At 39.0% G+C, this 72,089-nt stretch overlaps 3 protein-coding genes across 6 annotated transcripts in view; 1 reads left to right on the top strand and 2 right to left on the bottom strand.

Annotated features, from left to right (window-relative positions):
- SUPV3L1 (Suv3 like RNA helicase) overlaps nucleotides 1–21,966 on the bottom strand; it is a 27,663-nt gene extending 5,697 nt beyond the window's left edge. The window contains exons 1-11 of one of the 2 annotated variants that reach the window (XM_004769546.3): nucleotides 21,603–21,966; nucleotides 15,237–15,314; nucleotides 14,754–14,861; nucleotides 13,907–14,021; nucleotides 12,110–12,278; nucleotides 10,204–10,315; nucleotides 6,698–6,775; nucleotides 4,928–5,019; nucleotides 3,562–3,742; nucleotides 2,649–2,742; nucleotides 559–778 (exon numbers count right to left, since the gene is read on the bottom strand). In XM_004769546.3, coding sequence (XP_004769603.1) covers nucleotides 559–778; nucleotides 2,649–2,742; nucleotides 3,562–3,742; nucleotides 4,928–5,019; nucleotides 6,698–6,775; nucleotides 10,204–10,315; nucleotides 12,110–12,278; nucleotides 13,907–14,021; nucleotides 14,754–14,861; nucleotides 15,237–15,314; nucleotides 21,603–21,897 — 1,542 coding nt within the window. In that variant the 5' untranslated portion in view covers nucleotides 21,898–21,966. Of the gene's footprint in view, nucleotides 1–558; nucleotides 779–2,648; nucleotides 2,743–3,561; nucleotides 3,743–4,927; nucleotides 5,020–6,697; nucleotides 6,776–8,287; nucleotides 8,378–10,203; nucleotides 10,316–12,109; nucleotides 12,279–13,906; nucleotides 14,022–14,753; nucleotides 14,862–15,236; nucleotides 15,315–21,602 lie in introns of those variants that run through there. The other variant, XM_045083445.1, reaches the window with a different exon arrangement.
- LOC106003498 (thymosin beta-4-like) lies at nucleotides 878–1,087 on the top strand. Its single transcript, XM_045083446.1, has one exon. The coding sequence runs from the start codon at nucleotides 903–905 to the stop codon at nucleotides 1,035–1,037; it is 135 nt and encodes a 44-aa protein (XP_044939381.1). The 5' UTR covers nucleotides 878–902; the 3' UTR covers nucleotides 1,038–1,087.
- A 10,974-nt stretch (nucleotides 21,967–32,940) lies between the features above and the next one.
- Nucleotides 32,941–64,744, bottom strand: VPS26A (VPS26, retromer complex component A). 3 transcript variants are annotated; one of them, XM_045083443.1, is made up of 9 exons: nucleotides 64,621–64,744; nucleotides 58,271–58,420; nucleotides 47,620–47,695; nucleotides 46,317–46,473; nucleotides 45,570–45,734; nucleotides 42,619–42,725; nucleotides 40,049–40,117; nucleotides 36,594–36,736; nucleotides 32,941–34,738 (listed from the first exon to the last, which is right to left on the bottom strand). In XM_045083443.1, exons 1-9 carry the CDS (start codon nucleotides 64,621–64,623, stop codon nucleotides 34,625–34,627), a joined length of 984 nt encoding a protein of 327 aa, XP_044939378.1. In that variant the 5' UTR covers nucleotides 64,624–64,744; the 3' UTR covers nucleotides 32,941–34,624. The 3 variants fall into 3 exon arrangements, with proteins under 3 accessions (XP_044939378.1, XP_012899773.1, XP_044939379.1); XM_013044319.2 differs by lacking the exon at nucleotides 64,621–64,744 and adding an exon at nucleotides 64,268–64,613; XM_045083444.1 differs by lacking the exons at nucleotides 47,620–47,695; nucleotides 64,621–64,744 and having other exon boundaries at nucleotides 58,271–58,404.
- Between the last annotated feature and the right edge of the window lie 7,345 nt (nucleotides 64,745–72,089).

Genomic DNA, 72,089 nt, shown 5'->3' with positions numbered 1-72,089 from the left:
ATAAAACGAGCCACGTTAATTTATAAGTGAATTTTCCAAGCAACTTCAATTGTAACGGTTTGCTTAAAATACATATGCTGCTGCCTCAACTAACTGCACTAACCAAAACGGAACCTTGTCCTTACTAGCTCAAAGTTGTATCGCTTAGTACAGTTTCTGCCCCACACTCAAGGCTTCTCCCACATTCTCCCACGTTACAGACATTGTGGAGGATATGTAATATTCAAACTTCTCATAATTTTTCGGTCTGTTGACACAGCTGTGTGCCCACCTGAAGCAACTACGCCCCTCCTCGACCCATCATCAGACAGGAAGAACTAAAGGAGTATCAGGTTCACTACACTTGTTTCATCTGGACCTTTCACTTGCACACCATTCTCCGATGAAGGTATGCCTCTCCAAAGCAGTAAAGTAGAGCTTTCTTGACATGATTTTCACGGCACAAAACTTTCTTTTGCTTATTTCTATTTCCAGGGGTCAGAAGCAAGAGTCTGGAAGGTACATGAAGGAAGGAATGACTGTCCTCCACGGAGAAGTAATTAACATATTACATCTTACCTTTATAGGATCCACGGGCCTATTCAAAATTTCCTTTAATAAACTGAGGTCTTCTCGATTCATTGTTGTCACTTCTCCCTCCTTATATTTTGAACTGAATCTACCAGCTCTGCCAGCAATCTGCAAGGCCTGAGAGGTAGTAATTGGTTCTATTTCTCTCTCTCCCTTTTCATTGATAGTGGGTTTTATAAGGGAATAAAAAATAATTCTCCTTATGCTCCTGAAAGAGAAATAAAAGTACTCGCTCAGAATGCTGAATAAAAAACTCTCCATCATTCGGTGGCGGCTCCTGAGCAGACCGGTCTTCTCTCGCTCGCGCACCTCGCTCCGCTTGCTCTGCAACCATGCCTGACAAACCCGATATGGCTGAGATTGAGAAATTCGATAAGTCGAAATTGAAGAAGACAGAAACACAAGAGAAAAATCCACTGCCTTCAAAAGAAACGATTGAACAGGAGAAGCAAGCGGGCGAATCGTAATGAGGCAGGCGCCGCTGATACGCACTATACATTCCACAAGCATTGCCTTCTTATTTACTTCTTTTTAGCTGTTTAACTTTTAAGATGCAAAGAGGTTGGATCAAGTTTAAATGACTATGGTCCCCTCGTTCTTAGCAAAGAATCTGAACTACTGACTGGGAAGCCAAACCTCCTATACATCGGCAGGGGAAGGAAAATAACTTGTATGCCAGCGAAGGAAGAAGCTGGGTGGACACAACTAGTGAAAACTAAGCTGGTCCAAGGTGTCTTGCCGGGCGGTAAACTGCAGTTTAGTCAGAGTGCCATTTTTTTCTTTGAATGATTTTAAGTATTGGAATGCACAATTTTTTAATACGCAAATAAAAAGTTTAAAATGTGAGAAAAAAAACCAAAAAACAAAAAACTCTCCATAATTTGGGTCATTGCAGAAATGCTCACTGCAATTCTAGTTTAGGTTAGGCTTCCTTACAATCTTGTCCACTGTTTACAAAATAAGGAAAAGAGGTTTGTCAATAATTCTTTTTCTTCCCCTTAAATAGCATTTACACATTTTTAATAAATGTGTAAATTTACTAAAATCATTAAATTGTACATTTACCAAAAAAAAATTGTCCATTTACAAGGGGTAAACTGTGGAGTACGTAAATTATCCTTCAATAAGTTACAGAAAATAACTTTTCTTTTTTTATTTTATTTATTTGAGAGAGACCAAGAGCACGAGCAGGGGGAAGAACAAAGGGAGAGGGGAGGGCCAAGCATACTCTGCGCTGAGTGCAGAGCCTGACTCAGGGCTTGATCCCAGGACCCTGAGGTCATGACCTGAGCTGAAATCAAGAGTCGCACACTAAACTAACTGAGCCACCCAGGCACCCCAAAAATAACTTTTTATTTTTTATAAGAGTAAACCACATAAAGTACTCTCAGACTGCTTTTGAAGTTGGCTGCTACCACGGGTGGCTCAGTGAGGAGTGAGTGGCATCAGACTCTTGATTGCAGCTCGGGTTGTGACCTCAGGGTTGTGAGATCAAGCCCCATGGTGGCTGTGTGGTCAGCAGGGAGTCTGCTTGCAATTCTCCTCCCTCTACTCCTCCCCTCTCACACACTCTAGTAAAAAAAACAAAACAAAAACAAAATAGCTATTAACAGCTATTAACATATATACTTATTTTTAATATACATTTATATAAATATGTGCATATTTACATAAATGTGTATTTATATTTAACATATAATAAAGCTATTAACAGCTCTGAATAGTTCTTTAATTCACAAAGGTATAATTGCCTTGATTACCCAGAGAGGACTATTTAAGCATAATACTGTTACTCCTAGAGCTAACGCCTAGCCCCACACTCACACACTTGTTGACTGAGATTGGAAGTACAATGGAATAACATAACAGGCTAGTAGTAGGGAGTATCACTCAAAACTCCTAGTGCTGTTTATTTTTTTTATTCTCTCAAGAGACATAAACAAGATCAATCTCAGATCTCTATTACAATACCCATTCTTCTAAACTTAAATGTTTGGTCATTCTAATGCCAATTAGAAAATGTTTAATTGCGATCTAACCCACTGACTATCCATGAGTATTAAAAACAAATTACTTACAAATTAAGTCCCATGCCAATTGCATCTGTAGCAACCAGGATTTTGCATGGATCATCAGGATCATTAAACTTTTTTGCTTGAGCAAGTTTGGTCCCTAAAATCAGAAGGTTTATGTTAGTTCAGCATTTTCAGTCTTTTAACACATCATACTAAGTATATCTTGGAACTCCTCATCTCCTACTCTCCATTTTTATGAATAAAACTCTTATTGTTTCTGGGTACCAGGATGGCTCAGTCAGTTAAGCATCTGACTCTTAATTTCAGCTCAGGTCATTATCTCAGAGTCCTGGGATCAAGCCTGCACTGGGCTCCACGATGAGGATGAAGTCTGCTTGGGATTCTCTCCCCGCCTCCCTCTGACCCCCTCACCCCACTGACACTCGTGCTCTCTCTCTAGGGAAAAAAAAAAAAAAGGTTTCAGGACTATAACTTCAACACAATTAACAAACTGGTATTTCATATTTTAATATTTTTGTTTTGTTTTGTTCTTAGAGAGAGCCAGGAGGGGCAGAGGGAGATGGAAAGAGAGAATCCCAAGCAAGCTCCATGGCCAGCACAGAGCCCAACATGGGGTTCCATCTCACAACCCTGAAATCAATCATGACCAGAGTCAAAATCAAGTGTCAGATGTCTAACTGAGCCACCCAGGTGCCCCTTTAATGACTTGCTATAAAAAATTATCAACTCAATGTTTAAAATATAGCCTAACAGCAGCAGCAAGAACTATGAATTTAAAAACTTCTATTCCCCACCAAGATGAAACAGAGGAATTTATTTTATATGACCCATAATAAATTACTAGTTTATCAAGTGACATAATTCAGTACCTTTTACTAAGTTCTCTATACATAGCATGACACAAATAGCAAAAATAAGAGATTTCATATCTGTCATAATGAAAGCCAATAATTACCAGGTGGGAGACTGCCATATATAACAGCTGATTCCAATCCCCGAATTTCAATCTGTCGACTCACAGAATAAATATCATTCTTGCTAAAACAGACAATGCAGTCCCCAGGCCGAAGGTTGTCTAATGATTCTAATGCATGATCCAGCACAGAAATGGGGGTAAGCCTCTCATAGTTTCGAACCTACAATAAAGACATGATATTTTAAAGTAACACACTTAGCTTCTTGTGATTAATACATAAGTGAAAACCTGTAATGAAAAGTAGCTAAATATTGGGGTGCCTAGGTGGATCAGTTTGTTAAGCATCTGCCTTTGACTCAGGTCATGATCCCAAAATCCTGGGATCGAGCCCTGCATCAGGCTCACTGCAGCAGGGAGAATCTGCTTCTCCCTCACCCTCTGGCCCTCCTCCCTGTGTTCCCTCTAAATAAGTAAATAAATAAATAAATAAATAAATCTTTTTTTTAAAAGTAACTGACAAGTTCCAACATTTTTCAAAGAAAAGTGCAAAAAAACACATTATTTTTCATATAATAAATGTTACCATCGATTCTCATTGGTATTTCTAAACCCCTAAAATGCCATATAGCATTTCAAAAATTTTTCAAAGCACTTTTACATATATTCAATTTTCATGGCAACTTGATAACTTCAGAAGGGTTATTAATTATTATTTCCATTTTATAAAAAAGTAAAATAGAACTCATATAAAAGATCAGGTCTGATAAAGGTCCTTTCAGTTCTAGTCTTCTGCTATTTGCCTAAGAATGTAAAGCTAATGACAGCAAAGCCTAGAACCCAGATTTTCTTCTACTACATTCTAGCCTCTCCCTGAAAGCTGAACATAAAACTAAAAGCCCAATTTTTAAAAATTCCTTCATCTTATTCAAGAACTACAATAAAAAAACAAAAGAAAACCTAGGATTAAAAGGAAACCAGTTACTTTCTATGAATTTAAGAAAGTGATACAAACTATCTCTAGCAATTAGATGTATATCAAAGGTCCTAACACCAGACATCTGAGGCTCTGAAAACCATGAACTTTTGCTAAGCCTCAAACTTCCAACATTCCTGACTTAGTTAATTCTAAAGAGATCTGCTCAAACTCCAGAAAGTTTTGTCAAGAGAAGATGAAAAGTCTTCTTGTACTTTTGGAAGGCTTGGGGTATGCTGGCCATTCTGCCAGGATTTCACATCATGATATTCAACCAAATATGTATGACCCAGTCAACTGGGAGGAAATGAAGCATTCTTTTTATTTCAGTTAAGTTCCGACTGTGCCACTATCTGGGACCTACAAAGCACTGCTGGGGTACTCTAGGCTATTTGCTATGCCACCTTGAGAACAAAGCATGTAATCTAGTACCTCCACTTCCTCCCCAGTCGTGTACATAAGCTCAGTAACCAGGTCAATAGCGGCAGATTCTCCACACAAATGGATTTCTTCAGCACAGAGCCCTGTTAAATGCAAAATCAGTCATTTGTTTAAAGATATGAAATTGAATATATAATACCTTAATACAGCAAAAATGCTTTGCTTACCTATTGCTTTACAACTTTACCAAGCCTGTTCATCATCTCTTTGATACAAACCTCAAAATAAAAACTTTTTTGGGGGCGCCTGGGTGGCTCCGTGGGTTAAGCCACTGCCTTCGGCTCAGGTCATGATCTCAGGGTCCTGGGATCAAGTCCCACATCGGGCTGTCTGCTCAGCAAGGAGCCTGCTTCCTCCTCTCTCTCTGCCTGCCTCTTGCCTACTTGTGATCTCTGTCTGTCAAATAAATAAATAAAATCTTTAAAAAAAAAAAAAAAAGCCTCTGCCTTCGGCTCGGGTCATGATCCCAGGGTCCTGGGATCAAGCCCCACATCGGTCTCTCTGCTCAGCAGGGAGCCTGCTTCCCCCACTCTCTCTCTCTGCCTGCCTCTCTGCCGCCTTCTAATCTGTCAAATAAATAAATAAATAAAATCTTTAAAAAAAATAAAATAAAATAAAAACTTTTTTTAATAGATTTTATTTATTTACTTGACAGACAGAGATCATAAGATAAGTAGGCAAAGAGGCAGGCAGAGAGAGAGAGAGAAGAGGAAGCAAGCTCCCTGCTGAGCAGAGAGCCCGATGTAGGGCTCGATTCCAGAACTCTGAGATTATTACCTGAGCCGAAGGCAGAGGCTTTAACCCACTGAGCCACCCAGGCGCCCCAAAATAACAACCTTCTAATGGGCAGAGATTGTCTCAGAGCTTTTAAACTGGTTTGGCCGAGGTTTTGAGTCTCTTCGAGGGTGAAACCAGCCAGGATTAGAACATGGCATTCTGATGGATAGCCCTGAATCTTATACTTACTTTTTCAAATTAGGCTCCATGGAATCACTAAGGTCTCAAAGGCTGAGGGCTGAAGGGTAAATGAGACTACAAGCTCCTTACCGCTGAGCAGATTCACTGTCATCTATTTTAAATTGCAGATTTTAATATATACGCTTTGTTTAAAGGAGTTCAGCTACTTGTTTTTAAATTTCAAAACACATGACCTACAACACAATGATCAAAAATCCACTCCAATATCAAGCAGTGGAAATGTTCATTCATGTCCATGGATCTCAAACACTCCAATTCCAGGAGCCTATCCTAAAGAATTAATTAAATAAATAAGTAAGTAAAAAGCTATGGCCACAAAAATTTTTACTGTAGCACTATCAGTAATAGAAAAAAATGTTCAACTCTGTAGGAAAAAAACAGCACAGCTCTTCAATGGAGAATAGGCAATATTAGTATGTGGTGTGAAAAAAAAGTCTATGAAATAAGAAAACTGGAAAAAAGCAAGATACAAAATAGCATATTCACAAAATACCATACTCATCACAAGGAAAAAGACTATCATAAAACACCAAAATATTAATCCTGGTTGTGTAAAGATGGTGAGATTTGGACATTTTAACTTTAATTAACTTGTTATGCTAACTTTGTAGTAAGAGAACTGGACTTCCCATTATTAAAATAATAATTAGGAAATAAAAACTCACACTAGGCTAACCCTCAAAAAGAGAGGATCCTAATGACTCTATTTGGTAATGTAAAGCAGAGAAATGCATCTCCATGCAGATGTCACAAAGCACAGCTCTTAGTATTAAGACCACTAACCTAGAAGTGCTCTAGTCCAAGCCCATCCTCTGCCTGGATCTCTGATCATTTGAATTTCATCGATCACGGCCACGTCATCTACAATGAGAAGTTATCATGAGCAATGCAATCAACTTAAACAGTGTCATGAACAAATTACAGCACCACAACTCAAGCTTCGTCACCACCATCACCACCGTCGCCACTCGCTAAGCACTTCTTTCCTAGCAGGCTTGCTCTAAGTGCTTTACAATTATAACTCAACTCATCTTGGCAACAAACATATACAATAAGTATCATCATTCTAGCCATTTTACAGAAGAATAAACTGAGGCCCAGAGAAGTTAAATCTCTGGCCCAAGGTTATACAGCATGTACAGTTAATAAGCGTAAGATCTAAAAACAGGAAATTCAAACCCAGGCCATCTAGCATCTACTGGGTCCCTTTGTCTTATGAGACAGCTTGGAGAATCTGCTTCATAAGAACAAATACACCCAGTGGCGCCTGGGTAGCTCGGTTGAGTGTTTGACTCTCGATTTCAGCTCAGGATCAGGATCTCAGGGTCATGGAGTCAAGCTGTGCACTGGGCTCCACACTCAGCAGGAAGTCTGCTTCTCTCTCTCCCTCTTCCTTTGCCCCTCCCCCTATTTGTAAATGCATGCACAGGATCTCTCTAAAATAAATAAACCTTTTTTTTTAATTTTAATTTTTTAAAAAGATTTTATTTATTTATCTGACAGAGATCACAGGTAGGCAGAGAGAGAGGAAGGGAAGCAGGCTCCCTGCTGAGCAGAGATCCCAGGACCCTGGGATCATGACCCGAGCCGAAGGCAGAGGCTTTAACCCACTGAGCCACCCAGGCACGCCTAAATAAATAAACCTTTAAGAAAAAAGAAAAGAATAAACATACCCACAGGGTAGTAAAAAAGAGAAAGTATCTACACTTCCAGGAACAAGGAGTAGACAGCCCTACTACAATGAAGCTTCTCTATCACAGGAACCCAGGCAGATGTCAGGAGCAGGAAGAAGAGCAAGTGTCATTCCCTGATCTTTAACTACGCTCATTCTTAGGGGTTTTAAGCTCATCGCAACAGCAACAACTGTACCTCATTTTATTTTCTAATGCCAAAATGCTTTTGACCATATTATTTTCTTCTCTTTAAGTCATGTAAACTGTATTTTAATTTTCTTCCTCAAGTAACAAGGAGTTGAGAAGAGCACATTAAAGAAAAAAAAACTAATATGCACACAGTAACATTTAGGAAACAAAAGCAAGCAAGCACATTTTATACTGAAAAACCATCATATTAAAAATCACCTACTGCAGTTGGGTATATACAAACAAGATTAGAAACAAGGGTACAGAAGAGGGAATTCTGATTTATAAAATTCTGTGCTACCTAAATTTTTATAATGTACTACTTTTATAATACTCATTTTAAAAAAAAAAAACTTCATTTACTCAGAAAAATTATTAAAACAGAAAAAGCTAACTAAAGTACATAATGTATAATCCCTATTTAATTAAATATACACACCAACAATGCACTCATAAGTATATTCATACACAACACAATCACAAACACAGAAGAAATCTGGAAAATACACACCACAGGGTTAAGGTTAATACTTGTTGATTCGGATGGGTAGGATTGGGAGGTTGTAGGGTTTTTTTTCTTCTCTTTGCATTTATTTTTGTATTTTCTATAATGAAGATATGATTGCTTAGTGGTAAGAAAAAATTAATTTTTATTTAAAATATTTTCAAAACTACTTAAATAGAAGTTCACTGAAATATGATACAATATTGAAAAACTTTTGTTTTTTTTAAAGATTTGATTTATTCATTTGTGAGAAAGAGAACATGAGCAGAGGGCAGTGGCAGAAGGAGAGGAGAAGCAGGCTCCCCACGAAGCAGGGAGCTGGGACATGGGGCTCAATCCCAGGACTCTGATCATGACCCGAACTGAAGGCAGCCGCTTAAAGGGCTGAGCCACCCAGGTGTCCATTAGTGAAAAACTTTAGGCAATCTAAATATTTTTTAATAGGGGAGAGAATGAATAATTTTAGTCATAAGATGGAATTTTAGCCACAAACTTTATATATATATTTATGATATATATGATACACATACAAATGATACATGTATAACAAGACTAGATCTAAAAACAGACTGTGGAAGAAAAAAAAGCAAGTTGTAGAACGATAATACAATATAGTAATCACATCAATGTTTTAAAAAATACATAATCCAGGGGGGCGCCTGGGTGGCTCAGTGGGTTAAGCCTCTGCCTTCAGCCCAGGTCATGATCCCAGGGTCCTGGGATCGAGCCCCACATCGGGCTCTCTGCTCAGTGGGGAGCCTGCTTCCCCCTCTCTCTCTGCCTGCCTCTCTGCCTACTTGTGATCTCTGTCTGTCAAATAAATAAATAAAATCTTTTTAAAAAAATAAAAACTAAAATACACAATCCAGAGGCACTTGGCTGACTCAGTTGGAAGAGTCACAACTCTTGATCTTGTACTTGTGAGTTCAAGGCCCACATTGAGTGTAGACATTACTAAATGAATAAATAAATTTTTTTTTTTTAAGATTTTATTTATTTACTTGAAAGAGAGAGCACAAGATGGGAGTGAGGGAGAAGCAGACTCCCCGCTAAGCAGGGAGCCCAACGTGGTACTGGGATCATAACCTAAGCTGAAGAGAGACACTTAACCAACTGAACTACCCAGGTGTCCCATAGATATACTTTTAAAAAAGGATATTTGGGGCACCTGCAAGGCTCAGTTGGTTAAGCATCTGACTCTTGATTTCGGCTCAGGTCATGATGTCAGGGTCTGCGCTCAGCAGGGAGTCTCTTTCCCCTCCTCCTCCCCCTGCTCACACATGTACACATGCTTGCTCTCTCTCTCAAATAAATAAATCTTTCTTAAAAAATCCTTTAGAGGCACCTGGGTGGCTCAGTGGGTTGGGCCTCTGCCTTCGGCTCGGGTCATGATCTCAGGGTCCTGGGATCAAGCCCCGCATGGGGCTCTCTGCTCAGCAGGGAGCCTGCTTCCCCCTCTCCCTCTGCCTGCCTCTCTGCCTACTTGTGATCTCTGTCAAATAAATAAATAAAATCTTAAAAAAAAATTCTTTAAAATAAATAAATATGTAAGTAAAAATAAACAAAATACACAATCTACAGTGCTCACAGGTAATACGTATCAGTGATATGAAAAAAGGCAGGAAAGACATATACCAAATACTTGTTATCACTTGGATCAAAAGAGGAACTGAATCGAGGAGTGGGACAAGGAAAGTTGTTAACATTTTAGTTCCTTGAAGAGAAAAAAGGAAAGGAACATTCAAAAGCAAACACCACAGAGAGTTTGACATTTATCAGCGGTTCTGAGCACTGGGGACCTGTTGTCCTACTCATCTCCATTTAAAAATTTTTTTACTATAAAAAACACATTTCATATGTTCATCTATATTTACTAAATATTACTAAACCTTACTAAACCATTTTAAATGGCATGTACATACAAGGAGTTGTAACACTGCACATCTCAACTGTACAAGCAACATGGGCAGCCTGTTTCCCATCTGGCTCTATGGCCACACGCTCCTCTCCTGTTACCAAGTCACACGGAACACCCTAGGATGACAAAAAGAAATCTGGAGTTACCACCACCTTTAAAATGACAGCAAAAAGAAATTTTTACGTTTAATAGAGTATTCTTGCCATTACCATCAAATTTATTCCCAATCCTGGAAAGAAAATTTTTATGAAAAATAAAAGCGGTTCTCGTACATAACCTATATAAACATTGAAATATCTCAAATCAGCTAAATTCTCAGGTAACACAAACATGAGAAATTATAGCAGTTTCACTTTTAAACTTTGTATGTTTCTCTACTATTTTGATTTATTAAAATAAAACAAATATGGTTGTTTCTATATTCAAGAAGAGTATTATAAGTAATATTTAAGAACAGAACAACCTCCCAACAGAATTCCTTGAGAAGGAGCAGCATTAATAGTATGGTGTAATAGTTTGCCCAGGACTGAGGGGTTCCTCAATACAAAGGGCTTTAGGTACTAAATCTTAGGGAAGTCCTGGCAATCTGGGACAACCAGTCTCCCTAGAGGCCTGAACTAATCATAAAGAAACATCTGACATAACCAAACTGAATGACTGTTTACAATACAAATGACTGGTAGTCTTCCAAATATAAAGGTTATGAAAGATAAAAGGTTCCTGAGCAATTGTCCCAGATTAATGGAAATGAGAGGTATGACAACAGAATACAGTGTTGAGACTCCAGACAGAATCCTGGGGGGGTTGGAAGAGTGTGGTGGTGGTGTTACTGACAACTGGCAAAATTTTAGTATTAATTGTGAATTAAATAATAGCATTCTATCAATATTAAGTACCTTGCTTTTGAGGAATACCATGTGCTTATGTAAAATAAAGTCTTTGTTCTAAGGAAATACTTTCTTATTTTCGATGAGGCATGATGTACGCCAAATACACAAATCATCCAGAACAAAAAATAGAGAATGCAACTTATCTTCCCAAGCCTATTCAACTCATATTATAGTCATAATAAAACAATGAATAAGAACATGGCCCATTCAGTCTAACAATGCCTCAGCCAACATGGCATTCAGTTCTTTGCAGGTCTGAACAGGTGGCTTCAGTCTTTATCATTAGTTCTAGTTGATAGCATCAGAGGTCGAATTGGAAAAAAAAGGTAAATTAAATATCATAACAGAGTAAGTTAACTCTGAGGAAGCAAGGGAGGCCTCAGAGTTTCAACATATTAATAATTTATTTCTTAAGAAAAAAAATAAAACAACAAGGATGGTAGAATGTTAGAATCCGATGGAAGGGGTGCCTGGGTGGCTCAGATGGTTAAGCGTCTGCCTTTGGCTCGGGTCATGATCTCAGGGTCCTAGAATCGAGCTCCACATAGGGCTCCCAACTTGGTGAGGAGTCTGCTTCTCCCTCTCCCTCTGCCTCTCCCCCTACTTGTGTGCTCTCTCTAATGAATAAATAAAATCTTTAAAGGAAAAAAAAAAAGCATCTGATGGGAGTTGGGTAGTGGATTCAAGTTATCTACATGTAATTCTCTGCATTTCTCTGTATTTGTGAAATAATGATACTGTATTTCATTCATTCCAATACACATTTTTTCACTTTTTAGCATATCTGAAATCAGGATGTAGCCTAATAATAGATGGCAAGTCAGAGTTCATTAGCAGTTATCTTTTTCTTTCTCAGTTATACATAAAATAATGGTACATCTTACAAAGTACAACGAACTATGGCAACTTTTATTAGTGGTAAATTACTACATATGCCTTTACCACCTTCCCTTCTTCGCCCTGCCCAGCAGCCCTCCCAAATTAAGAAGAAAGAGAGCAAATATTTGGTAATATACTGACAGCAGCATTACTCTTTTCGAAGATCTCATGTGCCAATAATTTTAAAGGGCCACAATACACTCCAGATTTTGCTGACAAGTATTTCTGGATTGCATGATAAGTCTTTCCACTGTTTGTAGGGCCTGAATGGAATATTATCTTCCGCTGTATGGCTCTGGCTTCTGGGTACCTAAAACATAAGTGGGTAAACAGCTTATTCCCATTAACCTCAAAATCAACCCTGACAAAGGTATCAACTGAAAATGATTCCAATGAAACATCCTGTTAATATTCACATGATAGCATCTTTGAAAAACCAAATAAAATGATGAGTTTCAGATCCACACTAAAATAATAACTGTTGGAGGGCCTGGATGGCTCAGATGGTTAAGTGTCTGCCTTCTCAGCTCAGGTCACGATCCCAAGTCCTGGGATTGAGCCCCACATCATGCTCTCTGCTCAGTGGGAGCCTGCTTTTCCCTTTCCCTCTGCATGCCACTCCCCCGGCTTGTGCTCACTCGCTCTCTTGCTCTCTCTGTCAAATAAATAAACAAAATCTTTAAAAAAAAATTTTAGGATTTAAAACTTAAAAAATACTGTTTTCCAAGATTGGCATTTACTAACTAGTGGATAGAAAGATCTAAATTCAAATTAATTTCTTGGCTATTTCTGCCACTGTACAAGTCTCTTCTCTTCAGGAGTTAAAGTAAGTTTAAACTGCTATCAGCTCACAGATAGGCTGACATCATTTCCACAGCTCTAAATACATGACCCTGTAAGTAAATATTCCTAAGCATCTGAATTTCAACATGTACCATGTAATGACTGTGTCTTCTGTCTCTGGCCATGACAAATGGTACAGGACTCGCCCTCCCACCACAAACAAGTACAAAACTGGACAGAATACACACCACAGTTTCTTGGGGACATAAATGACAGGCAATGTAGGACTACAAGCCCTGAAACAAAGGAACATTTGAGATGAGCCCTAACGTACCCCAGTAGGACACAGGGAGGTAGAACCCAAGCAAAGTACAACAGTCCCAATGAGCTCAGCAGTAGAGATCAAATTCAGAGACGCTACAGCAGGTGGAATTTGAAGGGAGAATTTGGAAGAGAAGAAAGGGTTCAGTGGAGGAGATGCCTTGAAGTCTATGTAAGACTTCCCTTGGGTCCTTGGCCAAGGGCTGAGCTGAAGATATGTAGGCCCTGGCAGAGAGCAGCTTGCTAAGGATTTGAGCAGGAAGTCTCAAAGAGGTGGCAAAGGCACTAGATGTGGAGTTCTAGCCACAGTGGTGGCAGTGGTGAGAGCTCATGAACACCCTGGCATTCAGCTGACACAAGAAAGGCCACACTTAAATTTTAAGGCCAACACTCTAAAGTAAGGGCTACTTTCTAGATTTGTCCTAGTAAAACCTACAAGCTAGCTTGATCAGAATCAAGGGGAAACACCAGAATTAACTGCCTGTTTTTCTAGGGAAAACAACTCATAGACTTTTTAGGATTTATCATCCAGCCTACAATAAAAAAATGTAACGGTCAGGGGTGCCTGGGTGGCTCAGTCAGGTAAGCATCTGCCTCTGGCTCAGGTCATGATCCCAAGGTCCTGAGATCAGGCTCCATGTCTGGCTCTTTGCTCAGCAGGGAGCCTGCTTCTCCCTCTCCCTCTGCTATTCCGCCCTGCTTGTGTGCGCTCTCTCTGTGTCAGATAAATAAATACAATTCTTTTTTTTAAAAAAGGAGAAGAAAAACTGTAATGATCACTAACTTCCCAAGATTAGAAACTAGTATTTCAAATCCACAAGTAAAGAAACTAACCAGTTCGGTGGTATTCTTAAATCACTGATTTTACGTAGGTCATCCTTACAGTCCAACACAGGAAATATCTGTTTCGCATGTCTCAAGAAAAATGGAAATAAATCATCCACATGAGCTGAAAAATAAAACACTGCATTAACAGGTGCAATCTACATGTTATCCCTAACCAGACTTAGTGAAACTTTCCTTCTTAGTGAGCTAGTCAAGGGGACGTTGCCAGGATTAAAAGAAAAATTCTGAAGCAAGGAACTCCAGGGATCAAGCCCCACATCACACTCCCTGCTAAGCAGAGATTACACTTCTCCCTCTGCTTGTGCTCTCTCTCTCTCAAACAAATAAAATCTTTAAAAAAAAAATAAGGGAGAAAGGAAGGGGAGGGAAGTAAGGAAAGATGAATGAACTTGGAAATACACATTAGCAAGACCTATGGTTACTGAAGACAAATGCAGGTGCAAACACTACATTTAAAAAAATCTAACCAAAAAAACGCAGTGGCAGAAACAGATGGAATCTGCCATGTATTAATTCTATCTTCTGTGAGAGTTCCCTTCACTGTGGCCTATACACAGCACACAGTGGAGAGCAGAGGTGATAGATCAAGGGCCCAGTCATCCTCCAGTCCAAGATATATGGCTCATTTACTGCTTAGCTCAGGGACCCACTATAAAAGCAAAATGACCGAGAAGGCCTCCTATGAAAGCACAGAATTATTTACAGACAGTGTAAACAGGGCCCACCCTAAAACAACAGGCTCTGACCAGAGAAATAAACATGAAGCATGCGAAGAAATACAAAGTATGCTCAACATATTTTAAAAGAGATATTTTTATAGTCTCTAAACACTTACCTGCACTGAAGCAAATGTCATTCAAAATAATGTGAATGTCCACATCCAGAGAATGAGACTGCATGATGTAATTTCTAAAGCTGATGAAAGCTTGATGGAACAGACGAGCTGCAGGAAACACAAAAGCACAATAGGCAGGGCTCAGTTTTCACTCCATTTCTCATTTAAAAGTGTATATACATACATCACACCTGACTCATCAAAGTGTCCTCTCTCTTTTGGGGGCTCCTACAGCTGGTTTATTATGATCTGGCCAACAGTGAAATCCTAGCACAGGAGGGAAAAACGAATACACAGCTCCTTTGCTGTGTGTCCGGCCCACCAGGTGCATGTTGCCCAACTCCTGTCAAGACAGAAGTGAAGGTCAGGGCATCATCCAGACAACGTGTATGTACTTGTTTCCCAGGCACACGAGGTCTCACACAAGACTGAAAAAGCTATAAGCTAAGAAATAATAAAATATCTCTAATGGAAATGCCTTACCATCGAGTCCATAATCAGCACCCAGTTTCTGAATTTCTTTCCTCTTGTAAAACTTGTCTAAGATCTTCTTTACTTCATCTGAAAGAAAGATGTGCTTACCATTGGTTTTCTAGGTGGAGAAATGCCCAAAAGAACAAAAAAAACTTGACATCATAACACTCAAGGTAAGAGTTTACTGTTTCAAGTACTTAAAAATTTCAGTTGATCACAAGCTTTTTATGGCTTAATAGTGCAAGAGTGTCTAGAAAAATTACAAAGTCAAATAATAGAATATTCCTTTTACACCACAGAGAAGTAAGCCAGGTGCCAAAGGATTAGACATCGTCCTTAGCCTCCATCAGGCCACTCTTAGATGACCATATTCTGTTTCACTGACTTACAACCTTTCTAAACATCTAACCGTGAGCAGTTAAAAGGTACTTAAGAGGACAACCAGTGCTGCAAGGACCCGATCATCATGCTTTTATGCAAATGACTAAAGAGGTCAGGGGTGATCTTTAGTTTGAAGATGACGACTTTAAGAACAGACTACACTTATTTTGTTCTAAATGGCATAACTACAGTCAGTGGGAAGTGAGGGATGCAGATTTCAGTGGAATTCATACAACAACTTCTAACAATTAGAACAGTGAAAAGGGGCTGTCTCAAAAAAGTGCCAGCTCCCGGGGCGCCTGGGTGGCTCAGTGGGTTAAAGCCTCTGCCTTCAGCTCAGGTCATGATCCCAGGGTCCTGGGATCAAGCCCTGCATCGGGCTCTCTGCTTGTCAGGGAGCCTGCTTCCCCTCCTCTCTCTCTGCCTGCCTCTCTGCCTACTTGTGATCTCTGTCTGTTAAATAAATAAAAATAAAATTTAAAAAAAAAAAAAAAAGTGCCAGCTCCCTATCACTACAAGTACCCAAGTAAGGCTGAGCAGACTGCATGTCCCGGGTGATGACAGAGAATCACTGTGCTGGAGGGGAGGGTGAGTTACATGTCTGCTGAAGCAACATAACAGCATGAATCAGAAATTTCATAAGTGAAAATATTTTAATCAGTCAAGCTGCAATAGTATTAACATCGTACATGTAAAATACCACTGCATTATTCCAGAGATAAAATGTTCTACTAATCCTGCCACACACACACTGTATTTCTGGGAAGGGAGGCTAAAATGGAGGATACCGTCCTTGCCCAGGAAACACAGGAAGGCCAAGTGGCCTGTACTTTTATCTCCTGCATAAGTACCAACCTCATTTTCATGCAGCAACAATATACACGATACCTACTAAAGAAATTAAACCTGTATTAATAAAGCACCCACTAATAACAATTTGTTTTGCATAATGGGGAATTTTAAAATCCATGGCTTAGGCACGAGATTTTCCCACAATGAAATGTAAGATACATACATATATATCATCTATCACTGGCAGCTATCCTGATATTTCTGGGTATCTGTTACTTTGTACCCAGTGGGAGCAGTCATCTCTTTCCATCAATAGTAGAAAAATCACTGACAAATAAAAGATTGGAAAAAAACACATGCAAGTGCTTGGAGAAATTCTGCAGAACTATGACTCAATACAAACTGAAGATACCACATTTGTTCAGAATTAATCCATTTTCTCTAACTAACACTTTCCACTTTCTATAAGTAACACTAACTAACTTTCTTGTTATGCAAGAATCAAGACATTCAAGGATACTTTACTCAAGCATAAGGTTTCTTGTACTAAGTGAAAGACGCTAGTCAGAGAGACCATATATTGTATGATATTATTAATATGAAATATCCTAAGAGAAAGAGAATGTGAATTAGTCTTGCCATGGGCTGGGTGAAGGGGAGTGGGGCTAGAGGAATGTGGAGTGACTACTACGGGGTATGGAATTTCTTTTTGGGGTGATAAAAATGTTCTAAAATTAAATTACGGTGATAGTCATACAATATAACCATTACACACTTTAAACAGATGAATTTTATGGCATATACGTTATTTTTTGAAGTTGCTGAAAAATAAGTATTACCGGGCGCCTGGGTGGCTCAGTGGGTTAAGCCGCTGCCTTCAGCTCAGGTCATGATCTCAGGGTCCTGGGATCGAGTCCTGCATCGGGCTCTCTGCTTGGCAGGGAGCCTGCTTCCTCCTCTCTCTCTCTCTCTGCCTGCCTCTCTGCCTACTTGTGATCTCTCTCTGTCAAATAAATAAATAAAATCTTAAAAAAAAATAAATAAGTATTACCTACACAAAAATCTCTGTATCGACACTTTATTTTATCTAAAAGGGTGTTCCAAATCCACTACCAATTTTTAAAAGAAAAGTGCAAAAATCATTAATGGAAATAGCACTAAAATTTTTTTTAATTTACTACAAAAGTATACGAAGATGTAAGTTTTGCTTTTCATAAAAATTAAGCTTTCACAGTTTCACTATTATTAACAGAATGACTGGATTTTTGGTCATAATTACTTCCCATTAAAATTAACAGTGATTAAAGGAGACACCCTCTGGATCTCAGCCACAGTAGAAATGACTCAGTCACTACAACTTTTCACCAGATCATATAGCTTTCTTCCGGCTTCCTGCAAAGGGAGCCTGGGATTTAATATGGCTATGCCAGGTCTCAGCTACATCTGCTAAAATTAAGAGACCCACTATAAACTCCGAAGCCAGTGGCATTGTTTTAAATGATTACATTTTCTTTTGAAGAGAAAACAAAATGTTCAAGACAGTCCACAAGAACAACTTCTCTCCTAAAATGTGAATCTACTGCACCTGAGTGTCACACAAAAGTAACAGTCCACTTTACCCCACCTATGCCAGGATAAACAACAAAGTAACCATTCCCAATTGTGGTTGCTTAAACCACAGGACTTACCCATTTTGTTAAAATGTTTTAATTCACTCCTTTCTCTGTACACATCCATAACTAAAGAGAATCCCACCTCAGTACATCAAAGCTACAGCTCATTTGAGGGCTGAAGAAGCAGATGGAAGGTCATACAACTCAACCTCTCTTCACAACAGAACTGGCAAGGCCAAAGCCATAGTGGAAATGTGGGTGGAGGCAAGTAACCGGAACAGGCTGGGAAATCGCTAGGATCCATAAAGGAAAGGCAGCATCAATCCTGAAGAGGCTGTACTAGAGACAACCTAGTGGTGGTATTTACTTCCTTTCCCCCTAATATTATAGCAAGTATTACCATGCTTGTCACTGAATATGCAGATGTGCTGGAATATTGTTTTAATAGTGGCCAGAACTCATGATGAACCTTTTTTTTTCCCTTCCAAGTTTTTATTTCAATTCCAGTTAGTCAACATACAGTATAAAATTAGTTTCAGGTGTAGAACATGCCAAATCTTTCATATCATCACAAAGGGAGTTAGAACCACTAGATTTGCTCCCAGGACAACTACTGTAGCAGACAGGTGCATCAGACTAAATAAATGCATCAGACCCTTCTGCCTCTCGCTCTAATGACAGGTGTGACAGCAGCACCGAGAAGGTGGAGCCTCAGCTATTCTCTACATCCCCAAATATGTCTGTGCCTGATACCCTGCATCAAACTACAGCGACTTTACTAAGACTCTGCTCCTTCATAAGGTTCCTCCTGCAACCATGATTCTCATCCAGAAAGCTAGATGACCTCTGAAAAGAAGTGTCACCTAACAATCTATACGGGGACTGTCTCCATAATCTTGACCCCAACAGCATTATATCCAATGCCAGAACAAATCAGTCCAGGCATCTTAACAAGCTTCCCCCAAACTCCTAACTCCAGTTCACTCTACTAACAGGGAGGTAAGTGGCTTCAACCCTCTTGCCACAGCTCTACATATCCAAGCTCTAATGTGCATCTACCCATCTTCCAGTACTAGAATCTGTAAGGAAACTACCACAACTTGCCTCAATTCATCTGATACTCTCCCTAGGAGTGACAACTGCTAATAAAATCCACCAAGAATATTATTTGTTGCTGCCACCTCCTGTAAAAAAAGCCAGTGATGAATCAAAAATCAAAAGATCACACTCTGCTGGTACATCTGCCATCTATGGTCAGCCAGGGCTCAGGTGGCTGATCTGAAGGTCTGGATGCTACTATCTTCCTCCTTTGCTGCTCCTTTTGGGACTGCCCAAAACTTCCAGTTGTCACCTTTCCCAGAAAGAGGGCTACTCTGCCATCAACGGTAGTTGTACTTGGCTCAGTGGGTTAAAGCCTCAGCCTCAGTCATGATTCCAGGGTTCTGGGATGGGGCCCCACACTGGGTTCTCTGCTCAGCAGGGGGACTGCTTCCTTTCCTCTCTCTCTGCCTGCCTCTCTGCCTACTTGTGATCTCTGTCTGTCAAATAAAAAATTAAATCTTTAAAAAAAAAAAAAAAAGAAAAAGGTAGTTATACTTCACTGCTAGAGCTTATAAACTTCTAGAAGTTCTAAACTTCTTAAAAATTCATAATAGTGCCCAAAGTTCTTAAAAATACTACTCTAGTGGAACCAGCTGATTCTAAGTAGAAATATGTCTAAGGAATTTTACACCAGCTATTATAGCCTAAAGAACAAAACCTAAGGAAAAAAGCCCTTGTTGATATACTAACCTAAAAATACATTATTTTATTAAATCCTCACATCAACCTAGATTTATAGGTAGGGTAGGTTATTTGGGCTTCTAAAGGAATATTCCCAGTTTCCTTATTCTTATTGCAGGGTGACAACCCAATTTTCACTTTTTTTTTTTTTTTTTTTTAATTTGACAGAAAGAGAGAGTGAGAGCACAAGTAGGCACAGCAGCAGGCAAGGGAGAAGGAAAAGCAGGCTCCCCACCTAGAGCCTGATGCAGGTCTCAATCATGACCCAAACCAAAGGCAGATACCACCCAGGTGCCACAACAACAACTATTAATTCCATTTTTCAAATAGCAAACGTTTAGTACAAATAATATTAGTTTACATTTGTTCATCCCTTTATATTTTTCAAAGAGCTTTTCCTAACATGTTTTGATGATTTCACAATCCAGAGATGTAGGTAGAGAAAATATTATGCTCATGTTACCAAGTAGGAAATGGAGAAAAGGTAAATAGACTGTAAATCAGACCAGTAACTTAAGTGCTGCATGACTTTCACAAACATGCACCAACTTTCTACTCGCAGTCAGTCAATCTGCATCCACATGGCTAAATGCATGATAATCAACCAGGAAATACAGATAGGTAGATATTCAGCACCTACTGTGTGACTAGAACAGTGCTTGGCACATGGTAGAGAGCAAGTGTTGGGAGGATAAAGACACTGTCAACCTCAAAAGGGTTATTAGGGAAATCGAGTCACATGCTATAACGGTACCTGTCTCTGGCAAACACTCAGTATTAAGCCACTGCTTAAAAAAAGAAAGGAAGGAAGGAAGAATCACAGGGGTATTTAAAGCAGTGAAGGTCTACTTTCACTGTCTACTTTCTCTATTCTACTACTGCCCTCCAAAACAAGATTTGGCCTGTAATAAACTGTAGTTCTGTATTTTTAAATTACAATAGGAGTCACCAATGTTGCTTGTTGAAGTGAACTAAGATAACTCCTGGAGAGCTAGTGCCCTGTAAAGCTACAGCACACCCTCAACCTCCCAGAGCTTCGTTTGGTCAGAGGAAATTCCCTGCGCCCTAATCATCCAGAAACTAAAGTCATACAGCCCTATAATCTGAAATTCCCCTTAAAACCATTTGCACGCCTCCCTGTCAAACCCATTCAAAGTTAGTTGCTGCCACTTGCCGATACTGAGCAATTCCTTTCTCTCTGGAGTTCTGGATGATCAAGGATACATACCACCTTTCCGAGGAACCCTTTTCATGTTCTAACTTGTATTAGAGTTGGTTATCCATACGTCCTTCCTCCCCACGACACTGTAAGTTTCTGGAGCGTAAAAGCTGGGTCTGAGTCTGGTTCCTCTTGATAACTACCCCACAGCCTAGCAGTGCCAGGTCTGCGTAGATGCCAATAAATGACAAAGAATCCTGAAAGAAATCTTACTCTGACTTTTCAATGACCATCCCCTCGCCCTTTTCAAGGGGAATAGTTATGGGCTGCGGAGGAGAAACAACGAAGGATGCTCCAAAAAGCGACAGTCTACCTTACGACTCAAGAAAGGTGGAAACGTCCCATCAGAAGGGGGTTTAAACCATTCCGAGAAGAGCGCAGTGATCTGGGCGGCATATTCAAGACTCAGGAAGACGCAGTCCCAAGCCTTAAGGGGCTCACAAACCAGCGCGATAAGGAGACACTGACAGACACGATGACAACGCTCGAGGGGACCGCGGGTCTCCAGGGCACCAGGGTGCAGCTTCCTCGCGGCCACGTCTCGACCCCGCAGACACCCCCGCCGCCCCTCAGTAGTCCCTCACTCACTCTTATCCAGAGGGCGGGTTAGCTCGGCCCCGACGTCTCCATCCGCGCTGGGGCCCTGAGGTTTCACAGTCAGCGGCACGAACAAGGACGTGTTCGGAGCTTTGGAGCCTCCTGAGGCGGAAGAAGAGGAAGAGGAGGCGGAGGCAACGGCACACACGCGCCCCAGAGCCCCAGGCACGGGTTCAACGCGGGCGCGAAGGACAGAGCAGACCGCTGCCCGGTGGCCAGCCCGGTGGCCAGCCCGGCGCCCCGCGGGGAGCCGAGCCCACAACAGGGCACACCGGGGGAAGGACATCGAGGCCGCTGGCCGTAAGGGAGGTTGGCTGGAGCTGCCTAGGACTTGGCTGTGGACAATGACGCGACCCGCCAGCGCCTACTGTCCAGAAAGCCCCAGACCGAGCAGGGGTGCTGCCCAGAATAACGCCTGACAAAAAAAAAAAAGTAGTGTCTTGAGATTGCTCATATAGAAAAGGAAACACTTAGAAATAAAAACTATTAAATACTAGTTCTTGTTCTTTTTCTCTTTTTCGTTATTGATTGGGCCAGCTTTCTCTAAAGAAAAGAAGCTAATCAGGCACCGTCAGGGATGCCACAGGTGAGGGGAGGGGGCCTGCGAGTTGTGCCACGTGACCCGAGCCAGACCCTTAGGTGCGCGCGAGCTCAGAAGCACGTGGGCAGCGCCGGGAGCGGTGGGCGCAGTGCTCAGGGTTAGTCACGTATCGCTGTTGTGAGCACCAGCGTGGCTTCCTGACTCCGGCACTAAAGAGCATTTCTCAAGTTTATTGGATTATTAACTTTCGTTTTCTGATAGAGTAGCGTTAGAGAACATAGCTTGATCTGGCCTTCGGGAACGTAGCAAAGGAATTTTTTTCTGCAGGTTCTTAGGTGAACCCCCTGTGTGACACTTGTGTGAATACTTGTTCTTTAATGTAATCAGTTTGTGTACATCATCCAGGTAGCTGAGATGTCACAACCGCATAGCAAAAATAAGTCCTCTGTATCCCCGCCGAAGTTTACTTTCATTTGCATAAGTTGAATACTATCATAGGAGGCTGCAATATCTTAATTCAGAATACGCTGTTATAGTTTCCTCGTTTCTGTCATTATACCTAAAAGAGTATCTTGTGACGTCTTGTAATATTGTGATGTCGTGTGTCAAATAGGATTCCGGTAACAATTTGCTAATAGGCAGTGGGCCTTTCACAGGTGGGGGGGGTGTGTGTGTGTTTTAAGTATTCTACCCCATTCCCCGTGTGTGTGTGTGTGTGTGTGTGTGTGTGTGTGTGTGTGTTTCCCCGTGGGGGGGGGGCCTTTCATTCACAGGTGGGGGGTGTGTGTGTGTGTTTTAAGTATTCTACCCCATTCCCCGTGTGTGTGTGTGTGTGTGTGTGTGTGTGTGTGTGTGTTTTAAGTATTATACCCCACTCCCCACAAGGTGAGGCTACAACTCAGGACGCCTACGTCAGAGTTGCATACTGCTCCACAACTGAAGCAGCCAGGCACTCCCAGAGAATATATTTTCAACCATCAGGATATAAATAGATAACCCCTTGTTCCCCAAAAGTTTCAGATCTGGCTTTGGTGATATGAACTGTACAAGTTAAATAATGCAAATACTTGTTAATCTTAGGCTAATGAGAGTTCAAAGAAAGGAGCAATTTCAGATCCTTAAGGAAGTTTCTGCCAGACTTCAGAGCAAACAAACAAGACAAATAGGGACGTTTTAAGGAAATTCCTGTCAGAGGAAAGGATGTAATCAGAGGCTTAACTATGGAAAGGCATATTGAAATAATTTAAATGCCAGAATTAAGTCAGGCTTCTTTCTGTATTTGGCAAATAGTTTTTAAATTTTTGAGCAATAAATTAGTAAATGTCTAGGATAGACTGGAACAACCCCACCAAAACAAAACAAAACAGGGAGGAAAACCAATTATAACTATAGCAAAATTTCTAGCTGAAAATGGTGGATTAGTGTGTCTGAATTGTGGACACCATGTGTATGAAATGGAGAGACTTAACAAATCCTTAGACAATTTAAAAATGACTGAAAATGCCATCAAACAGGAATGTCTCATCAGATTTGGAAACTGGAAGAATGAATGAGCCAAATATTGAATACGCAATGAGGCTGAGGCTGATGGTCTTCCTTTTGTTAATGTGCCTGACAAACGTTTATAATTATTGGGCCAGAATCAGCAGTTGTTAATCTTATGGATGTAGTAATGTACTCTAATATAGTTTCACAGGAAAAAAAAATCTCTTTTTTAAAAAGATTTTATTTATTTATTTGACAGAGATCACAAGTCGGCAGAGAGACAGAGCGAGAGAAGGACACAGACTCCCTGCTGAGCATAGACTCGATCCAAGGACCCTGGGATCATGACCCGAGCCAAAGGCAGAGGCTTTAACCCACTGAGCCACCCAGGAGCCCCGGGGGTGGGGGGGGGGGGCTTGGAACAATTTTAACTGGCAACGTTGTTTGCACCTACTTGCAGGTAGAAAATGTGGTCTGAATTTTATGATAGTATATATAGGTTTTCCTCTTCAGCCATTCATAGAGTTCTATAAATTGAAACAGGAATGTTCAACATAAAATTTTTGCTTCTATGGGATAGAGAGGTGTCATTCTCTTTGGGAGATAATTATCAGCACCTAGTACATTTTAGAGCCTCAGTAAGTGTTTTGTTTGAGTGGGTGAATGCAATAACCATAACTGGTATCCTTGTCTGCTCTCAATCCGACATCCATACTCCACAGTCACCATAATCTTTTGAAAACACAAATCTGGGGGTGCCTGGATGGTTCAGTCAGTTAAGCATCCGACTCTTGATTTTGGCTCAGATCTTGATCTCAGGGTAGTGAGATGGATCCCCAAGTCAGGCTCCACGTTCAGTGTGAGCTTGGGATTCTCTCTCCCTCTGCCTCTCCCCCGACTCATGCGCATGTACACACATACTCTCAAATAAAATAAAATTTTTTTTAAAAAATCTGATTAACTGATCCCTGCTTAAAATCCTTCTTTAAGGGGCGCCTGGGTGGCTCAGTGGGTTAAGCCGCTGCCTTCGGCTCAGGTCATGATCTCAGGGTCCTGGGATCGAGTCCCACATCGGGCTCTCTGCTCAGCAGGGAGCCTGCTTCCCTCTCTCTCTCTGCCTGCCTCTCCACCTGCTTGTGATTTCTCTCTGTCAAATAAATAAATAAAATCTTTAAAAAAAAAAAAAAATCCTTCTTTAAAACAACAACAACAGGGGCGCCTAGGTGGCTTCTGGATTAAAGGTGAACATTTTTCTGTCTCTGTCCCACATCATTTCCCTCCTGATGAATTTTCAGTACTTAAATCTTTAAGGTTGTTGAAGGACAAGGGCTTATCTTCTATAACTTCTTCAAGCTTCCAGGGGTCATAGAGATGTCCCTATCCATGGATCGAAATTGATCACTGTCTGTGTCTACAAGTAACTATCACAGAAGCCAATTGCTGTAGAGTCCAGAGGTGACATTGGGGTAAATTTGTTTCAAGTTGTAAGGATCATCTGTCCGTCATTGTTGTAGATGTGGGGTATTAGCTGGACTTATGCTAGTCTTAGTGCTATGGCTGTGCATCCAGGCATAACCAACAGTACATCTTCCAGTCCAGGCCGGTGCATGCCATGGCCCCAGATTGGGCCCACAGAACCACTGCATTCCATTAGGTGCTAGCCATCTGATGCCTGGTCTCCTGTCCCGTCAGTAGCAAACCAATTGGCTGAGCAGGGAGCCCAACGTGGGGCTCCCAGTACCGTGGGATCATGATCCAAGCCAGGGCCAGGCACTTAATCAACTGAGCCACCCAGGCATTCCTCAGTCTTCATTCTGACCACACGTAAAATTTTTTTCCAAAGATTTCCCTTTGCAAACCTTCTACAATTTTCTTTTTTATCTATACTTTGTCCTAAGCCTTTTTTCTCCAAACAACCCATCTCATTTTAGGACAAAATTACTTTCTTCTTCCCTCAACAAAAGGTATTTCCATCCCTTATAACTTTCTCATGTATCTCATGTAGCTTGTTATAAGCAAAGTTGATTTCCTTATTTCCATCAGTCTTAATGACATTTAGCAGAATTTTAACTTTCAGAAGCCTTCACCTCCAGTAAAAATTAAGTAGGAACCAATTGTGAATTGTCTATTACAACAGGATTCTTGTATAGCTGAAATTCATGAATACATTTCATAATTTCTAAAAACAGGTTTTCCCATAGTACATTTACTACTAAACCATGAAGCACATTTGCTAACAGACCCAAGTATCCTCCGTTTCTCTGCAATAAGAAGCCAAAAGCAGACAAACCTACGTCCAGTAACCAATGCTTTAGTATTTTCTCTTATCTGGAAGAGACTTAGATATCCAATGAATTCAATTTATCATTTAACTCAGCAAAACTTCGAAATTTCAGGTTACCAAAGATTTTGAAAGCTCTTTAGAAGTTTTACCTATAAACCTTCTTATTTAGCCCACTCAGTTTTTTTTTTTTAAACAATTACCCTGGTAAACTCTGATGATAAACACAATTAACCCTTATATTAAGTCATTTTTTCTGACAACTGGCAACAGCAATAACAAGAGCGTATTTGACCTTTAATAAACCTTGGTAGAATACAAGTTTTACCTTTAATGCCAAGAAGTCTTAAGACATTTCTACCTTAATTAGACTAATGAATTTAAATTAGCTTAAATACTGAATATGTTTCAGAGTCCACTAGGAGTCCATCAGTTTGTGCCCCACGTCAATTCTTACCTGAGGCACCTGTGGGGAAATCTGAAGGAGGCAGAAGTGGGGTGCTCTTCACTCCTTGATAGTGAGGGTAGGAGGAGCAGGAGGCAATGGTGCCAGGAGCCTGGGGGACCCTCAGGAGCCAGTGTTGTAAGTGCTCAGCACACGGTGGTACGGGAACAGGAGGGGGAAGTGGAGGCAGAGTAGGTGAGATGTTGCTGGCAAGACTGGAGGCAGGTAAAAGCCCAGAGGGCAGAGAAAGAGGACTCTTGGTCCTAAAGTTCCTCAGCTTCGATAGATGAGCAGACAGACATTTTCTGTTTTCCACCAGTGAAAAGTGAGGGACGCGTGGGTGGTTCAGACGTTAAACGTCTGCCTTGGGCTCAGGCCATGATCCCAGGGTCCTAGGATCCAGCCCCACCTTGGGCTCCCTGCTCAAAGGGGAGCCTGCTGCTTCCTGTCCCTCTGCTGCTCCACCTGTGTGTGTGTGTGTGTGTGTGTGTGTGTGTGTGTGCATGCTCTCTCTCTCTCTCTCTCTCTCTCTCTCGCTCAAATAAATAAATAAAATCTTTTTTTAAAAACGTGAAAATAGGCAGTCCATGTTGAACCAGGGAAGACAAGGTACCTCCCCAAAACAAAGGGAGTTTTGGCACTTGCTGGGGAATATTCCTTAAAGTCCCTGTCCCAAGGTGAACCAACCAGATCATTGGTTCCAATTATCATAACCACTAACCTGGGAAACGAATGATGGAGAAAACCCACATTCAAGAGTCAGACACTCATCCAGTCCTCTCAAGAGCACATTGCAGACCTGACACACAAAAGAAGCAGCAAAGAGGAGACTAGCACTTAGGAAAAACAGGCAGGCATGCAAGGATCTTGACAGCACCCTGTTTACAAAAGAGTTGTGATTCTTGGGGGTTGGATTTATTTTATAGTCAAACAGCATGGGGTGCTTTTTCTTTAAATCCAAATTGACTCCAATATACTAGAAGACAGCCCAAGACAGAGTCCTTCAGGATTGAGAAAGCCAATCTCATAGTTCATTCCTATAAAACAAAGAGAGTACATTAACTACCTAAACTCCCTCTCAGCTTCTGAATGGCATCCCAACAGGAATATTGCCACAAGTTCCTGGGGTTCAGGGTGGCGGGAGGCTTCCATGTTCTCGACCACTTTGAAACATTTGTACTACGTGAGAAATTATGTCGACCTCCCTTTCCTTCCCCATTGCATCCTAGACTACAACAGGGACTGGTGAATGGGCTGAAACACCACAGAGATTGGGGCTGCCTCTTTCCATTTTGGGGGAGCCAATGTATTTGGAGACCAATAATAATACCCTTTGAAAGCCTCTAGATCTATTATTAATGGATGGGGTAAAGGTCCTGGCCATCGTTAGGAAGGAGAAGCTATTTTATATTATAAATGTGTTCTATCTAAGCGAGAAGTACTTTCATTCTAAGAGCAGGACTGAAAATGCCAAACAGCCCATGGGCAAGGACAGATGAGAGACATGAAACAATGAAAGTGTGGAACCCCTATCTAACCCAGGCAACCTTCTCATGAGTTTTATCCATGACCCAGTCCCAAGGGAGTTGTCCCCCATTGGGTGAATGCACCAACTGGGCACTAGCTCTGGTCCCTTTCAGGAAGCACAGTCAGACATGTCTCAGGCGTTATGTTCATCAAGGGATCACACTGGGGTGTTTAGGAAGAAACCTTAGACAGGTGTCTTAAAATTGGTGGCCATCCTAATGGCATGTGTGGCTGTCCCATGCCTGAGAAGAATGCAAGTATTAACAGGTAAAACAGGAAGAGCCTGATTTCTGAGCCCAACACCATTATGGCCAAGGTACTGGTGTCCAGCCAGGTGGCAGGAGTTTGTCCCTGCCTGTGGCGTTGCCATGGGCAAGAGGTTCTCTCCTGAGCATTCCAGTAAGACCTGTTCCAAAGGATTGTACTATGCAGGACATCTCTGAAAAGGAACAAATGAAAAAGCAAAGACCAGGGCTAAAGAAGGCTTACCAAGCTGCACCAGGGCTCTTGGAGTCATCCCATAATCCCTGTACAGGCCACCAAAATTGTGGGATCGTTGAGCTCGACAGTCAAGAAGTAATTCCTGAGCCATTTTACCATGCAACTTAGTAAGTTTAAGTAGCACAGGGACAGGACCCCTGGGCAAAAAGGGCTGCACTTTTGCTGTATGAAGCCAGTGACGGTTATATGCTTAGTGTTCAAGGGGAAAAGAATGTGCAGGGAGTATTAGATCATAAGTGTTTTCTTCAAATTTGTTCTCATAGAACTACTTTCATAATATTTCTCTGCTGCTTATGATTCAGCTCAATATTAACTCAGTGAGATGTAGAGGCAGTCATGAGACTTTTTTAAGATTTATTTTTGGGAGCACCTGGGTGGCCCTCTGCTTCTACTGCTCCCCCTGCTTGTGCTCTCTCACTCTGTCAAATAAATAAATAATATATTTTAAGAATATAATTTTTTTTTTTATCTGAGAGAGAGAAAGAGAGAGAGACAGAATGTGAGCAGGAGGAGGGGCAGAGGGAGAAGCAGACTTCCTGCTGCGCAGGGAGTCCCAACACAGGGCTCAATCCCAGGACCCTGAGATCATGACCTAAGCCGAAATCCAGAGTTGGTTGCTTTACTGGCTGAGCCACCCAGTTGCCCCTGTCACAAGACCTTTTAAAAATGTAGCAACCAGGGGCACCTGGGTGGCTCAGTGGGTTAAAGCCTCTGCTTTCAGCTCAGGTCATGACAGAGTCCTGGGCTCGAGCCCTGCAACCGGGCTCTCTGCTCAACGGGGAGCCTCCTTCCCCCCCACCCCCGCCTGCCTCTCTGCCTACTTGTGATCTCTGTGAAATAAATAAATAAAATCTTTAAAAAATAAAAATATAGCAACCAGTACATATCTGACCCTTATTGAAACTGTGCAGGCTATAGATCAGCCTTCTGGGCTAATGGTGGACATTTTTTGTTTCTGTCCCTCATCAGACTTTTTTCTAAAGGAAGACACCTAATTTTATAATCACTAGGAAAATAAGGTTCAGTCATTTATTCAGATACTCAGTGTATATTATGTCATAAGCACAAAGTACACTAAAACAAGACTGAGCCAAGAGGCTTAAAATTCATAAAATTAAAAGTCTTTTGTAAGTGTGATAAGTGCAGTCCTGGAGGTGAGCACAGCACACCTTGGCAGCAAAACAGAGAACATCTAGCTTTTTGACTTGGAGATGGAAATGGTGTCTGGCAAGATTGGCCAGAAGAGTCTTACAAAAAGCTAGGTGGAGTGCGGGAGGAGAGCGGGCATTCTCCAAGGAGTCTAGAATAACTGGAGGTCTTTTGTAGCACAGAGTTTAAGCCTTCTCCTGTCCTGGAGTGACGTAAGTATTATGCTCATAGAAGGCCCCAAGTCTTAAAAATGATGTTAAAGGGTGCACAATTTCCTCATTATGCCTTTGATTTGAAACTTAAAATATGTTATATTCCCATCCAAGCTAGTATAAGCCCCTGGAGAGTGCCTTTTGGTCTGTTCAACAGATTCTGTTGAATATAAAAGGCATGAAAAGAAGACGCTTCTGACTCACCTAAGTATTTAGAATTGAGTATTCCATTTGCTTGATCCCCATTGATGAGGGCTCTAGAATATGTCACTGTGACATAACAATTTTGAAGAGCAGGCATTTGAGTTCCTGAAGTCCTCTGCCTCAAAGCAAAAATTTATTGTCATAAACCCCCTCTCAGGGAGCAACCAGGAAAGATATTACCAGGTACAGTGAGAAGTTGGCCCCATACCTAAACAGACTTCGTCACAGAAGGTTCTATCTACCATCAATTCTCCAAAGGGCCCATTTATCTTTCTTAAGTCATTTGTTTTCCCTTAAGTACCCTTTCACCCCCAACTTTCTCTATTAAGAAGTAGTGTATAAATGTCCTTCACCCCCTTTCCCGTATCAAGATAAGGCCCCAAATTCTAACTATCCCTTAAGTGGACTCCCTCATACTCAGTCTGTCTTTACCCTTGCTTGTCTTTTGTCAGTTTAACCAGCAGACCCCCAAACACAGAATCTAAGATCTAAAAAAGTAGAAGAAGTTTTTCCTCCTCACCAACTCCAAACACTGCCTGCCAACCACTTATTTCTAATTATGTATTTCCCCCCTTCTATGATTTCAAAATAAAACTCCTTTGGGAGCTGTTTCTCAAATTTAAGAGCGCCTAAGGTAGAATCGGTTAAGTGTTCTAGTTTTTAATCTGATGATTGCATTTAAAAGGAATCGTGATTCTTAATTCTGTAATTTGCCACTGTGGTTTCTTTAAAAGCCCAGGGTGGGCTTTACAGGATGCTTTTTGGATTTACAGGGTGCTTTTTGTTTAGAATTAACATCTTCTAAATGTTAACCTCCATGTTTATGTGTAACTTAAAAACCTCAAATATGACAAATTAATGCTTTTTGGTCTTTAGAATTCAGTACTGCAAGGTAGAGAGGAAATGTGTGAGTAGGGAAAGTAGATGATAATTTACCAATCATTCTTTTTTTTTTAAGATTTTATTTATTTATTTGACAGAGAGAAATCACAAGTACACTGAGAGGCAGGCAGAGAGAGAGAGAGAAGGAAGCAGGCTCCCTGCTGAGTAGAGAGCCCGACGCGGGACTCGATCCCAGGACCCTGAGATCATGACCTGAGCCGAAGACAGAGGCTTTAACCCACTGAGCCACCCAGGCACCCCACAAAAATTCTAGTTTTTTAAAAAAACTGATTTGATTGTTCATGGTTTGTTTTGTTTAAGATTTTATTTTAGAGAGAAAGCACAAGTGGGGTAGAGGGAGGTAGGTGCTGAGGGAGAGGGAGAGGCAAACTCCCCACTGAGCAGGGAGCCCAACATGGGACTGGATCCCAGGACCCCACGATCATGACCCCAACTGAAGACAGGTGCTTAACCAACTCAGCCACCCAGGTGCCTATAAGATTCACTTTTAGAGAAGAGCATGGGGGAGAGGGTTACCGAGGGACAGAGATAGCACCCCCCCATGACTGCTCATTTTATTTCATTAGATTCTCGCTATCAGATCCTGCTAACAGAAATTCAAAATGATTAAAGAGTGTCCCTCTTGTATTTTTTTTAGTTCTGCTTAAAAAAAAAATAAAAGCTCTTGGGGCGCCTGGGTGGCTCAGTGGGTTAATTAAGGCTCTGCCTTGGCTCAGGTCATGGTCTCAGGGTCTTGGGATCAGGACCCCCATCAGGGTCTCTGCTCAGCAGGGAGCCTGCTTTCCCTTCTCTCTGCCTGCCTCACTGCCTACTTGTAATCTCTCTCTCTGTCAATAATATATCTTTTTAAAAAAATAAGTTCAGGGGCCACCTGGGTGGCTCAGTTGGTTAAGTGTCTGACCCTTGATTTGGCTCAGGTCATGACCTCAATAACGTGAGTCGCACATCCAACTCCCCACTCAGCATGGAGTCTCCTTGAGATTCTCTCCCTCACCGCCTCCTCCTGCTTGCACATTCTCTAAAATAAATAATCTTCAAAAATATAGAAGTGCAAAACTACAAGAAAAAAAATCACACACAACTCTTTACTAATGATGGAAACAACCATTTATATGGTTTAGACAGTAGTTCCCAACCCTGGATTTTTCTTTTTTTTCTTTTTTTTTTTTTTAAGACTTTTGACAGAGAGAAAAGGAACACAAGCAGGAGTGGGAACGGGAGAAGCAGGCTGGGATGCGGGACTCAATCCCAGGACACTGGAATCATGACCTGGGGCAAAGGCAGCCGCTTAACAACTGAGACAACCAGGTTCCCTACCCTGGATGTTTTTTTTTAAAAACACTGTGACCCTCGCCCCTGAAATTCTGATTTTACTGGTCTGGGTAGGACCTGACATGGTTATTTTAAAAAGCTAAAGTGATTTGAACATGCAACCAGGGTTGAGAACCAATGGAAATGGTATTTTAAAAAATTAATGTAAGTAATCTCTTCAACCCAGGGCTTGAGCTCACGACCCTGAGATCGAGTCGCAATGTTCAGGGTGCCTGGGTGGTTCAGTCAGTTGAACGGCTTACTCTTGATTTCAGTTCAGGTCATAATCTCAGGGTCCTGGGATCAAGCCCCATGTTGGGCTCCATACTCAGCAGAGTCTGCTGGAGGATTATCTCCCCCCACTTTTCTCCTACTCTGCTTGCTCACTCTCTTAAATGAGTATTAAAAAAAAAAAAAAGTCATATACTCTACCAACTAAGCCAGCCAGGAGCCCCTGCTCTTTTTATTAAAGACACAAATTTCTTTTTTTATTTCTAGTTTTTTACTCAATTCATCAAATATTAATTTCCAATCTTTATTCTTCAAATTGGTTATGCAACAAAGTCTGGACCAGACTGATAAGCATCTTATTTATGAGTGTTTTAAGCCACCTAATTAAAAGCATTGTATAACTATTTGAAATTGAAACACTTATAAAAATTTGTTACAAAAATAGCTTCCTAAACTATGAGCAATCCTGTCCTCAATGATAAATCTGACAGTGAGAATTGAGAATAGAGCTATTTTAATCATGCAAATAGCAAGCTTGGTTATCATTTCAAATCCTTTATTATACATCATGGTTGCACAATTTGAGGCTGGTTAAACACAACTGGTTTCCAAAATTTCTTTGAACAGTTCCTAGATTTACTACATGCATGTGACCATGAAAATATTTGGCATTTTTAAATTTTGAAACTCTGAACAGGCACTTACATGAAGGAAAACATTACCATTCACAGATAGCCACATTTGAAATAGATGCTCCAGCACATGGAACCTTTTGCCGATAATGAAGTTGGTTACTGACCATTTTATCAAAGTGCCATAGTAGTAAACAGGTTTAAAGAAATGTAACTTGGGTTACTTAGCTTACTCATAAAGTAAGGTTAACGGACAAGACTTGCGCTGACGTGTATAAAAAAATATTGGTACAAAAACCAGTGAACCCTTAGTGAAAGTAGTTTCACACGGCAGCTTTCATTTTAGTTCCTACACCCCACATTTAGTGTATCTGAGATCAGACCCCATGCATACGAACAGATGACTGAAACCTTCTTTTGGAACTTTGAACAAATGACTTGAATTTAGTGTTAGCAAAATTTAAACAGAGTGGATGAAATTACATTTCAGTTTGAACTAGCCAAAGTTCCAGGTTAACAAACATGAAATTGTCCAGATCTAGATAACTACGTGCTTCACAGGGCCTCCTGAGTTCCCCATCCTCAAATTTTCTCCTGGAAAGGGAAGAGAATATTTGTGAAGGCAAGAAAATTATATTTGTATGTATGTGGTAAAAAGATGCCTTAAATTAAGAAAAAAATTTTAAGTAGTTATAGAAAAATTATATAGTTTTAACTAAAACACCAACATAGAGTCAACTCTACATTGCAGAAAACATACTGTGTACCTGCTGGATAGTAGTAGCAAAATAGTTACTTAATATGGCAAAAAAGAAAGAGAGAAAGGAAAGAATGAATGAAAGAAAAAGAACAGAAGAGAAAAGAGGCAGGGAGGGAGGGAGGATCAGGCAAGCAAGCAGGCCACTGTGACATGCCACATAATCTCAGGGAAAAATTTTAACATTCACACCACAGAAGACTTCAAAGAAGATACAATTCAGGAAGCCACGGAATGGTAGAATCGAAAGCACCTACAGTGAAACACTCCCTATGTATTTCTCAAACACACATGTAGAAACATAAATGTATTTCTCAAAAATATTGAGATGCCATGTTTTAAATCTTTGCCGGATGTAAGGCCCAGTCAATTTTTCTATTTCTATTTGAACACAAACTATTTAATTTTTTGCATGTAGAGAATAGAGGTAATTGTTAGCATGAAAAAGGAGAAAAGTATAATCAACATTACAAAGAAAAGCAAAATTACAAATACCAGCCTACTCACATGAAAATCTTTAATGTTTATGTTTATGCGTATCTGGGTGCTTATCATCAGGTCAAAGTATGCAGTTAAAAAAAAAAAAGGAAAGAAAAAAACGGCAGCTTAAGAAAGTTCCAGTGTTTCAAAGAAAGCGCTTTTTTTTTAATGTATATACATGAAGAACATTTAGTTGTATCATAAAATAAATGCAGCACTGTAAGATAAAGGAAGACTATTATAAATGGAGTTTTGGCCTTTCCCCCCCAACAAGCTGCAGCCATCTTTAACAAGCTGAACTTCATCTCAATGGACATAGGAGTTTTTTGCTTTTCTTTTTTTCTCCTATTCAGTTCACATTTCGGGCTGTTCAGCAGATGCCTGTGACTCTGGTGATTCAAATCGCTGGTGAAAGTTTGTTCTCTGTTTCCTCAATTTTTCAGGAGCTTTTCTCCATAAAATGATCTCCTAGTAAAACATGCAAGACATCAACAAATTAATATTCTCATATCACGCCTTAAATCTTCACCATGGAAATAATGCCACTTCAATTTTAACTAAAACAAAATTAAACTCTTCCCCCAAAAAGCTGTTCTCTTTGCTGCGTGACTTACCTTCTTGCAATTCTCATCTCGGACCACCCCTTCTGCCAACCCTGCCGCTCCCCTCTCATCAGCAGCAATGCACACCACCACCACCACCAATCCAATCTGGCACAAAATTCTAGCTATTAAATGCTTTAAAGAATTCCTAAAATCTGTCCTTGGTTTGCTATTTTGCCCTTATCCAAGTTCAAACCTTTATCACTTCAACCTTAGACTCCAAAAGAGCTTCCTGGTAGATGCTTCTGCCTCCAGTGCCTGAGGCCCCTTTCTAACCCATCCTTCCAGTCACTACCAGCGTAGTCTAAAACACTGCTTGGATCGCACTTCAGTAGTTCTTGGCACCTCTAGGATAAATCTCAAGCCAGGCATTCAAGATCCTTCATAACCTTTATTCAAATTACCCACATCACTCTGTTCCCCCACCAGCCAAACAGTTAACACTCTTCTCCAATGCACTCCAAATAAACTTGCCCTGCAATTTTTCCTATATATTCTTCAAATACTTATTCCTCTGCCTATTCAAATCCCGCTCCAATCAATCCATCCTAAAATTTCTTTTAAATTCCTAAAATTAAAAAATCCCCAAATCTGCTTTATAAACTCATGACAGGCTGTTTATATCGGTCCTCAAATGACACCCAAATGAATGCCTGTGGGAAGCAATGTATTTATTCAATAGGGCTACAATATGTAACTGGTTTGGAAACTGTAAAGTTTACATAATCTATCTTTTTTTACGGGGTGGAGGGCCGAAGAAGAAAGAGAAAATCCCAAGCAGGCTCTACACCAGAACAGAGCCCAATGAGGGACTCGATCTCACGACCCTAAGATCATGACCATCATAACCTGAGCTGAAATCAAGAGTCAGACACTTAACTGACAGGCATGCAGGCTCCCCTATTCTATCCTGAGTTACAATTACCTATGTTTAATTTTATAACATTATGGCAGTATCAGCATAAAAGGTTTTCTCTCTTCTAAATTACTGTCAAACTGTAATTTTTCTGTTAATTAGCTTTTATAATTTTTCTCTTTCCATACATATGCAATGTGAGGACCTTGAGCACAAAGTATGTTTATAAAAGGTAGTTTTTATATTCTTCACAATACTCAGTGCAGAGCAACTTCTCATTTAGTTTTGAGTACTCAACTGAAATTCAAATATTTATTAATCTGATTCATAAAAGAGCACTCCACTCACAATCTTCACTGAAAAAAAAGAGAGGTAGTTCTATGATAAATATTTCATATAAAAAATATTAGATTTGGTAACAGCATGGAAAGCCAGAATCTATAAGTTAATGAAATAATTTAAAGTGATAACTGAAATCTACAGATTTCAAGAAGCAAATTAAAAAACAACACACATATGATCTAAATACACACATTCAAGTTTGTATGGAAACTAATCACAATGGTGGTGGAATTTTTGTTGTCTTGTTCTTTACTGCCTCATTTTTTTAACAAACAGTAGGTATTGTTTTTATAAAAAAACAAAACTGTCAAAAGAAAAATAAAAGCTCTGCCAAATTACAGCCCATTCTGGAATCCTGTAGAATGACAGGAAGAGATCTATCACAACACTATTCCAGTCACACCTACTTCCTTATCACAGAACCTCCCACTTGCTCAGTACTGTAAAGCTGAGAAAGGTGAGAGCTTTCCAGGTGTTTTCAGAACTGCCACAGAACAAAACATCAGCCTACATGGCACCATACCTGCTGCTTGAAGTACCTTCTGTCTTCCTCATCAACAAGGACTAGATTCAAAAAGTACCTTACTGAAAATTTTTTGTTCACATCTCGCATTGTAGGGGTTGGATCATATCCTGCTAAAAATAGTCTTATTGGGATTGATTCACCTGAAAGAAAAGCAATTTGCATTTAATTTTAAAGATGATTAAATATGGTCACATAACACCTAAACTAAGCATTATAGAGAAGACACTAACACTTCATTTTTTCATGAGATGGCAGCTTAACAAAAGCTTTTTTGTGTTTTTTTTTTTAATTTTTTAAAAGATTTTGTCAGAAAATTAGAGAGAGAGCACAAGCAAGGGGAACAGCAGGTAGAGGCAGAAGTGGGTTCCTTGCTGAGCAGGGAGACCAACGTGGGGCTCAATCTTGGGACCCTGGGATCATGAGCTGAGATGAAGGCAGGCATTTAACCAAATGAGTTGCACAGGCATCTCAACGTAACAAAATCTTTAGACCAGGGACTCGCAGCGGTGGCACTACTGCCATTTGGGGTCCAATAATTCTTCATTGTGGGTAACGTCCTATTAACTGCAGCTTCCTTGGCCTCTATTCACTAGATATCAGCAGCATTCCCCAAGTGCAGCAACCAAAAATAACTCCAGGCAACATCAAATGTTCAGGGGGCGGTAGGGGGAGCAAAACTGCCCCTAGATGAGAACCACTGCTCTAGAGTCAGAATGCCTGGATTCAGATGCCAACTCTGTAACTTACTTGCTGTGTGACCCTGGCCAAGTCACTTAACCATTCTGTTTCAAGTTCTTTATCTATGAAATGGAGAAGAGCAGTAATATCCCTCTTGTAGAGCTCTGTAAAGACTGCATGAGTTAATATATGTAAAATGCTCAGAATAGTGCCAGCAGGTAAGTGCTGTTCTAGTAGTTTGGTTACTCTTCATGAAGTTCACCATAATTTCTAATCATGCGAGTAAGTTTTTCAATACTTAACTAATTCACCCAAAGGAACAAACATGTTCTAAATGAAGATTATTCCTTCGTTACCAAAAAGACTATTCAGATTCTCGTGGCTTCTTTCCTAAGGGTAGCTATTTGCATATTGTTTTGAATCTTTTATATGTAATAATTTTCTTGTGCACATCAATTTCCTGAAAGATACATGACCCATTACCTCACATCAAACTGTGATCTCTGTCAAATAAATAAATCTTAAAACAAAACAAAAAACTAAGTGGTTGCCAAAATTTTACAAAGTAATCTTGCTTAACAGGAATATACATACACATACACACACACACACACACGCACGCACGCATGCACGCACTCAACGCGGGTCTTAAAGTTAGAAAGCCCTGGGCTCAAACACCAACTCTGCAATGAGTAGCTATTAAAAGAAACCAGATTATGTCACCACAAAATCTGCCTCTTTGACATAAAAATTATTTTGAGCTGAAGGCAATTAAAAAGTAGCAAAGAGCAGAAAAGGCTCCCTATTTTCTGCCTAAAGGCAGGCTATAAATTCTTTTAACGAAGACATATTCTAATTAGCCCAGAGAAGGCTGATTAGGAATCAGCAAATAAACCTTACTCCACTTGTTTCCTCCCTCAGATTTATTTACCTTCGCACAGCTCGCCACACCCCTGGAAGCCTGCAACTACCTTCCCTTGTCCAGTTAGATCTCAAAATTTATTGTTCTTTTGAAGATGCTATGTATGCTGAAATTCTAAGCCACTGTTTTGGTTATTTTTTGTTGAGGTTTTTCGTGCATGATGTGCACTGCATGCATTGATAAACTTTTTTTCCTTTATTAATCTGTCCTTCTGAGAGTCCCAGCTGAAATACTAAGATGGGGAGAGGTAAAGGTCTGCCTCCCCTACACTTTAACAAGTTTTTTAACCTCTCTGTAACTCAGTTTAATCTGTAGAGTAAGAGATACCATCACCTAAGTTAAAGGAAATATCAGAGCACCTCAGAGTACAATGCCTTACCTACAGTTGACACTCAATAAATGATAGCTACTTTTTAAAAAAATTTTCATTTTTTAAAGATTTTATTTATTTATTTGACAGAGAGAAATCACAAGTAGGCAGAGAGGCAGGCGGAGTGAGAGGGGGGAAGCAGGCTCGCCACTGAGCAGAGAGCCTGATGTAGGGCTCGGTCCCAGGACCCTGGGATCACGACCCGAACTGAAGGCAAAGGCTTTAACCCACTGAGCCACCCAGGCACCCCAATAGCTACTTTTTAAAAGAACTACTAATAGAGTGAGAAAAAGCCAAAGATACAAATGTAAAATGATAAATACTGGGGAACCTGCCTGGCTCAGTCAGTAGAGCATGTGACTTTATTTTTTTTTTTTAAGATTTTATTCATTCATTCATTGGACAGAGAAAGAGAGCACAAGCAGGGAGAGCAACAGGCAGAGGGAGAGGGAGAAGCAGGCTCTCCACTGAGCAGAACCCTGGGATCATGACCAGAGCCTGAGGCAGATGCTTGACCCACTGAGGCACCCAGGCACCCTGAGCATGTGACTATTGATCTCATGGCTATAAATTCGAGCCCCATGTTGTGTATAGTGATTACTAAAAAAAAAAAATTTAGAATCTTAAAAAAAGTAAAATTATAAATACTGGCTTTATTATCTTGGATACTAAAGATAATAATGGAAATGCTTGTTTTCTTGGGGGCTATAAGGACTACAGAACCCCACAGAAATGAATGCTCAGCTCTACAGCACCTTGTATTCAGCATTAATAAAAAAAGACTTACCAAGATAAACTATTGTAACAGAAGACAAAGTATTATAAATTCAGAACTAGAGAAAAGATAATATATGAATGTCTCTTCTAAATACTAAATTTACATTTTCTTTCTTTCTTTTTTTTTTTTTAATAGGCTCCATGCCTGGTGTAGAGACCAGTGCCCAGCCTAGTGTCGGCCTTGAACTCACAACCCTGAGATCAAGACCTGAGCTGAGATCAAGAGAAAGAGGATCAACTAACTGAGCCACCAGGAGTCTCTAAATACTAAAATTTAAACTAAGTAAAAAAATTAAACCTTATTTCAGACTTGAAAGTACTATTACAGTCTTTTAGTATATATACAAAGATGATTTTTAAAACATCATTATAAAAATCATTTAAGAATTCACAAATACTGGGACGCCTGGGTGGCTTAGTTGCTTAAGCAGCTGACTTCTCAGGTCATGATCCCAGCGTACTGGGATCGAGGTCCCACATCAGGTTCCTTTTTCGGCAGGCAGCCTGCTTCTCCCTCTGCCTCTGCCTGCCATTCTGTCTGCCTGTGCTCGCTCACTCTCTCTGACAAATAAATAAAATCTTAAAGAAAAAAAAAAGAATTCACAAATATTTTTACACTGCATAAATACTTCCAAACGAAACTGCCATGAACACTGCTATCTGTATCACCTATCACACAAAAGAAGTAAATGGGAAGTCTGTTACCTTTTACTGGTGCGCCATCCATTATTTCATATTTAGCAATTGTTTCTGTTTCTGTGGTGGTACTGGGTCCTAGCACAAAAATGTAAATGACATTAAAAAAAATAATGTAAGTGACATGAAGTTCAATATTTCCAGAATACAATTGCCAACCTTATATTTTCCAATTACTTATTTTAGTACTAATTTATCTTCCTATTTTGTGAAACTTATTCTTTTCTATTTCTTGATCTATACTTATCACTCGACTGAATGTTTCACTCTCTTCTTACCAAATATACATGGTTCAGAATCTTCTCCACAGAGTTTCTTCTATCAAAACTAGCAATATACATAAGAAATAACGATTGTCATGCTAGTTTTCTCTGCAATACCCAAACTGTCTTCTTTCAGTCAGTTAACTCTAACTTGGAGAAAACATCAAATTGAGAACCTGATTGACATAATTCTTTTAAATTTAGGTGTTCATCTTCTAAGAGATTATCTGATCCAGACATATGTAAAAAGTCTGTAAAAATGAAAAAAGTATACTAAAACATACATTAATGATTCCAATGTTGTAAAATATATAATATGCAAAGACAATTAAACTGTTTTGAATGATGAGTACAGATTATTTTTTATTTAAACTTTTCTAGAATCAGCACAATTTTTAACCAGAAAAAGTATTTAACTAATTTCTTTTTAAACAACAAAAAGAAACCTGACATTTGATTTTAGTATCTTTAACTCACCTCAACTTTTATTAGGTGAAAATAGAAATTAAGAAATCACAGATGTTTCTAATTATGATTCCAATTGTAAATTCTTAAAAAGCGTGGCCTAAAATTATTTTCAGCAAAAATCCAACAAATGAGACAAATTCAACCTATACACTAATTAAAATTAAAAAGCAGTTACAAATAATTCTGGGGCAACTGGTTAGCCATCTGGAAAAAACCAAAGTTGAATCTATATCAAGACAAATTCCAAAGAAATTAAGAATTTAAACAAATTCCCCAAACTACATTATTTTAGGAGAATCAAAGCGCAGAAAATTACTTTTAGAACCTCTGTGTGAAAAAGGCACACGGAGGCATAAAACCTGTGGCATAAAACCAAGAGTCATAGAAGTAAAAACTGGTAAATCTGACAACACAAACAAAAAGAACTTCTACATGGCAAAAACCATCTTAAGCAAGACAAACTGGGGAAATTTTTGCTGCATTTACTTAAGTTTATGTATTTATTTATAAAGTTTTTTTTATTTATTTGACAAAGAGAGTGAGTAAGAGAGCACAAGCTGGGAGAGCAGCAGAGGAAGCGGGAGAAGCAGGCTCCCTGCTGAGCAGGGAGCCGGATGTAGGGCTCAATCCTAGGACCCTGGGATCATGACCCGAGCCGAAGGCAGATCCTTAATAAACGTCACCCAGATGCCTCTTTTGCTGCTTTAATACAAAAAAGGGAATTGATTTCCCTAATATATACAGAGTTTCTACATATCAGAAAAAAAGACTAATAATTAATAGAGATGGAACAGAGGATATAGGCAATATATACAGAAAAGAAATAAAAATAGCTTTTATACACATGAAAAGATGCTTACCCTCATTCAGAAGGAGAAAACTAAATTAAAACTACAATGAGGAACTTTCCTCCCCTACCCATAAGACCAGCTAAAAATTTTCTAATGTTGTATTGGTAAGAATAGGAGGAAAAGGGGCACCTGGGTGGCTCAGTCAGTTAAGCATCTGCCTGCAGCCCAGGTCATGCATGACCCCAGCCAGGGTCCTCGTCAGGCTCCCTGCTCAGTGGGGAATCTGCTTCTCCCTCTCCCTCTGCCCTTCCCCCTGCTCATGCTCTCTCTCTCTCAAATAAATAAAATCATAGAAAAAAAAAAAGAATAAAGGAAAAAGAGGCTTCTTCTACATTTCTTGCTGGTAATAATACAAATTGGTACAACCCCTAAAGAGGACAAACTGATATGTACCAAAACTACAAATGAATATACTCCTTGAAAGAACAATTCTACTTTTAAGATTTTTATCTCACACACACACCTGCACACATGCAAAATGACATTATTAAGTGAAGTGCTGTTTGGAGTAACAAGTGACTGGAAACAACCTGTAGCAGACTGGTTAAATTCTAGTATACCCATGGAAAGGAGTACTATAAAAACGATGAGGAAGTACTCCACACATTGATATGGCAAGATCTCTAAGATATAGTAAGCAAAAAAGCAAAATATGTATCGTACATAAACATTTAACTTAAAAGCAGGGGGAAGGGTATAATATAGGGATAGTTACTGTATAAGTATCAAGAAATATTTTAAAACTTATAAACATGACCTATGAATAGCTGGAGTACACAAATAGGATACTTTTTACTATATAATCTTTTAAACTTTTTGAACCATGTGAATTTATAACCTACTCAAAAATTAATTTTTAAAAAAGCATACATATTAAGTAATATTAAGTCTCAAAGTTAGTATCCAATATGTATATTTATTGTATATCTAAACAATATTTTAAGATTTAAAAAATGTTAAGACAGGAATTTTAATTCAAATACTCTTTTTGACTTACCAATTCCTGTGATCTCTTTTTTGATCAGTTGCAACTCCATATGTTGGATTTTTATTCTTACTAATAAAAAGTAAATTTTTCCAACAATCACATCCTTTAGATGATACCTTTGGGGAAAGAACATACCTCATTTACCAAATATCAGTTTAAAAAACAATCAAAAGGAGCGCCTGAGTGGTGTAGTCGGGTAAGCATCAGACTCTTGGTTTCGACTCACACTGCAATCTCAGGGTCGGGAGACTGAGCCCATGTCAAGCTCTAGGCTCAGTGTGGAGTCTGCTTTGTATTTTCTCTCCCTCTCCCTCTGTCCCTCCCACTCTATCTCTAAAATAAGTTAAAAAAAACCTTAAAAAAAAAAAAAAGTAAAATATGTCCCAAAAGGCTTTAGTAGAATCTTTGTAACATGAACTATTTAAGAATACCATTCTGGGGTGGCTCAGGTGGTTTGGCATCTGCCTTCAGCCCAGGTTATGATCTCAGGGTCCTGGGATCAAGCTCTGCGTCCATTTCCCCATTCAGTGGGGAGTCTGCTTGTCCCTCTCCCTCTGTCCCCCCACACTTATGCTCTCTCTCTCAAATATATAAAGTCTTTTTTTTTTAAATACCATTTTGACTAACCATATCATTTAACTTTTTTTTTCCAAAAAATATTCACCATTTTACTATAAAAACAGGAATCAAACTTTTACTTGCCCATCAACATACCTCAAAGAGAAGAATTCGCCTTGTTAACTACAAGTCCTTTACTTAGAGGTTAGTTTCCAAAGAACTTAAGCACAGAAAATTAAGATTTTTATGCTTGCAATATTTATTTGGATTATAAAGATGTTTCTGAACATTAAAACTCTACACAAGAATTTAGTGACCTTCTTACTCTAAGTGCTAGAAGAGTGCAGCTAATAAAGCACTTGCCCATAGAGAGAGACACCACAGGCTGAGTCTGTTGCTATGACAGCTAGTCATCAAAGTCCTTTCCCATGTACTCTGAAATGACATGCTAATAAACCTGGAAATTGGGGCACCTGGGTGGCTCAGTGGGTTAAGCCTCTGCCTTCAGCTCAGGTCACGATCCCAGGGTCCTGGGATCAAGCCCCACATCTAGCTCTCTGCTCAGCGAGGAGCCTGCTTCCCCCCATCTCTCTGCTTGCCTCTCTGCCTACTTGTGATCTCTGTCAAATAAATAAATAAAATTTTTAAAAATAAATAAACCTGGAAATTACTACAATCCCCAGAGGGCTTTTTAACTTTCTCCCAGGTTTGAATCTCAAAATATCATCCCAGGAGTTGATCAGTGTAATTATGCTGGCTTGAAGGGAGGCCTCCAGTGACAAGTTTTAGGTCCTAAACAATTTGATAATTTTATTCACAATATAATTTAAGACTCTGAAGGCATGCTTATATCACATTTTTAGTGATATAAACTGGTGAGTGACAACTAAAAAAGTCATGTAATAGAAATGTACACAGGAAGGTGATGAAAGAATATACATCCATTTCTTCAACAAATAAACTTTAGTGGAAAAAAAAAATAGAAGGGGAACTTATAAATTAAATTGAAAGAAATTTAAGTGTCAAACAACCAAATACCATGTGTCTGGATGCCCTGGATTTGAACAAATCTTGTCTGGATACTGATGTGAATAAAGCATGTGGGGGGGAAAAATGACATTTTATGAGACAATCAGTAAAACATGAACACTGACTAGATATATACAGATATTAAGAAATTATTAATATTTTTAGATATAACAATATTATGTTTAAAATGATATACAATTTTTATGGATGAAATTCTGTGTCTGGAGTTGGCTTCAATATAATCTATTGGGAGTGTGAGGCCTGGATCCAGATAAAACAGATCTGACAGTGTACTGAGTGGGAGCTGGGCACCTGGTACCTGAGGATTCACTGTACTGCTCATACTGGTCTATGCTTGAATTTTTCCATAATAAAGTTTTAAAAAGGCATTAAACAATAAACAAAACAGGAGCCCATTTCTGTAAAAACACAACACATATAAACATAATACATACCTTTTCGTGCTCGTTTCGGCAGCACATATACTAAAACATAATACATACCTTTCCCTCTCTATGAAAAGATATGCAAGAGATCTTAATTGTGATTAAGTGGTAAAATTTATAAAAATAATAAAGTTAAAAATGGGATCTTTCACAATGCCAAAACTTTTTTTCTTTCTTTTTAAGATTTCATTTTTTTTATTTCAGAGAGAGAGAGACAGAGATAGCGAGAGAGAACACGAGAAGAGAGGGAGAAGCAGGCTCCCCACTGAGGGGAGTTGAACACAAGGCTCCATCCCAGGATGCTGGGATCATGACCTGAGCCAGAAGTGGACACTTAACCCACTGAGTCACCCAGGTGCCACTACATTGCCCCCCTCCAAATTTTTTTTTTAAGATTTTATGTATTAATTTGACAGAGGGAGAGAGATCACAAGCAGGCAGAGAGGCAGGCAGAGAGAGGAGGGGAAGCAGGCTCCCCGATGAGCAGAGAGCCCGATGCGGGGCTTGATCCCAGGACCCTGAGTTCATGACCTGAGCCGAAGGCAGAGGCTTTAACCCACTGAGCCACCCAGGTGCCCCTTGCCAAAATTTTCAATAATGAAAAGGTACTACTTATGCAGGCAGAAAAAAGTATTTTGTTTAAAGAGATGACTAGGATAAAGTTATACCAACGCAGTAAGGAAAATTTTTACAGAGAGAAGGGATTAGTTCTGAGACAGTAAGATCCTCTACAAAAAATGACCAATCAGAGACTTATTAGGAATTGAATATGAAAGACACCTGCACTGAGTCAAGAAGATAGACTCTCCACTCCAAGATTTTTAGGCTGTTAACATCAAATTAATGTCAATTCTATCTTTACTTTGACCAATTTACAAAGCCCTGAAAAGCTTATTTCTTAAGTTTTCTGTTGTTAAAGATACTTACTTTGATTTATTATATTCAAATTCTATGTGTAGACAATCTTCAATGCCTACTTCCATCTTAATTGAGTTGTTAACATCAGGATATGTGGCAAGCTGGTGAACAATAAGATCATATTCTTTTATCAAGTCTGTCAGTCTTCTTACTATTGTCACTTTAAGAAAATACCTACAAAGTCAACCAAGAGGTAAGTTAAATCTCCTATGATAAATTTTAGTATTTTAAACAAACAGACATTAACTGTAACTCAGCTTTCTCCTTGCTGATCCTTTGGGATCAACTTACTTCACAAAAGAATTCTGATCTTTAAATGCTTCCACCCTCAAAAAAAAAAAAATACAAAGTGCAATTTTAAGAAGAATGTATGTGCTTTTTAAGCTGCATCTCAAGTGCTACGGTCATGCCTACCTGAGGAAATCTATTACTTCCTACCATATACCAAATGAGATCTGCTGGGAAACTAATAGATTTTGAGGTAATTCTGTTTACAAGACAAAGGAAGTACCTAGGGGAAGATTCATACAAAGGAAGTATATAATTAAAACTTCTCATGATGGCGGTGTTTAAATCTACGAGAGAAGGCTCTTATTACCTCAGGTGGGCATTAGGTAGACAAAATATGTGGCAGAATTCTTAAAAATCTGAAGTCTATCAGTCCAGAATTATAATTAAAGTTCTAGTAAGACATTTGATAGTAGCCATTACTTTCTGGTTTTGACACCATCTACGGTTGTTAATATACATTCATACCTCAAGCGAACATTGGCACCGATGTAAGATTCATATGGCTTTTCAACTTGCATAAATTCAAAATCATAACTTCTGCTCTGAGTCAATTCTCCAGGCAAGGCTAGTTCTTTCACTAGGTTTACAAATTCATGAGTATTACTCTTGTCATTGAAAAGTTCTACAAAATTTTAAGCAAAAAAAAAAGACCAATTATACTTAGTATCTATTTCATTAAAACCCAAACTTCTACCTCCAAAGCAAGTAATTTTTACCAAAAGAATTAGTTGGACTTGTCCCTAATCTACTAGAGCTATAACATAAATTCCATCATCCTCATTATGGTCCACCTAGGCATAAAAAAATTCGAGCCACACAGCACAATGAAAATTTCTATTATAAAAGATGTATTCATTCCTTTAATGTAGTTAGGGCTTGCCCAAAATGAAGCTGCTTTAACAGACACATTTCCAGCAATTATTTGAACTTCCTCCGTTCAAGGCAAAAAGCATTCGTTGTTTTGCTTTAGTTAGGCAAATATATTATCTTGATACACTGTAATATACAAAAGACTTATCAACTATCAGTGAATTACTATAACTTGCCCCTCAAATATAATCTGATCTGGAATAGATATATAAACAAATCCAATTATAATTTTGATACTTTAAAAATGTGTAGTACATCTTAGAAAGCTAGATTTAAAACTATGTATACTATATTAGAAAGACCCATTTTCTTTTCTCTTTCTCAACCTGCAGTACCAAAAGATTTATACAGTTTAACTTCTACTAAACCAAGAATGCCTCTGAAATACATATGTGGAAATCTACACAATGTGATCTAAGTCAAGAAAAATTATTATACCTTTCCTTTTCACATCCAATTTTCTCACAGGTGAGTCTGGCTACAGGCTCACATTAGGTTAGGAAGACAAATGGCATGAGTAATTAGAAAGTGAAGGATGAAGGTGACACTGGTACTTGTAAAGCTGGTGAAAAATGTAGGCAGATGGAAATTTCAGTGAGTCAACTAATTTACTTGAATTATTTTTCAAGGCTGGTAACTTACATAACTCCTTTCATTTTTAGTAATTAAGTTTAATAACAAATAAAGGCACTATGAGTCAAATATTATTTAATACAATTCAAAGAAATATGATTTAATGTTTATAAAATAAATCCTCTTTTACTATCCAAAATCAATTCCTTCCTTCCATGAAACTAATCTCTAATTCAAAATTTAAGTGCTTAAATCCAACTCAAATCCAACTTCAAACTCAGTTATCATTAAAAAAAAAAAAAAGTAATACTATTTTAAAACTCACCAATTTGACCTACAAATTCAATTCTAATTCCTTGGTGCTCTAGCCTCTTTCCAGGTTGCTTAAAGGCTAGGTTTACCTGCCAAAACATGAAATTGTAAAAGATGTTAACAATCTTTTGAGTGGGCCTACTAACAGATTCCTTCCAGATGAATGCAATATATAAGTATTTCAAGGATTCACTTCTGAAGTTTGAGACACCACCACATACCAAGATCGTTATGACTTTACAGAACCAGAGAAGGTATAACTTACTCATATACAATCACTTAAACATACGCTTAAAAGCACCTGCTTTGTTAGGAAGGAATCCTTTATAAGTTGGAGAGCTATAAAGACTCAAATCAAAAAAAGGAAAAATCTGCAACCACTCAGATGTGTTTTCTGGTCAAATAGTTAAACAATTCTACACAATAACATTTTAATGTAAGGTAATCACTAATTTCAAGAATTTACCTAAAGATCACTTTCAGCTCTTTGTAACCAAAAATATATTATTATAATTCCTAACCTTAAAAGCAACACTTATTCCCCTGAATCTGCTACTCACTCTAAAAATAGAACGTCTAAAGGTTGAAATTGTATGATTTATCTTACATATTTTTGAAGTGAAATATACAACTCTGAAATCCTAAATTCACATCTGCCAAATGGAAGCCTTAATTTTATAAACTTTTTAATTTGACAAAATATTTATAAAGTACATACGTATTTTTAAAATTTCCAAATGTTTAAAGATTAACTAACGTACAAAAAAGCACACTTCCAGATTTATTCTTTACTATAAAAAATATTGTTGGGGCGCCTGGGTGGCTCAGTGGGTTAAGCTGCTGCCTTCGGCTCAGGTCATGATCTCAGGGTCCTGGGATCGAGTCCCATATCGGGCTCTCTGCTCAGCAGGGAGCCTGCTTCCTCCTCTCTCTCTCTGCCTGCCTCTCTGCCTACTTGTAATCTCTCCGTGTCAAATAAATAAATAAATCTTTAAAAAAAAAAATATTGTTAACATGACTCTTAAAAGCTTTTTTAAATAATGCTTCTCAAAAGAAAACAGTAATCAAGGGCCAATAAAAACAGAAATCCAGTTACTTCTGTTTGTAAGTCTATTAAATAAAATACTCAATTTTCTAAATCTTCCAAATCTGTAACCAGAATGAGTTAGTTACTTGCCTTCCAAATTAATATCTCAGAGAAAGAAGTAAATAGTTAAATAAATTGTGGTACATCATATGATGGAAAATTATTGAAGTTTAAAAACAATAAGATCAAAGAATTTTTAATGATGTGGGAAAATGTGCATGATATGTTACATGAAGGAAGCATGGTCAAACTGTACACGAGAATAATGCCAATTATGTATTTTTTGATTACACAAAAGAAATACTATTAAAGCAGTTACTTCTGGGATGTATGAGAAATTTTGTTTTCTTTGTAGTATCCAAGGTTTTTTGTTTTGTTTTTTTACACAGGCAACTAATACTTTCAAACTCAGAAAAATACTTATTTTAAAGAAGAAAGTATAGTTAGAGGCTTCACACACTAACAAGTTGAATTTTCGGTTTGAACCTCAAATAATACAAGCCTAACTCGCAACTATTTCACAAGCCAGGCAGTAATTAGAACTATTCCCTAATTTACACTAATAAAGCACATAAGTACTTTTATTAACTGTCTAGCTGGCAACAGATCTGGGGAATGCTTTCACTGAAACATGGCTGTGTCTGATATTTTTAAGTTTACAGTTCTTCAAAAAACACTCCGACACCATACTACTAAGGCAGAAATTAGAGTCATTCCATTTTTCTACCAAATTGCCTAAACTCTGAAATTGTCCTTAGTCTCCCACTGATGTCAAAACACAGTTGCTTTTAAGCCTAATGCAAGATATTATGGAATCCGAAAGATCCCAGAGTTGGTATGCATAATCAAGCATTTTTATTTAAAAGCTGTTCTGCAATGGAGCATAGAAATATAAATGAAACTAAGATTGTGAACTGAGTTAAAGAACATTAATACTAACTGTTACACTTCCATAACTTCTATTATAATTTCAAACATAAAACAGTGCCAAGAATAGTACAAGGAAATCCCACATAACCTGTACACAGATTTACCATGTTTGTATTTTGTCACATATGACAAAATATAATTTTATTATATTTATATATATTACATATAAATTATATAAAATTTATAAATTATCATTCTCTCTATATATAAGATGTGCATGCATACATATACAACTTTTTTTTTAATCAGTTGAGAGTAATTTGAAGATACCATGCTCCTCTACCCATAAATACTTCATGTGTACCTAAGAAAATAATCTCTTAATCACGGTGCAATTTTCAAAATCAGGAAACTTGTAACTCCACAGTTTATATTCAATTTCCAACAATTGTCCCAATAATGTACTTTACTCCCTTTTTTCTCCTGCCCAGGCTCCAATCCAGAATCACATTACATATAGTTATGTCCCTTTAGTCTCCTTTAATCTCAAACATTTCTCAGTCATTGACTTTTTCTTTTTTGAGAGTACGTGCACATGTAGGTGGGGAGGGGCAGAGGGAGAGAATCTTAAGCAGGCTCTACGCTCAGCACTGAGCCCAACACAGGACTGAATCCTGAATCTCAGGACCCACAGAGCATGACCTAGGCCACAATCAAGAATCAGATGTTTAACCAACTAAGCCACCCAGGCGCCCCAGTCATTGCCTTTCTTGACCTTGATGTGTTTTTTTAAGAGTACAGGTCACTTATTTTGTAGAACAGCCCTCAATTTGGGTTTGAGGTTTTATCACAATCAGACTCAGCTTATGCATTTTTGGCAAGAATACCACAGAAAGGAAGTTGTGTCCTTCTCAGTGTATCTTATTAGGAAGTACACGATGCCAAGTGGTTATTTTAACTTTGATCACTTAGTGAAGGTGATCTACCAATTTAAAGTTACTATTTTTTCCCTTTGCTATTAGTAATTTGAGAAAGGTAAGACAATGTATACCTCTTTAAAAAAGGCCATGAAAGCAAAACACAGGCAAACTATATAAAACATATTTACTGTTCTAACAAGCCAATCTCAAAGCTCATTCTTCATCATCTTTAGCAGCTAATATTCTGTAGATGTCTCCAATAATGCTGTCTTCAGGGGCTGTGTAAGGAGTAAAATTCATCTGCATTGTGTTTAAGACAAACACCTATCAATGTACTACACACCATTTATAGGATCATTTACAGTAAATTACTGAGATATCTGCACTTTACTGTAGCTGAATACTGTGGTTTTCCAAAATTCATTTCCCACTGCTGCCAGAAGAATGTGGTCCATATTCATGTTGATGAAAGATACTGAGATAATATTCTTTGTTTAAAGAATTAAACTATAAAGCCCTATAATCTCAGAATAAACATATGTCATTGTTCACTTTTGTAATAAGGAATACAGAGTTCATTATAGGTGACGTGGCACTGGCAACACCTCTTTAAGACAATTTACTTATCACTGTCCAATCTGAAAGAATCTTAAGGAATTATAACTTATGAACCCACCAGAAATATACCCACATTACTACCAAATTTTTCACAATTATTGTGTCTCAACAGTTAATCAGGCAATCTAGTAAGACTCTCTCAAAATTATTCAGAAGGTAAAAAGTGATACAAGCTGTATTTCGAAAAGAGGATACCTAGCTCAAATATATTCTTAAAGCATAAAAAATTTAGGATACACTACAACCGTTCCAGCCTTAAGGAAGAACAGTCACTTGAACATGAACGAAGCAGTAAATATTCTACCTAAGGATTAAAAAAAAAAAATCTGAGTAAGTACCTTTCAAGAATTTCTCTATTTATCTTGTAATAATATACATAGTCCCACTTGTCTTAAGAAATGCTTCAAAAACAGGGCACCTGGGTGGGTCAGTTGGTTAAATGTCTGCCAGTGGCTCAGGTCAGGATCCTAGGGTCCTGAGATCAAGCCCTCCTTTGGGCTCCCTGCTCAGAGGGGAGTCTGCTTCTCTCTCTCTCCCTCTGCCCCTTCTCCTGCTCATGCTCATTCCCTCTCTCTCAAATGAATAAAATCTTTGGGAAAAAAAAAATGCTTCAAAAAAATCTCCAAAAGACTTTTAACAGACAGCAATTAATTTTAGTTTTAAAAGTATATGCTACAAGAGTCCCCAAAGAGTCCCCAAACAATTCAGTAGGGAATGAATATTCTTTTTAACAATATTGCTGGAACTGAATATCAACGTACAAAAGAATGAAGTTGTATCTCTAACTCATGCCATAAATAAGTATTAACTTGAAATGGATCAAAAACCTATGTAAGACAATTACAAAACTCTCAGAAGAAAACAGAGTATAAATCTTCACTGCTTTGGATGGACAATGGTTTCTCAAATAACACCAATGCATGAGCAACCAAACAAAAAAATAGATAAATTGGAACTTCATAAAAATTTAAAACTTTAGTGCTCCAAAGACACCATCAAGAAAGTGAAGACAAAAAAAAAAAAAGAAGAAAGAAAGAAAGAAAGGCAGGAAGGTGAAGACAATTCAGAAAACAGGAGAAAATATTTGTGAAATATAACTGATAATGGACTTGTATCCAGCAAATATAAAGAGTTCCTGCAACTCTTTATTTGCCTTTTTTAGGCAAATAAAAGGCAACCAAATAAAAAAGGTCAAAGGATATAAAAAGAGTTTTCTCCAAAGATTTCACCAGCAATAAGCATGTGAAAAGATGCTCAGTATTAGTTATTAGGGAAATGCAAACCAAAACCATAATGAGATACCACTTCATACCCACTAAAATGGCCATAAATAAAAAATGCAGACAATATTAAGTGCTGCCAAGAAACTAAAGAAACTAGAACCCATATACATCATTGGAAAGAATGTAAAATAATGCAGCTGCTTTGGAAAAGATTGCCAACTCCTCTAAAAGTTAAACACAAAGTTAACACATGACCCAGCAATTCCACTCCTACATATACATCCAAGAGAAATGAAAACATGTATTCACACAAAAACTTGTCCACAAATGTACAGCATTATTAGTAATAGTCAAAAGGTAGAAACCCAACTGTCTGCAACTGATGAGCTCATAAAGGAGATGTGGTATATTCATATTCCACATGGATATATATTGGAATACTAGTTAATCTAGTTAATACTAGTTAACTTTAAAAAAGGGGTCTGATACATACTACATGAATGAAGCTTGAAAACATTATGCTAAAGGAAATAAGACGCAAAAGGATAAATCTTAAATGACCACTTTTTTTTTTAAGAATTTTATTTATTTATTCGACAGAAAGAGATCACAAGTAGGCAGAAAGGCAGGCAGAGAGGGAGGGGGAAGTAGGCTCCCCGCGGTGCAGAGAGCCCAATACAAAGCTCAATCCCAAGACCCTGAGATCATGACTTGAGCTGAAGGCAGAGGCCCAACCCACCGAGCCACCCAAGCGCCCTTATATGACCACCTTTAAGAAATAACTAGAATAGTCAAATTTACAGAAAAACAAAGGGGACCAGAGGTACCCAGGGACTGGGAGAAAAAGGAAATGGGTAGTTGTTTAACAGGTACCAAGTTTCTATGTGGGGTGATGAACAAACTTTGGAAATAGTGGTGATGGTTGTACAACCTTGTCAATGTAATTAATGCCACTGAATTGTACACTTTAAAATGGTTAAAATGGCAAATTTTATAATATGTATATGTTTACCAATTTTTTTTAAATGAACCTTTAAAGCATCACACTAAGTGAAAGGAGTCAGACAGAAAAGGCTATATATCCTATGATTCCATTTATATAAAATGTCCAGAATAGACCAATCCATAGAGAAAGAAATAAGATTTGTAGATTAGTGGTTCCTAGGTGTCTCAGTTCATTCGGGTTGCTGTCACAAAATATTGTAGACAAGGGTGGCTTATAAACAACAGAAATTTACTGTTCACAGTTCAGGAGGCTGGGAAGTTGAAGATCAATGTGCTAGCAGATTTGGAGAGAGCTCTTTTTGTGGTTCAAGGATGGCTGTCTTTTCACTGTGTTCTTACATGGCTGAAGGTATAAGGGATATAAGAGCACTAACCCCATTCATGAGGGCTCTGTCCTCATGAGAGATCATGTCCCAAGGTTTCAACACACAAATGAGGGCACAAATAATCTATTCACTAAGGAAGTGAATGCTAATGATATGGTAGTTCTTTTGGGGTGATGAAAATGTTATGGAATTAGTGGTGATGGCTGCACAATTCTGCAAATATAGTAAAAACACTGACTTGTACATTCTAATAGGGTGAATTTCTTGGTATGTTATTATACTCAACAGGCTATTTTTTTTTTTTTTAAAAGAAAAGAAAGTAAATGCTGCAAACAGACCAATGGCTGAAAAAGAATCACACAACCTCTGCTATGACAAAGGTGATACTGCAGTGCAGTGAAGGAAAGGATAAATGTTCTAGATTCATGAGATACCCATACAGGAGAGTAAAAAAAAGGGGGGGCGAACTAGCCTTAATTCCTAGGTTGCAAAGACAAAAGCAACTCCAAGCACTCTGAAGATCTAAATGTGAAGTGTAAAATTAAAAAAAAAAAAAAATTGTAGGAGAAAGATAACAGGAGAATATCTTCATGCCCATAAGGTAGGCAAAGATTTCTTAAATAGGATACAAAACACACCAACAAAAAGGAAACATAACATTTATCACCTGTTAAAGTTAAGAACTATTCATCAAAAGACACCAGTAAGATAATGAAAAGTCACACCAGAAACTGAGAGAAAATATTTACAACACATATACAAAAGACCCTACACTAAGAAGCATAAAGGCCTTGTACCAAGAACACACACACAAAAATATTACTCATCAATAAGAAAAAAAGTCAATTGAGTAGAAAATCAAGCTCTCCTCACCCCCTAAAAACTAGAATAGGCACTTCATGAAAGATAACAAATGGCCAGTAAGTCAATGAAAGGCTGGTCAACTTCAATGGATGTCAGGGAAATCAAAATTAATACCATGTAACAACCAAGAGAGTGAGAGACCATGAGAAGAAAAGCCATAGACTGAGAAAAAATATTTGCAGAAGACAGATCTCGGAAAGGACTGTTATCCAAAACATTCATAGAACTCTTGAAACAAGAAAACAAACAATCCAATTAAAAAGTAGGCAGATGATCTGAACAGGCACCTCACTAAAGAAGACAGACACTTGGCCAAGAGACATAGAAAAGATGTTCAACATCATATTACCAACTACACACCTATTAAAATGGGACCAAATCCAGAACACTGACAACACCAAATGCTGGCAGGGATGTGGAGCAACAGGAACTCTCATTCAAGGAATGAAAAATAGTAGCACTACACTGAAAGACAGTTTGGCAGTATCTTATAGCACTAAAGATAAGCTTACCATACAATCCAGCAAGCACACTCCTGGGTATTCATCCAAAGGGGTTGAAAACTTATGCCTATACAAAAACCTGCATACAGATGTTTATATGAGCTTCATTCATAACTGCCAAAGCTTGGAAGCAAGCAAGATATCGTTTAGAAGGGGAATGGATGGGTAAAACTGTGGTACATCCTGATAATAGACTATTATTCAACACTAAAGATAAATGAGTTATAAAGCTGTGAAGACACAGAGGAACTTTAAACGTGTATTACTAAGTGAAAGAAGACAGTATGAAGAGGCTAGATACTGTATGATTCCAACTACATGACATGCTGCAAAAAACAAAACTACAGGAACAATATAAAGGCCAGTGGTTTGGCAGGCGAGACAGGAAAGATGAATAGGCAGAAAAAAGAGGACTTTTAGGGCAATGAATATATTCCATATGATATTATAATGATGGACATATGTCATTATACATTTGTCTAAACCCCCAGAATAACAACACCCAGAGTGAACCCTCAGGTAAACTATGGACTGGGTGATTATGATGTGTCAATGTAGGATCATCCTTGGTAAAAATTGTGCCATTCTGGCAAGTGACATCAATCATGGGAGATGCTATGCATGTGTAGGGGCAGTAGGCATACAGGAAATACCTGTACTTCCCTCTCAATTTTGTTATAAACCTAAAACTGCTCTAAAAAAATATTTCTTGAAAAAAAAAAAAAGATCTGGGGAAAAAAGCGTGCAGACAGAAATTCACATGTCAAGGATATCATAAAAGGATTTTATTCTTGCTTTGGTTGGGATGTCAGACTCTCAGAACTTCAAAATTACATCTAGGGTATGAGGAATTGTTATGCAGAGACACTACAAGGCAAAACCAAGTTTAGAAACCAATTATTCAGTCCAACTTTCTTAATTTTATTGTAAGATCCAGAAAGTTAAATGACTGCCCAGAGTTACCTACCAAGACAGTGGTAAAGTCAAGATTAGAGCTTCCAACTCTAAGCCAATGATCTTTTTATTATACTCAGATATTTCAGAAAACATAGACTTGTTCTTAGTGAACATGCTGGGTCACAGGTAACCAATGCTTGTTTTCTTCTCTTTCTTTAAAGTTTTCTTATCAGAGCACTCATAAGTCACCTATTTAATAACCTATTCTAAAGGTATGCCAGGAATCAATCAATATTAACAGCAGTTACAACACTTGTAAAAAAAAAAAAAAGAAAAAAAAAGAGAGAAAACCAAACATCATGCACTCCCGATTTAAAAAAAAAAAAAAAAAAAACACCACCACATATACTCCTGCCAAAAGAACTGAACTTGACTCAGATCAAGCTTCTAGATCCAGCTACCAATTTACAGGCAACAACTGTATCATGAGTATGCAATCACAGAGAACTCTATAGTTAAGTGTCTCCGGTTCTTCAAAAAGTGTAAGAAAGGCATGAAGAGGGAATCTGAGATTAAAAGAGATTTTAAAAGCGTTATCAATCTTTTTAAGGATGCAAAACTAAACAATTAAGAAACACAAGGAACTATATTATAAAAATCAGAAGAGTGGTTTCTTTTGAGAGGAAGAGGCTATGTTTGGGTAGCTGGCAAAGTTCTCCTTCTGGACTCGAATGTTAATTACAAGAAAACATGCCTTATGATTATTTATTTGTTTTGTGGTTTTCAATATCTGTTTTATTTTACAATAAAAGGTTAAAAATGATAAACATCTCAGATCAGTAAATAATCAGACTCCAGATAAAGTATCTTCTGAGCAAGAGATTTTTTAAAATGCAATCTACAGTTATTGATTAGGACTACTACGTATGACATCTTGTAATTCCAAAAAATGTAACCTGAAGGCACACTACTTTCCATAAATCACAATGAAGAAGCTTTCATTCCCCTTATTTTCCCATCTTCCTTTTTTTGTCCTATAAACATTAGCCACGAACTCCTCTAACAAACCCAGATGACATAAGATCACTTTAAACCAGACAATGATTGTTCCCTACTAGACTTAAAAACAAACAAAAAGGGGTGCCTGGATGGCTCAGTCAGTAGAGCACATGACTTTTTTAAGTGGACTCTACACCTGGCCCAATGCTGGACTTGAACTCATCACCTCTAGCTCAAGACCTGAGCTGGGATCAAGAGTCAGACACCCAAACCACTGAGCCACCCAAGTACACTTAGAGCATTGGACTCTTAATCTCAGTTAGGGTCTGAGTTCAAGCCCTACATTTGGCTTGGAGCCTACTTAAAAAAATTATGATTAACGAGTATTAATCATATTCGCTAAGGCATAAGACTACTTTTATGCATCACTTGATAAGGAAAAGGGGGAAAATTGAAACCTTACAGAAGAGATCACAGATGCACCTGATCCTACACAGATACATTACAAATGTACATTAAGTCCTCTACGAAGATCAACAGACACAACGGTGGCAGTGCAGAGAGATAAGCTGTAAAGAATGAGAAAGAAACATTTAAAGGTCTACTAAAGAGTTATCCCCAATCTCTGTAACTCAACTTATGTAAAAGGAGAAACAAACTTTGAGTGGATCACAGCCCCTTTGGAAAAGTGAAGCAAAACAGATGCATAGTCACAAACACAAAATTCTGCTTGCAATTTTATTTTATTTATTTATTTTTTTAAGATTTTATTTATTTATTTGACAGACAGAGATCACAAGGAGGCAGAGAGACAGGCAGAGAGAGAGGAGGAAGCAGGCTCCCTGCTGAGCAGAGAGCCCGATGTGGGGCTTGATCCCAGGACCCTAGGATCATGACCTGAGCCGAAAGCAGAGGCTTTAACCCACTGAGCCACCCAGGCACCCCTGCTTGCAATTTTAGACTCTGCTCCTGTAACCCCTCCACTTTAAGACTTTTTCCTGCAAATGCGCTAATGAATCAAGGATTTTAGCTGAACTTCTAAAAAAAACTTTCCACCTTGGGGCACCTGAGTGGCTCAGTGGGTTAAGCCTCTGCCTTCAGCTCACTCATGATCTCAGGGTCCTGGGATCAACCCCCATATTGAGCTCTTGCTCAGCGGGAAGCCTATTTTCCCTCTCACCCTCTGCCTGCCTCTCCGCCTACTTGTGATCTCTGTCAATAAATAAATAAAATCTTAAAAAAAAACTTTCCACCTCTAACAAAATCACTCAAATTTAGAAACAGTACAGACAACTTTGGTGATTAATTCTAATACCTTACATCTAGGTACTTCTCACAAACAAAAGATTTACCTTTCCTGAAACGGATTCTCCGTCATAGAAAAGATAGTGTTTTTCTACTTTGCCATCTTCAGTTTTCATTTCAGCCATTTTCCTGGTCTCTCCATCATTAAGGACAACATCAATCTCACAAATGGGTCCAAAAAAGCCTCCAAGAAAACTCTGAAATAAAAAAGGAAAATAAAAGGAAATATAAAAGGAAAATGCTCATAATTATGTTTTGTCAGTCACTACATTTTATAATACAAATCTAAGTATCTCTTACCTACAGTTAAATAGAATGCGAATCTGTAAGTTCAACATGGAAGTAAGAACTTACATCAAATTCGACCTCAAAACTAAACAAATTTAGTATAACAATGTATATACAGCTAATATTGTACTGTACATTAAAATATGTTAAGAGAACAAATTCATATTGCATGTTTTTTGCCACAGTTTTTTAAAAGACAAAAAGAAAACTAAAATTTAAACATGCTATAGTTTCAATCATTTCCACAGGTAACCAATATAAATAATCAATTACTACTATACCAGAAATCTAAAAAATTAATTCTTAACATTTGGACTTGAAAAGCTATCTTTAGTTATACTTCTATGCTGTTATTTCATACGTAGCACTCATACAATCCAAATTATGCAGTACTCATACAAATCCAAATGCATTATTATAACGTACTATTTACTATAAAATGCACTGCTATATAGGTCTGACCAGGAAGTGTTACATTGTAAAAACTCTTGAAATAGAACTGGCTCTAATGGAGAAGACTAAATTTCTGTGAATTTTTCCAAAGAAAATGTGTAAGCCTTGTTATGGAAATCCTGAATATGACAGAAATATAAAGGACAAAAATCAACCGCTTATGAATGCCAAAACACATTAGTTGATAATAATATGGACTCCATTAGTAATTCCAATATCAGATACAGCTGGAGATTATTTTTGTTACTAAAGAAAGCTGGTATTCTAGTCTTTTTATTTTTTAAGATTTATTTATTTATTTATTTATTTGACAGACAGAGATCACAAGAAGGCAGGGGGTGGGGAGGAAGCAGGCTCCCTGCTGAGCAAAGCGCCCCATGCGGGGCTCGATCCTAGGACCCTAAGACCATGACCTGAGCGGAAGGCAGAGGCTTAACCCACTGAGCCACCCAGGTGCCCCTAGTCTTTTTTTTTTTATTTATACCAACCGTCCTCTATCCTGTCATCCTACATCCCTTCTTAGTCTGCCCTACACAACCACAATAATCTCTTAAAAACATAAATCTCATAATTTTCTGTTTAAAATCCTTCAGTGGGCTGGTAAGAGTATAAATTGGAACTACTTTAGAAAATAGTTGGTATTTGGGGCACCTGAGTGACTCAGTGGGTTAAAGCCTCTGCCTTCGGCTCAGGTCATGATCTCAGGGTCCTGGGATCAAGCCCCGCATCAGACTCTTTGCTCAGCAGGTAGCCTGCCTCCCCCTCTCTCTCTGCCTACTTGTGATCTCTGTCTGTTAAATAAATAAATAAAATCTTTAAAAAAAAAATTGTTGGTATTACCTGGTTAAGCTAAAGATATACATATCCCACGACCCAGAAAATACACCCTTAGATATATACCCTAAAGAGAAACTCTTACATACATGAACCAGGAAACAAATATAAAAATGTTAATAATATCTTGGTTCATAAAGTCCCAAATAGGAAACAATCCAAATATCCATCAACAAGAGAATGGATACATAAATTTTATTCTATATTCATACAGTAGGCAAAGGGATGAGACACAACTATACACAATAATAACTTTCACACATACTATAGAATTACATTTATTAAAAAGTCAAAAACATGTAGCGCACACTATAGCATCAGAAGTCAGGAAGTGGTTAGAAGAGAGCATAGAGGGAGTTTCTGGGGTGCTAATTACGCTGTTTGCTTTTATCTGAGCACTTCACACACAGGTTTGATCACTTTGTGCACTTATTCTTCTGTACACTTATCTGTGCACTCTTGTGTACTTCAATGAAATGTTATTTTAAATATGTGCACACGTGAGTGCACAAGTGCACGTGCGCGCGCACGCGCACACACACACACACACACTCTATTCCCTGACATGGTCTGCACATATCTGTTCTATCATCTCTCCAGTCACACAAGCCTCAAATTATTCAAGTTAATCAAATCTGCCAGGTTCCTTCTTGTCCTAGACCAAGTATCCTTAACCTAACTAACTCAGCCTCTGAATCTCAGTCTGACTCATTTCCATAAAGAGGCCTCCCATACGTTCCTAAATTGAAACTAGAGTCTCCAAATTTAGGCCTCACAACACCATGTAGTTTTATTACTTCATCATCTGTTATAGTGTGTGCTTATTCAATACCTGAATCCCTGACTGAACTCCAGGAGGACAGACACTTTATCCTTTGCTCACCACTGAAGACATAGTAGCTAGGAGTAGTGTGTGACATTTAGTAGAAAGCATTCAAAAACTACTGAGTGTTAATTTTGAATAAAATAATACTCTCCTGATACTAAAAAATAAATGGATACACAAAAGAAATGAATTAAACCCAGAATATCTGGAAAGATGGGAGCTCCCCCAAAGGAAGTTAGCTTTGGTGCAGTAGCTACGTCTAGAGCAAGGAACTTTCCTCAAGCCTCAGTTCTGTCCTCAGGTGGCAGAGTAACAGCAAGCAAGCTAATGATCCTCTCAAAACTCTGCAGGTCACAGGGCGATACTATGATCAAAGGAGACAATGCTTTCCTAAATTCTGCTTGCATTTTTGTTATTATTAATCCTATATAAACAAAAGATTATAATTTCAAGAAATCAACTCAAAGAATTGGCAGATTTATACTTCTAACATACTACAAAGACACAAACAGCATTTTTTCCTTTCAACGTTTTAATCCTTCCTGGCAACTTTACAAATAACTAAGTCAATTTTAACCAAAAAATTAATTTTAATCAGAAAAGTATTCTGAACTTAGAATGAAAAACATCAATGATAGGTCACATGCAATGCCCCTTTTCAGTTAGCTTTCATACTACAAGTTTTATACTCAAAACTTGCTTAAATGGTGTTATTTTTTCCTAAGGGCTACAGATAAGAGAATGTATAGCAGCTCAAAAGCAGGCTGCTGATATTTACTAACTCTCTAATACGTGAAAACTACAGAGCCAGCCAGGGTGGGGGGAAGCTATGGGAAGAGCAATTCTGAAAGGGTAGAAGACAAGAGCCTCATTTAAGATATAAATCGCAGCAGAAAAATAAAATGTAATTTTCTCATTCCCCTTAATACATCCTAGAGCTGCTTCTGGGAAAAATGAGATTTGAAAACAATAAAAATTATTTTACGGATAAAAGAATTGTTATGGTAACTTTTTCCACATATGGATATTTAACACACAGAACTGAACTTGGGATTTGAAAGCTGTATTAAAAGATCAATTAATCAAAAATAATGAAATCAAAATTTCCACTAAATAAGGTGGTGTAAAAAAGACTGAAGTCTCATGAAACTTCACAATTAACCAATAACATAATTATAATTAAACAGTCTCATTTTGACACCAAAGATAAAAATGAAAAATTCCTAGGCATTAAAAATCTGAGAAAGCTATGTGGTATCTTCTATTACTTTCTGTATGCAGAAGAGTATTTTGTAACTAAAAATTTAAAAAGAGACTTACTTTTCAACACAGTCAAAACACTAATATGGGGAGAGAGCAGAAGGTATTTTTAAAAGCCTAGTTACAGCACATGCATAATAGGCTGAGTAAAAAGCTATAGTACCTTAACAATGTTAACAGAAACTTTAGCACCAGGATAACATCCAGTTTTCCACACTAGGACACATCAAAAATGAAAGAGTCCTACTGAAAGCCCCAGAAAAGTGTCGATGTCTTACATTTAACAAGCAGGCAACAAAGAGAAAAAAAAAACTGAGAAAAAAAGTTTGTATTTTCTGTTTTCCTTCTAAAAGAAGTTGAAAGAGAAATATTTTCTACCCAAAGTCTTGCTTTTAAAGTCTTTATTGCAAGATGTGCATCTTCTGTTTTTTCAAAGGAAAATTCATGAAATTAAAAGTTTTAAAACTCCTCACAAATTATGATAGTTCTCCTGATAGGTAAAGAGGAAACAAAATACATAATTGGCAGGATGGTAAAGACAGTGGAAAGGGAATGAAAACTGTAAAGAAGGTTAGAATACATTAACAGAGACTTTTGCTGCAATTACAGATGAGACATTTTAAAGCGAAAGACTACTCAGTTCTGGTGAAGATATCTTCAAGTGAGCATTCAGAATATGAGATTTTCAGGACAGTATTAGACAGTATTAGACAAGTATATATAAGTCAAAACTCAGGTAGCCTTTAAATAACTAGACTCCAATATATATGACTATTAAAAGATTATAACATTGTTTTTACAGTTTTCTACTTGTGGCCTAACCCTCCTATCACTTTTAGGTTAATTTAAGATTTTTCATATAATTCATAAACCCATACTGCGCATTACCATCCAGCAAAATTGCATGTGGATATGTTAAAAGCCAACAAACTTTTTAGCGCTCACTTTAGAAACTTCACTCCTTCCAAGGGATGTAAAGAAGTGCAACTCAAGGTGAGTGGAAAGGGAGACTCTCAAAATTTACACAAGCAATGAAACAGCAAATTTTCATGCACGGATTACATTTATGCCCAGTTAAGTGTTCTAAAGCTTTACAATTTAGTTTATGTTTGACCAGTAAGTTGAAAATAAATTGCTCTTACACTAATCCAAAAGCCTATTAAAAGTAATAATTTTTAAAATAAGCAAAAGACTTTTAAGTCTTCTTGGCAAAGTATATTCAATGAATATTTCCTAACTCCCTGACTAGGCAAGGTCTTCAAATACTTCCTTGTTAAATTTATCACAACTGTTATTTCCACGTTAAACAAATAATTATACAAAGAGATGTTTACCTCCCTCTAGACTGTAAGCTACGAGAGAGAGCAAGGACTGTTTCACTTTTGCTAGTGGCCCTTGGGTACGCCTAAATAATTATCTGCTGCGTGAAAAAAAAAGGCCCCAAGTTTAAGAATAAATATGCCTGTCTTCACTCTTCTGATTTTAATCAAATCAACTTGAGTTTAAAATGTATTTATTCAATGGGGCACCTGGGTGGCTCAGTGGGTTAAGCCGCTGCCTTCGGCTCAGGTCATGATCTCAGGGTCCTGGGATCGAGTCCCGCATCGGGCTCTCTGCTCGGCAGGGAGCCTGCTTCTCTCTCTCTCTCTCTGCCTGCCTCTCTGCCTACTTGTGATCTCTGTCAAATAAATAAATAAAATTTAAAAAAAATGTATTTATTCAAAACAACTTTTTTTTTCTTTTTTAAAATACACCTAGCTTCGTCTTCAGCCAAAAGTCTCAAGCAGTTTCCTGAACCGGTGAGTTCTGGGAAAGCTGATAGTATCAGGCGAGCACACAGTAGGCGCTCAACATATGCTTGCTAAATGAAATGAACACCCGAAGTGAGCCAAATGAGACCCAATCTAGAGGAGATGGCCAACACACACACAGTTAAACGCATCGTGCCCACGCCTGAGCTTCCCACTAACTGGTGAAAGTATTCTTGACTTTCCTCCCTCCTCTGTTCCCTAGGCCATTTCAACATCCCAAAGCGTTAAGTTTCCAGAAAATGGCTTGGGGAAGGAAATGACCGCCAGAGCTTAAACTAGCAGGCACAAAACCAGTCTTCTGGATTAAAAACGTCCCCACTTCAGTGTCCTTCTCCTTCTCTCTCCCATTCTACAAGTGTCAACATTAAGGCTGAACTGGGGTCAAGATATCGCCGAATGTCACCACATCGAGTTAAAACCAAAACAAAACCCCGGAGTTTATCAGTCTCGTGACCACTGGAAGAGTGACCCCAGTCCCTCCCCCTCACCCCAGCCCGGAACTGGGGGACTGCCGGGTCACTCCACCTGAAGGGAAGCGAGGCTGTCCGGAAGGAGCGGAGGGACTTGGCTACCTTGGAAGGGGAGGCGGCGCTGAGCCCCCGCACAGGCGGGGTCCGAGGACTCAGCCAGGGCCCCCACAGCCGGTCGAGGAAGGCGGGCAGAGCCTCCGACATGGCCAGGAGAGCGCGCCGCCGCCCGCAGGTGCTCGGGCCTCTGCGAGACCGGGAAGAGGCGGCGCCGCCGCCGGCCCTTCCCCGATCCCGCGGCGACCAGACAGGCCTAACCCGGCTCCCCGCCCTGCTCGCTGCCCGCCTCCTGCCGTTGCCCTCCGCCCCACCCGCGACACGGAGCCCGCCGTTGGCCGTCCCGCCGCGCGCTCTGAGGCCAGAGCCAGAGTAGAGCGCGCGGTCCGCCGCGCACTTACCATTGTCAGCGCCGCCGCCGCGTCCCCACCACTTCACTCCGCTTCCCTCAGAACTCCCAGTCCAGATTCCCTCCGCCCAAGCGCCCGTCACGTGACCTCGAGTCGCTGGCCGCACGTGACCCCTCCCTTCCTCTCCTCTCCTCCCTCTGCTCCAGTCCCCTCCCGGCCTCTTGCCCCGCCCCACTGGCCAGCCTGGCCCTCGAAGAGAAGCAGCTTGGAGGCGGAGCCTCGTGCTCCACCCTGGGGCTGGGGGGCGGGGCTACCGAGATGCCGTAAACTGGGAGGGGCCTGAGTGGACGCAGGCTCCTCTGGGCGTCCTCGCCCTATCTTCGGTCACGTGGGGGGCGGTTCGCTGACGGGCTTCTTTGCCACGCCCAATTCCCCTTCCTTAGGAAGTTTGAGTAACTGAAAAGGGGGAAAGAAGGAGGGATTGTTCTACCAGGCGCTCTGATCGGGTGGGTACGGGGCCGCCAAGGCAAAGGGGAGCTGTCACCCGAGGCGCTGCTTCCTTAGGCCTTGCAAGGTACAAATTCTCTTATCCACGGAAGAGGCATTCTTCTTGTATCTTTCTGGAACTCGACCCGGCTCCCTCTCCCACTGGGAGCGGCTGGGTTTTGAGAACTAGTTAGCTTTGTCGCATACCCTGAAGAGCCGGCCAGTGGGGAAAACTCGAGAGCGGTACATCTGTTGTTTTGTCAAGTACACGGATAGTTTACGACCTAGCCACCTAAGCTGTGCTGTCCTGCCAGTACGTGAGGGGGTTGGGGGGCTTCGTAAAACAGGCGGTGCAGCTAGTTTGACCGCATCCAGACACTGTGGTCTAAGCCTAGAGGCAGGCCCTCCGGATGAATGGGATGCTGTTTTAGTTTTTTAAAAGCAGGTTGAACTGCCGCAGTGTATACGTGACCAAAGCAGAAGAATGATCATCTGAACGCACCATCAGTGTCCCATCATAACAAAACAAAATCAAGTTTGTGAGGCAGGGCCATAAAGCAAGTATAAAATTGTAAAAGGCTTGTAATTAGAGCATGGTCTCTAACCACACTAAAATTCAACTAGAGATAACAAAAGGAGAAAATCCGCAAATATATGGTAACCAAGCAACATAATTCTAAACCTCTATGTCAAAGAAGGCAGTGGAAACTTAAAAATAGTTTGAACTAAAAGAAAATTATAATAGAATTTATGTGATACAGCTGAAGTATTTATAGGGGGAGCTGTGGCTTTAAATGCATGTATTTAAAAAGAGTTTTTAAATCAGCAGTGTAAGTTCACATCAGGAAATAAAATCATACTAGCATGTGGAGGGGAGCAGGGTGTATGTGGGAACTGTACTTCCCACTCAGCTTTGCTGTGAACTTAAAACTTCTCTAAAATAATTTTAAAAACAGTAAAAGCCCTCATGTGGATAGTTATATTATCTTCAACAAAGGTGTCATGACAAATCAATGGAGAAAGGACAGTTTAACAAATGATGTTGGGAAAACTAGATATCCACTCGCAAAAGAATGGAGTTGGAAGCTTATCTTACACTGTGTACAAAAATTCACCCAAAGTGGGCTTAAGACCTAAAGCTATAAAACTGGTAGGAGAAAACGTAGGGGAAAATCTTCTTTGGACTCGACCATAATTTCAACAAAAATGACAGGCATAGCACAGGCAACAAAAGCAAAGAAAGACAAATGGAGGGGCGCCTGGGTGGCTCAGTGGGTTAAGCCGCTGCCTTCGGCTCAGGTCATGATCTCAGGGTCCTGGGATCGAGTCCTGCATCGGGCTCTCTGCTCAGCAGGGAGCCTGCTTCCTTCTCTCTCTCTCTGCCTTCCTCTCAGTGTACTTGTAATTTCTCTCTGTCAAATAAATAAATAAAATCTTTAAAAAAAAAAAAAAGAAAGACAAATGATACTGAATCAAACTTAAAAACATTAGTGCTTCAAAGGACACAACAGAGTGGAAGGGAAACCTATGGAATAGGAGAAAATATTTGCAAATCCTATATCTGACAAGATATCCAGAATACATGTTACTCCTACAACTTAACATACATTCTTCACATCTAGAATAAATGAAGAATGACCACAACTCAATAACAAAAAACAAATAACCCAGTTAAACTGTGGGCAAAGACCTCAAACATTTCTCCAAAGATGTTATACAAATATCCAATAAGCATATGAAAAGATACTCAACATTCAGATAAATGCAAATCAAAACCACAAGGCAGCACCTCACACCTACTAAGATGGTTACTATCAAAAGCAAAAATAACAAGTATGCATACTAACATGGGGAAATTGTAACCTTTGAGCACTGTTGGTGGGACTGTAAGATGGTGAGCCCCTTATGGAAAACAGTGTGGAGGTTCTTCAAAAAATTGAGAATAGAACTGTCATCACCCAAAAATCTCACTTCCGGCTCTATATCCCCAAAGAATTGAAAGTAGAGTCTCAGAAATACTTGCATATTCATGCTCATAGCACATATGAACACTCATATTCATTCATAATAGCCAAGAGGTAGCACGAACCCGAATGTCCATGGATAGATAAATGGAATATTATTAATCCATCTTCAAAAGGAAGGAAATCCTGTCACACGCTACAACATAAATGAACCTAGAGGATGCTGTGCTAAGTGAAATAGGCCAGTCGCAAAAAGATAATGACCATATGATTCCACTTATATGAGGTATCTAAGTCCAATTCATAGACACATAATAGAATGATAGTTACCAGAACCTGGAGGAAGGGGGAAAGAAGAGTTATTATTTAATGAATATGGAGTTTCAGATTTGCCAGATGGAAATGTTCTGGAGATCTTTTTCACAGCAATATGAATATACTTAACCACTAACAAACTGTACACTTAAAAATGGTTAAGATGATACATTTTAGGTGTTCTTTACCAATGAAAAAAAATTAAACTCAGAGCAGAAAGAAGGAAGACAAAGAACAGAAGTCATTGGACTAGAAATAGGCAGGCAATAGAGAAGATCAGGGAATGCAATAGTTGGTTCTTTGAAAAGATTCATAATGTTGATAAGCCCCCTGGCAATACTAATCAAGAAAATATGACAAAATGTAAATTAACAGTATTAAGAATGGAAAAGAAGACATCACTTCAAATCCTACAGACATCAAAGGGATAATAGAGAAAAATACATGAACAACTTTTATGCCAATAAGTTTGGTAAGTTAGGGGAAATGGACACGTTCCATTAAAACAACTTTCTGGGGACGCCTGGGTGGCTCAGTTGGTTAAGCAGCTGCCTTCGGCTCAGGTCATGATCCCAGCATCCTGGGATCGAGTCCCACATCGGGCTCCTTGCTCCGCAGGGAGCCTGCTTCTCCCTCTGACTCTGCCTTCCACTCTCTCTGCCTGTGCTCGCTCTCACTCTCTCTCTCTTACAAATAAATAAATAAAATCTTTAAAAAAAATAAATAAATAAAACAACTTTCTGAGGTGCGCCTGGGTGGGTCAGTTGGTTAAGTGTCTACCTTCAGCTCAGGTAGTGACCTCATGGGTTGTGAGATCGATCCCCACATAGGACCCCACACTCAGCAGGGAGTCTGCTTGAAGAGTTTCTCCTCTGTCCCTCCCCCACTTGAGTGCATTCTCTTTCTCTCAAATAAATGGATCTTTTTTTGTAATTTTTTTTTTTAATTTGAGAGAGAGAGAGCATGAGAGGCGAGAAGGTCAGAGGGAGAAGAAGACTCCCCATGGAGATGGGAGCCCCATGTGGGACTCGATTCTGGGACTCTGGGATCGTGACCTGAGCTGAAGGCAGTTGCTTAACCAACTGAGCCACCCAGGTGCCCTCAAATAAATGAATCTTTAAAAAAAAAAATTCTGGATAAATCAATTTAAATTAATTTAAATAAAAATAAATATTCTGAAATAAACAAAAGAGGATATACAAAATTTGAACAGTCTTCCATCAGTGAGATTAAAGAGAAAATTTTAAATCTTCCCACCCCAAAACTCTAGGCTACAGAATTCACTTGTGGGTTCTACCAAAATGTAGGAAGAAATAATATACCAAGCTATCTACACAAACTTTCTAAGAGAATATAGGAAGAGAGAACACTTGCCAACTCCTTTTCTGAGCCATCATGACCCTGCTACCAAAATCTGACAAGGACATTACAGGAAAGAAAACTGCATATCAATATCCTTCATTAAATACTTAGCTGCAAAAATCCTAAACCAAGTTCATAAAGCAGAAATTTCTGTAAATACCATGATCTGTGGGTTGGCCCCACACTGGTTAAATGTGTTCCTTTGTGTACCTATAGAATTCCTAGTTAGTGGAACGGGACAACATCTTTATACGTGTTTTAAAGTTCTTCTCAGGGGGCACCTGGGTGGCTCTGTTGGTTAAGTGTCTGCCTTCAGCTCAGGTAGTGATCCCAGGGTCCTGAGATTGAGCCCTATATTGAGTTCCCTGCTCAGCGGAGACCCTTCTCCCTCTCCTTTTCCCTCTCATTCTGCCACAATCCCTGATTGTGCTTTCTCTCTCTCTCTCTCTGTCAAATACATAAAATCTTAAAAAAAAAAAAGTTCATTTCTGTTATTGTTGATGTTCAAATCAGCATTAAGATATAAAGTGAAATGAAACGAAAACAAATGAAACTTTTAGTCTACGGCTGCAAAGAAAGCAAGGATAAATCTAAGGAGAAGGAATGTGTTTTTATGTTTTCCCCTTCCAGGTGGTATGTCTATATAGAGATATATAGAGATATATATTGGTCGATATCCAATACCTGAGAGTATTTCCTGGAGCTGATCTTTGGATTCTAGGATCCAAACAGGGATCCAAATATTTGTTCATTAAACATACTTAATGAGTTCTCACTAAATGGCAGATGTTGTTTTAGGCTGTGGAGATAAAGTCAATTAGAAAAGAAGAAGAGGAAGAGGAGGAGGAAGAAGAGGAAGAGGAGGAAAAAGAGAGAGGAGGAGGAGGAAGTTGTTCTTATCCCCAAGGAGCTTATACTGTAGTGTAGGAAATGGTCAATAAGCAAGTAATTAAATATAATATTTCAATTAGAAGAAACCACTAAGAAGAAATAAACATGTTGACATGAGTAGAAAAGAGCTATTTTTAGATAGGGTGGTAGGAAAGTGACATTTAAACTGAAATCTGAAAGGAGTCACCTACTAGGAGAACGGAAGGAAGAGGTCCATCCCAGGCAGAACAGCGGATGCTAAGGTCCTGAGCTAGAAAAAAATCTTAGTTCTTTCCAGGAATGGCAAGACAGTGTAGCTGAAGCCTAGTGAATGAATGATAAGGACAGTAATACAGGATGAAAAACAGTTAGAGAACAGTGCAATATAGTAAGATCTATAGATTTTGCTCTCCTCTCCAGATCCAAGGAGGACTGTAGGGTCGGAATTTTAAAGCAGCATTTTGCGATTTAGCCTGTGTACCCTCACAGCTCCGGGGAGAACGGTCTCCTTCCATCTTCATTCCGCCAGAGGACTCTACTTACTCCCTTCGAATAGTCTCTCTTCCCTACCAGATTTAGGGAAGGAACCAATAGCTACGGATTCACCCCGTACCTCTGACCAACAGCAATATCTAAAATCCACTAAATCCACAATAAATATTTTGACTTAATGTTTTCAATTTTTTTATTTTTATTTTTTTAAGATTTTATTTATTTATTTGACAGACAGAGATCACAAGGAGGCAGAGAGGCAGGCAGAGAGGAGGAAGCAGGCTCCCTGCTGAGCAGAGAGCCTGATGCGGGGCTCTATCCCAGGACCCTGGGATCATGACCAGAGCCGAAGGCAGAGGCTTTAACCCACTGAGCCACCCAGGTGCCTCTGTTTTCAATTTTTTAAAAAGATTTTATTTATTTTATTTGACAGAGAGCAGTAGACAGAGGGAGAAACAAGCTCTCTGCTGAGCTGGGAACCCAACACAGGACTCCATCCCAGGCCCTCTGGATCATAACCTGAGCTGAAGGCAAACACTTACCCGACTGAGCCACCCAGGCGCCCCTGACGTAATTTTTAATTAGAGCTGTACATCTACTTGGAGACTGACTAGTCCTCTCTCACTCCATTAGGATCAAAAGACTATACAACTGAGTAATGGAGAACACCTAATGTCTTGACTCCCACTCCAGTTCTTTTTAACTTCTAGACTCCCCACTTGATATTAGTAGATAACAGTATAGTCAAGTACATTTAATAAGTGAGATAGAAACTGGATGGGGTCCAGTGATTTCTAAATTTCTAAAAGCTATTTTAAAGCCGTATTAGATATTAATTAGTATGTTATTCATAACTGTACTGACACTGGTATTGTCATTTGAGCTGTGAGAAGAAAATCACTATAGCAATGCAAGTTTTCGTGAAATAAGACATTCATGAAAGAGGAAGGGGTTCCTGGCTGGCTCAGTGGGTTAAGCCTCTGCCTTCAGCTCTGGTCATGATTTCCCTGGGATTGAGCTCCGCATCCGGCTCTTTGCTCAGTGAGAAGACTGCTTCCCTCCTCTCTCACTCCTGCCTCTCTGCCTACTTGTGATCCCCCTCTCTTTCTGTTAAATTAAAAAAAAATCTTTAATGAAAGAGGAAAATGACTTTTTTTTTTAACTTAAATTCGCCAGTTATCTTGACTGCTATTCTGGTTCCTACCTACTTTTGTCTGGGAGCCTAAGTATCAACACATCAAAGAGAATAAATGAAAGAAAAGTAGCAGCAGCAAAAAAATACCGGTGAGGTCAAGTATAGATAAGAGCTGGCCAAAAAAAAAAAAAAAAAGCTGGCAAAGAAGGTCACAACAGTGGCCAGTTTATACTAATGACTTTTTCTACTCATCAAAACCCAATAACTGTGCTATTGGAATTAATGCAAGGAGCAACAGAACTGTTGAGCATGTTTTTATTTATTCATCTAACTCCCTATCTATTTGGTAAGCCAGGATGTTAAAGCTAGACATAAGAAGTGAAGTGTTTTGCTAGGCGAGGACTGCGACCTCACTAAATTTGTCCTTTGCAAAAAAAAAAAAAAAGTGGGGGGGAATGTAATTAACTTACAAGCATTAGCTCTCATAAACAAAAGTACCAGGTTTAGGTAAAAAAAAGTATTCAGTAAGAAGATAATTTGAGTTTTATATACCTACCAGGAACCACTTAGGAGAAAAATAGTACTTTGTTGAAATTTGTGAAGACTAAAAAGTCATGTTAATAACTGTGACAGTGTAAAGCAGCAACTATTTGCAGAGTTGACAGCCAAAACTAAGAGAATCAAGTATAAATACACCAAAAGAATGAAAAAATTAAAATCTAATTTAAATTATGCTAAGTATAAAAAACACCTTTTTCTCAACTTAGAATATAGATATATATTCTATCCAGAATTCTATTCTAAACTCCATTTAGGATATACATGTAAATATATTTATAGGATCTATAGATAGTAGGAAATACATGTAAAATATATAGATATATTTTCTTAACTTC

The sequence above is a fragment of the Mustela putorius genome, unplaced genomic scaffold, assembly GCF_011764305.1.
Source record: "Mustela putorius furo isolate JIRA1106 unplaced genomic scaffold, ASM1176430v1.1 tig00000698_pilon_pilon_pilon, whole genome shotgun sequence".
NCBI lineage: Eukaryota > Metazoa > Chordata > Mammalia > Carnivora > Mustelidae > Mustela > Mustela putorius.
Note: the sequence above shows the minus strand (reverse complement) of the source record. Positions and strands in the feature narration are given on the sequence as shown.

Excerpts from the sequence above, each read along its gene's own strand:
- LOC106003498 (XM_045083446.1), top strand. The coding sequence starts at position 903 with ATGCCTGACAAACCCGATATGGCTGAGATTGAGAAATTCGATAAGTCG.
- VPS26A (XM_013044319.2), bottom strand. The coding sequence starts at position 64,369 with ATGTCGGAGGCTCTGCCCGCCTTCCTCGACCGGCTGTGGGGGCCCTGG. Across the intron at positions 58,421-64,267 it reads GCGCCGCCTCCCCTTCCAAG|AGTTTTCTTGGAGGCTTTTT; the intron begins GTAGCCAAGTCC and ends TTTTTATTTCAG. Across the intron at positions 46,474-47,619 it reads TGAATTTGTAGGTCAAATTG|AACTTTTCAATGACAAGAGT; the intron begins GTGAGTTTTAAA and ends AAAATTTTGTAG.